Genomic DNA, 70,872 nt, shown 5'->3' with positions numbered 1-70,872 from the left:
CTCCGCAACGGGAGAGGCCACAGAAGTGAGAGGCCTGTGTACCACAAAAAAAAAAAATCTTCCAACAAACAAAAGCCCAGGACCAGATGGCTTCACAGGCAAATTCTATCAAACATTTAGAGAATAGCTAACACCTATCCTTCTCAAACTCTTCCAAAATATAGCAGAGAGAGGAACACTCCCAAACTCATTCTACGAGGCCACCATCACTCTGATACCAAAATCAGACAAAGATGTCACAGAGAAAGAAAACTACAGGCCAATATCACTGATGAACATAGATGCAAAAATCCTCAACAAAATACTAGCAAACAGAATCCAACAGCACATTAAAAGGATCATACACCATGATCAAGTGGGGTTTATCCCAGGAATGCAAGGATTCTTCAATATACACAAATCAATCAACGTGATACACCATATTAACAAATTGAAGGAGAAAAACCACATGATCATCTCAATAGATGCAGAGAAAGCTTTCGACAAAATTCAACATCCGTTTATGACAAAAACCCTCCAGAAAGTAGGCACAGAGTGAACTTTTCTCAACATAATAAAGGCCATATATGACAAACCCACAGCCAACATCATCCTCAATGGTGAAAAACTGAAAGCATTTCAACTAAGATCAGGAACAAGACAAGGTTGCCCACTCTCACCACTATTATTCAACATAGTTTTGGAAGTTTTAGCCACAGCAATCAGAGAAGAAAAAGAAATAAAAGGAATCCAAATTGGAAAAGAAGAAGTAAAGCTGTCACTGTTTGCAGATGGCATGATACTATACATAGAGAATCCTAAAGATGCTACCAGAAAACTACTAGAGCTAATCAATGAATTTGGTAAAGTAGCAGGATACAAAATTAATGCACAGAAATCTCTGGCATTCCATACACTAATGATGAAAAATCTGAAAGTGAAATTAAGAAAACACTCCCATTTACCATTGCAACAAAAAGAATAAAATATCTAGGAATAAACCTACCTAAGGAGACAAAAGACCTGTATGCAGAAAATTATAAGACACTGATGAAAGAAATTAAAGATGATACAGATAGATGGAGAGATATACCATGTTCTTGGATTGGAAGAATCAACATTGTGAAAATGACTCTACTACCCAAAACAATCTACAGATTCAATGCAATCCCTATCAAACTACCACTGGCATTTTTCACAGAACTAGAACAAAAAATTTCACAATTTGTATGGAAACACAAAAGACCCCGAATAGCCAAAGCAATTTTGAGAAATAAAAACGGAGCTGGAGGAATCAGGCTCCTGGACTTCAGACTATACTACAAAGCTACAGTGATCAAGACAGTATGGTACTGGCACAAAACAGAAATATAGATCAATGGAACAGGATAGATAGCCCTTAGATAAACCCACACACATATGGTCACCTTATCTTTGATAAAGGAGGCAAGAACAAACAGTGGAGAAAAGACAGCCTCTTCAATAAGTGGTGCTGGGAAAACTGGACAGCTACATGTAAAAGAATGAAATTAGAACACTCCCTAACACCATACACAAAATAAACTCAAAATGGATTAAAGACCTAATTGTAAGACCAGACACTATAAAACTCTTAGAGGAAAACATAGGCAGAACACTCTATGACATAAATCACAGCAAGATCCTTTTTGACCCACCTCCTAGAGAAATGGAAATAAAAACAAAAATAAACAAATGGGACCTAATGAAACTTAAAAGCTTTTGCACAGCAAAGGAAACCATAAATAAGATGAAAAGACAACCCTCAGAATGGGAAAAAATATGTGCAAATGAAGCAACTGACAAAGGATTAATCTCCAAAACATACAAGCAACTCATGCAGCTCAATATCAAAAAAACTAACAACCCAATCCAAAAACGGGCAGAAGACCTAAAGAGACATTTCTCCAAAGAAGATATACAGATTGCCAACAAACACATGAAAGAATGCTCAACATCATTCATTATTAGAGAAATGCAAATCAAAACTACAATGAGATATCATCTCACACTGGTCAGAGTGGGCATCATCAAAAAATCTACAAACAATAAATGCTGGAAAGGGTGTGGAGAAAGGGAACCCTCTTGCACTGTTGGTGGGAATGTAAATTGATACAGCCACTATGGAGAACAGTATGGAGGTTTCTTAAAAAACTAAAAATAGAATTACCATATGACCCAGCAATCCCACTACTGGGCATATACCCTGAGAAAACCATAGTTCAAAAAGAGTCATGTACCAAAATGTTCATTGCAGCTCTGTTTACTATAGCCAGGACATGGAAGCAACCTAAGTGTCCATCGACAGATGAATGGATAAAGAAGATGTGGCACATATATACAATGGAATATTACTCAGCCATAAAAAGGAACGAAACTGAGTTATTTGTAGTGAGGTGGATGGACCTAGAGACTGTCATACAGAGTGAAATAAGTCAGAAAGAGGAAAACAAATACCATATGCTAATACATATATATGGAATCTAAAAAAAAAAAAAGGTCTGAGGAACCTGGAGGCAGGACAGGAATAAAGATGCAGACGTAGAGAATGGACTTGAGGACGTGGGGAGGGGGAAGGGTAAGCTGGGACAAAGTGAGAGAGGGGCATGGACATATATACACTACCAAATGTAAAATAGTTAGTAGGAAGCAGCCGCATAGCACAAGGAGATCAGCTCGGTGCTTTGTGACCACCTAGAGGGGTGGGATAGGGAGGGTGGGAGGGAGGGAGACGCAAGAGGGAAGAGATATGGGGACATATGTATATGCGTAAATGAGTCACTTTGTTATAAAGGAGAAACTAACACACAATTGTAAAGCAATTATTCTCCAATAAAGATGTTAAAAAATAAATTAATTAAAATTAGAAGAGTATAAAACTCTACGCAATTGTGTTAGATTGTAAAATGGTCCACCATTTTGTACGAGGACCACAGAGCTAACAGTGTAGCCCAAAGAAGAATATTTTGTAGGTCCTCCAGTAGTCTTTCCTTTCTCCCTTGAATCTGGGCTGGCCTTTGATCTGCTTGGACTAATAGAAAATGAAATAATTGCACAGCACAGGACACCAATCCTCGGCCCTGAGAATATTTGCAGCTTCTGCTTTTCCTACTGCTCTTGGAACCAGCACCATGAGAACAGGCTCATCTAAGCTACTAAGAAACACATGCCATAGTCACCCACTGTCACCCCAGCTGATAGCCAGCCAACCATGCAACATAAGAGAGGCCTTACAGGGTCACTGACTGCAGGTAGCATGAGTGAGCCAGCTGAGATCAGCCAAGCCCAGCCCAGACCAGAAGAAACATCGAGCAGAATCATGAGCCACTGCTGTTGCTAAATTTGGGGGTGGTTTGTTACACAGCAATGGATACCTGATACACCAGCCTATGCTTATTCCTATGTACAGAAAAACCATTTAGAAAGGAAAAACAATCCTGGATGGAAAGATTCCAAGGTGCAAAAATAGTGGATTTATTAAATGGTAGGATTACAGGTAATTTAAAAAATTAGTTGTTTCAAAATTACAAGACTCTGCTTAAGCTATTTACAGTGAAAAACAAAGGCACATTTTAAAAAGTGAAAATAGGAGCTGAATTTTCCTCTCTGGAGAGTTCTAATTCAAACCTCTCTGGCATATCCCTGTTCAGAATTGGGACCTCATCATCAATCTCCTGCCTTTGGCAGATGTGGGAGGAAACTTGAGCTGTGTCCTCCACTGCAGGGCCAGGATGGTGGGTTCTGGAGGGCTGCCCCCAGGCCCCCTCAGCCTCTCCCTTGTGGGTTTTGAAGTGAGAAGCTTGGGAACTGTTGTCTGTTTTTGGCAGCCATCTTTAGCTCCCCTCTCTGAATCCCTGTGGCATTCTCAGTCCATACAATGCAAGCAGCCCCATGCCCCTGGTTACCTTGAATTGTTTCCCTGTGTTTGGAGAGCTCCAGAAGGAGAGCTGGCACAGCAGGATAAGCCTGGCATTTGGAGTATAAAGGCCTGGACCCAAACCCCAGCTCTGCCCTTCTTGGCTCCTGCATTCATTTCTTGGCACCTCTATGCTCCAGGGCCGGGGGTGTAGGCTGGACATTCAGAGATGAACTAGCCACAGCCTGTGCCCTAGGGAAGTACTTGGTCTTGTGGGTGAGACCTACACACTCAAAAGCCAAAGTTAGGGTGACCACATCATTTATTGTTCAAACGGGGACATTTCGGGGAGTAAAAGGGGCTGACTACAGTCAACAGGGGCTGTCCAGGGCTAACAGGGACCTATGGTCACGCTATCCACCGCCCAGCTCCTTCATATGGAGTTGAAGTCAAGAGATGCTGTCCAGCAAACAAAAGGAATTCAAACAAATTAAAAAGAAATTCACTGCTCTCCTTTAAACGCGTAAAAGTGGATACCATTCACAATTCACAGTTACACCTCTGCTTTTCCTTTGCTCCTGAGTTTTTCCTAACCAAAGCTGCTCCAAACATCTGACATGTCAAACCAGAGAGAATTTTCTAGGACACCTGGCCCACATGGATTTTCTCTCTTTCTGCCACACCCTCCCTTTCCAGCTCTTAGCTCTGTGTTACCTCTCTGCCTCTCTAAAGCCAGCTCTCTCTCTCTCCCTTCTCCAGAGGGACAGGCAGGAGGAGGGGAGGAGAATCTGAGAGTCAAGGACAAAGGGCTGACTATTTGGGGGGTGGGGAAGGAATGGGAGGTCCGCGTAGATAAATGTTATCAATCTTATTCCTGGCATACACATAGATGCTCATCCAAGACTACATTTCCCAGGCTCCCTTGCAGCTGGGTTGGACCATGTGACTAGTCTCCACAAATGGAATGTAAGGATAAGTCTTGCATGTCACTTCCAGGCCAAGGTGGTTAAGTATCATATATTCAATCATCCACATTCTCTCTCTGTACCCACTCCCTCCCTGCAGTCTACCAGCTGGATAACTCCAAGGTGACCTCAAGGCCACAAGACAGTGGAGCCACAAGATGTAAGGGGCCTGATTCCCCTGGCAGCCAGCTGTAGAAAAATAAAATAAAAATGGAGTCAGTATTGCTAAGAGAGCTCTCTAAAGGGGATTCAGGAGGCCATTAAGGAAGTGTGATTTATATACATAGCAGCCTGGATGGAATCTGACCTTTCGACCACTTATTGTCCTAATGAAGTCATCCAGAACATCTGCCAGAAACAAGATACTTTCCAAACTCTTACCCTAAAGTAACTTGTGAAAGTCCGTCTGCTTATTGGACTCATACCCTAAACTAACTCGTGATTCCTTAAAGACAGACATTTCCTGACTTGCATCAAAGTCAAGCACAATTCTCACCAGGCAACTTTTAGCAACCTTGTGGCTTTTCGTCTTTACAAGCCGCTGACTCTTTCTCTTCCCTGGAACATTCTTTCGGTTTCACCAGAATCTGTGTCTCCCGAATTGCAATTCTTTTAATTTATTTAATTTTTGGCTGCATTGGGTCTTTGTTGCTGCGCGCGGGCTTCCTCTAGTTGCGGCGAGCGGGGGCTACTCTTCGTTGCGGCGTGCGGGTTTCTCATTGCGGTGGCTTCTCTTTGTTTCGGAGCACGGGCTGTAGGCGCGCGGGCTTCAGTAGTTGTGGAGTGTGGCCTTCAGTAGTCGTGGCGTGCGGGCTTCAGTAGTTGTGATGCGCGGGCTCAGTAGTTGTGGCGCATGGGCTTAGTTGCTCTGCAGCATGTGGGATCTTCCCGGACCAGGGCTCGAATCCGTGTCCCCTGCATTGGCAGGCGGATTCTTAACCACTGCGCCGCCAGGGAAGCCCCCCGAATTGCAATTCTTAAGACTCCAAATAAACTCTTTTCTTATTTTCAGCCTCCTGCATTGTTTTTTGGTCGATTTACCTAGAAAAGGAGCCGTACAACCAGTAGCATACATATTGGGCTTTCCAAAGGTGAGAAATGTTATTGGCGAGAGCCATTAAAATCTTGAGGTTGTTGCAGCAGTTAGTCTATCCTGGCTACTTCACCTCCCTCTCAGGGCTGTTACATAGATTAAATAAAATGAATATAATGGCTTAAATGGTGCTCCCACCCCACAATGATATATCCATGTCCAAATCCCCGAATCCTGTGAATGTGGCTTTATGAGGTGAAAGGGTCTTTGCCCATGTAAATTAAATTAAGAATCTTGAGGTCATCCTGGTTTACCTGTTACCTGTGTGGGCTCTAAGTCCATTGATGACAGCCTTTATAAAACAGGAGAGTAGAAGACACAGACAGAAGAGGAGAAGGTCATGTGGAGACAGAAGCAGAGATTGGAGTGATGCAGCCACAAGCCAAGGAATGCCTGGAGCCACCAGCAGCCGGAAGAGGCAAGGAATGGATTCTCCCCTAGAGCCTTCCTAGGGAACTTGGTCCTGCTGACCCCTTGATTTTGGATTTCTAGCCTCCAGAACTGTGTGACAATAAATTTCTGTTGCTTTAAGCCACCCACCCAGTTTGTGGTCACGTGTTATAACAACCCCAGGAAATGAATACAGTGAGGTGTGCACAGGGGCTAGCACAGGGCCCAGCACAAAGTAAATGATGACAGTAAAGGGTGACAAAAAAAAAATCATCCCTTGAATGCCTCCACACTTCCCTCCTTAGAGACAGGTCTTCTGGGAGATTGTGTCCGCAGAGAGCAGGAACAATTGAAATCTGTATTGTTAATTCCCAGAGAAGTTTCTAACGAAGCTCATAATAGTATTTGCACTGAGAGTAAATGTAGACCTTGAGCTTTGTGGGAGCAATTTAAAGAGGACAGACATACATTTTCATTAATGTGTGACCAAAACGATTAAAAAGCCTCTCTCTGCAGCATCTCTTTTTAAATGCCTGCGGAAGCAGCTACTGGGACCGTCTGCCTGGGGCAGACTAAAAACCAGCCTCAGGCAAAGGGATGTGAGTCCCTGGACCTTCGGGAAGGCCATTCCGAGTCCCTCTCGAGGCTGGGGTCCAGAAGGGGTTGGGAGACGCTTCACAGGACCTTCCTGAAAGCAGATGTGACATGGCAAAGAAAAGGCCATGCAGGGGCAGTGGAGTGGCCAGCTGCTTACGACTCTGGAGATGTCTGTTCAGTAAGGTAGCCCCAGTCACATGTGGCTATTTAAATTTAAATTCATTACAATGAAATAAAATTAAAAATTTAGTTCCCCACTCATGTGAGCCACTTTTCAAGGGCACAATAGCCATATGTCACTAGAGGCTACCACATTGTATGGCTCGAATTTATAGAACTTTTCCATCATCACAGAAAGTTCTATTGGACCACCCTGCTTAACCAGGAGGCTCTGTGAGTTACCAGCACTGTGACCTCAGACAAGTAGGTCTCCGCTTGTCTCGGACACTGTCTCTGCCTCAGTGTCCCCATCTACAAAATGAGGATAATGACAGTATTTACATCATAGGATCAGGATCAAATGAGATACTAGATTCCAGTGCTCAGCTCAGTGCCTGACACGTGTTAGCGCTCAGTAATTGAGAGTGTTCCTTATGGGTAGAGAAATAACCTACAGCAGAGAAGTAAGGCAAGCACATGGCCCGGGAGTCAGGAGTTATGGGCTCCAGGCTAGGTTCTGATATTTACCAGAGGCTGTAGAGAAAGACCATAGTTCCAATTCCTGCTCCATCAAAGCTGTGTGGCTTTGGGTAAGTCACTTCCCCTCTCTGAGTTCATATGGCTTACCAATAGAAGGGAAGTTCGTATCTTATAGGATCCTACACTTCCAGGAAAAGAGAAGGGCTTTCAAAGCATAATATTCTTTGACCCCGATCCCTGCTTTTAGAAATTTTTTGGAAGAATCAGAGAAGTGAGCAAAGATTAAAGTTCAAAGATCATCATTAGAGAATAGCTAATAACAACAAAGACTTGAAACTAGCCTAGATTTCTCCTAATAAGAAAATCAACACTTTATGGCATATCTGTATGATGAACTATTATAGACATGCCACATCATTTTGTAAAATATTACCTAAAAGGGAAAGTGTTTCTATTTAAAAAAAGAACTTATTTAAAATTATACAGTGCATTCCTAAATTGACTTTTAGAAAGCATTCGCATCTATCTGTAGAATAGAATCCACCAATATTTTGAAAGTATTTTCTTCAAGATGCTGGGCCTTCATTGCTTCTCCTTTTCACCTTTCTGTATTTATCAGATTCTCTAAAACTTGCCTCTATTAATTTGTAAATGGAAAACCTTACACATGCAGATAGCTGATGACCTAGATGGTCTCTGAGGGCCCTTGGAGGGCTGACATTCTATGACTCAGCAAACGGGGTGGGAATAATCTGTTTACAGTTCAAAGCCCCCCACCATGCAGGGAGGTGGAAGGCAGTGGGTGAGGGCATGTCATTCAGTCTTTGGACTCCATCCTGACAGGTGTCACTGAAAGCAGCTGATGCAGGTTGAGGCCCTGAATCTTGCCAGAAAAAAGGAGAGTCCAGACATCCTGTTCACCCCTGACCACACACAGTAGACAAGTCATGAATGTGATGTCAATGACTGTGGGAAGGAGTGAACTGTAAACCAACAGGGACAGGAGTTCGCTGTGTGCTGGTGCTGTGCTAATTGCTTTCATAGGTTCTTTTCTTTTAAATCTTTAAAAAAGGAAATTTGGGACAAATAAAATTTTCGTTTCCAATAAAAATATGAAGAACTGTTTAACTTTGCTAGTAATTTAAGCAAAGCAAATTAAAACTGGAACTAAAGATTTTTCACCTAGCCAAGAGGCAACTCTTTCTATGTTTTTTTTTTTCCCCCGCTGCGCCATGCAGGATCTTAATTTGCAGGATCTTAGCTTGCAGGATCTTAGTTCCCTGACTAGGGACTGAACCCAGGCCACTGCGGTGAAAGCGCTGAGTCCTAACCACGGGACTACCAGGGAATTCTCAAAAGGAGACTATTTCTAAATTTAATAGTGTCAAGTATTGGTGAAGATGTGTGGAATCTACCACTCTCGTGTGCTGGCTGTGTACACACATTTATCAATTGGTATGAATGTTCTGGAAAAATATATACCGTAAGTATCAAAATCTTAAAAATGTAGAAATCTGTTGCTCTAGAACTGTTGCTTGGAGGCCTGGTCTTTATTCTAGGGAAATAGTCAGAAATGGGCAAAAATTATATGCAAAGAATATTGAGTGCGGCTGTCATCCGCTGGAGGTACAAATGAGCCGCATTTATTGTGATTTACTAATGCTTCAGCTCAGAGCTCTCACCCGACTCCCACAGGTATTCTTAGGGGGTTGCAGGGACTCCCCCATGTACTTAGGCACCCTTTGCTCCCACCTGCTTGTTGGTTCTCCCGCCCAAAAGTCACCTAGGGGAGATGGACTCATATCCTCCTGTGTGACCCCCAGACCCACTCCCACTCTTCTCCAGACTGTTCTCTGCCCTGGAGGCTAACCATAGGACTACATCGAATCTACCAACTACATTCAGTCAGTGGGGCTGTGAAGATCAGAAGACAGGTCTCCGGACAGCGAGGTCAGCTCTTCATTACCCAGCTGCCCCCTGAGGGTCTCAGGCTGGAGGTACCCCTCTCAAGGAGACTCTATTTCTGATGCCTACACAGCCCCCTTCCCTCCTCCCCCAGCCCATCGTGACCAGCCCCCAGGGTACTGCACTATTCCCTGTGCTTCCCTACACCCTGCCCACACTTTTGCAATAGTTCCTAAGACCTCCTTGAATCTCCCAATTTGTGTGCCCTCTGAAGTGGTGTGCTGGAAAACCGGCTCTCCAAAAAACAAACGTCCTGATTTGCAATGCTTGTAGATTTCCGTGGTATAAATACTCGCACCGTGGCTGATGACCAGCTCCCAGTGTTTTAACAACTGGGTGACAACGGCTCAGCACACCAGCGGGCCTGCCTTTTCTGGGGACTCTGACTGGTGCAGTAGTGTCCGGACACTGCCTCTGCTGCAGCTGTCTTCAGCAATGATGCAGATTCCCTTTCTAGGGGGACACTGCCCAGGGCCACAGCGTCACTCTGAGCCCTCTGTTCTTATCACCCTAGAGTCTGAGTCCCACAAACTATGGCATGAAAAGAGCTCCATCTGCCTACATCTACCTACCTCTCTTTCTCTCTCTCTCTCTCTTTCTCCCCTTCCCCTCCCCCTCAGTCTTAAATCAGGCTGGGGCAGGGCTAGGAAACTGACAACCTGCTGCCATCTTCCACCTCAATGGCTTCCACTTCAATCTCTATCCCCAGGTTCTGATTCCTAAACTGTGTCCTTATAGATCCAACCTCCTGTGTACCTGTCAACTCAGAGAAAATGACTTCGGATGCCAGTGAGGGTGAGGGTCGGGGTGGAATAGGTCTGATAACCAGCAGAGGGCAACTCTGAGTTCCAACAAACAAGCACCATTCTTAAATATCCCACAATGGCATGATCAAATATATTATGGTTTACCCATAAAATGGAATATTATACAACCTTAAAAAATGTCTTATGAGGGCTTCCCTGGTGGTGCAGTGGTTGAGAGTCCGCCTGCCGATGCAGGGGACACGGGTTCGTGCCCCGGTCCGAGAGGATCCCACATGCCGCGGAGCGGCTGGGCCCGTGAGCCATGGCCACTGAGCCTGCGCGTCCGGAGCCTGTACTCCGCAACGGGAGAGGCCACAACAGTGAGAGGCCCGCGTACCGCAAATGTCTTATGGGATGGGGAAATGATTATAATATTGTGTTATAGTAAAAAGCAAGATTTTTTTTTTCCTGGGCAAATGCTACAGTATGGAAGAAACTTGAGGACATTATGCTAAATGAAATAAGCCAGACACAGAAGGACAATGACCGTATGATTCTATTTATACGCGGTATCTAAAGGAGTCAGACTCACAGAAGCAGAAAGTAGAATGATGTTTGCCAGGGCCTGGGGGGAGCCGAAAGTCGGCAGTTGTTTAATGGGTAACGCGTTTCAACTCTGCAAGATGAAAACTTCTAGAGATCAGTTGCACAACCATGAGAATATAGTTCCTCCACTGAACCGTACACTAAAAACACGGTTAAGAGGGTAAACAAAATTTTTCAAGTAAGAGATTTTTTTTTTTCCAAGCCAAACAACAACAAAATCCCAAGATTCTCTATTTATTCCTTTGGGTGTTAGAGATGTGGCAGTGAACAGGAACGGCTCTTGCTCCGGATCTCAGGAAGCTTCCATCCCCATGGGTGATCTGTTAATGGAGAATGCACGCGAATAAATGTAAAATTACAGAAGGGAAGCGCCGTGGAGGCGGTGCACGCAGTGCTCTGAGCAGGTTAAATCAGAGCACTGACCCGGCCCAGTAGCTGAGGGGGGTGGCTAAGGGCACAGGAGGTGAGGTGAGGACCCCAAGAGTGAGTCCCGCTGGAAAGGAAGAGCTCACTAGCAGCTGGGACCAGAGGGGGCATGCTCTCTGGAGAGAGAGCACCTGCACCCTTTTATGAGTGTTTGGAAGGATGCATGCCCCGTCCCCTCACCAGCAATTCCCTCCGAATGGCGTGGCGAGGTTATCATTGAGCCTTCATCTTCCTCCTGTCCTTTTCTGTTGCCCACCTTTTCCACAGTGAGCTTAGATGATTTTGCAGAAAGGAAAAGGCATAAAAAAAAAAAATCTCACCTTACTTCACAGATGGACTGCAGGGCTCTTGACCTATGTTCCTCCTTGTTTCAAAGAGGACTTCAAGCTGCTTACAATTATGTTTACAATACAGCAGGCTAAAATGCCTTGTCGTTAAGTAAGAAAAATGCAGCGAGGGGAAAAAGTGGCTAGAAGAGTCAGGAAAAAGGAGCGAGGTAGCCCTTCGCTCACAGGGAGAGAGCCTGTCCTCCCCAGCGGCAGGGCTCGCCTTGTCATTTGATTCGAATATTGGCATTTCATTGTCTGTTTTTGTATTGATACTTTGTCTTCTCAACTCTATTGAAAAATCTTTTGTTGTGATTTATTCTGCTCCTCATTACTCTCTCTCCCTTAAAACATGTTATTTTATCTTTTCTGTTGTGACTTTTCGCAGTGTTAAAAATCCATCCTCGCTCCCCTGCAGGGAAGGAGCCACATCTGACCCACAGGTCAGCACAGTGACAGATTCACAGCCTCTGCACAGCAGGCCCTCAAATGTCTGTGAGCGGATGGCTTATCTAGGGCTGAGAGCTACTCACACCCTCCCCCCGGCAGCACTCAGCCAGTGACACACCCTCAGCAGGGGCTCAGGACACGGGTTGCCAGTTTGATTTATGGGACTTCTCATCCCAAATGGCCACACAGAATAGATGTTGATTCAAAGGGTTTACATAAGTAAGTGGGTACACAATCCAGAAAGGGCTATAGACCGAGTAGAAGGGGTGTGTGAAGCAGCTGAAGCAGACGTCATAAAGAAATGCTGGTCCTCTTGAAAACAGCATCTGGGGGAGTCATGGAGGGACAAGGATGGGCTGCGGAGCCAGCAAGCACAGGTGCACATCCGGCTCCATCACATCACATGCCAGGGGAGTGACCTTGGGCAAATAACTGAAACAAGAAGACCTCTTGTGAGGACTGCCCAGAGGAACGTATGTGTGTATGTACTTGTGTATGTGTATGCATACATGTGTATATGTATATGCATGTGTACGTGTGAGTGTGTCTATGTCTATCTGCATATGCATATGTATATGTGTTTGTACATGCATATGTGTGTATGCATGTGGATGTGTATACATGTGCGTATGTGTATCGCATAGCATATGCACATGTGTATGCACACACATGCATATTTATGTACATGCATATATGTACATGGATATGTGTACATGTGTATATACACATGGATGTGTTTGCATCAGGTGTATGCATACGTGTGTATATGTGCACGCATGTGAATGCACACATGCAAGTACATGTGCACACACGTACCGGTGTATATGCGCACACACATGTGTGTATGCATATGTGTATGCATGTGTGTTTGTGTGTATATGTATGCACACACATGCATGTATATGTGTATTTGCATATATATATGAACCACGCCCTGGCACAAGTAGATGCTTGATAAATGAAAATGCCCTCCTATATCACTGCCCTTCTATTCCTTTTGTGCAGCAGTGAACAACCTGATAGAAGACTATACAGAGCATTTCTAAAGCTCCCCCATCACATGTCATACAGCAATCTCAGGCTTTTTAATCCTGGTTCTGTACTACCACTGTCACCAGCAACAATAACAGTTCCCCTTCCAAATCACTTACGACATGTTCCCGTTACTATGGCTGCATAACAAATCCCCCCCAGAACATAAGGGCATAAAACAACCACTTAATTTGCTCATATGTTTTGTGGATGGGGAATTCATCGAGGGTGCAGAATGGTGGCTGATGTCTGAGGTCTCAGCTGGGGGACTTGAAGGCTGGGGCCTGGAGTCATCTGCAGGCTCCTTCACTTACATACCTGGGAGGTGCTGTTTGCTGACTGAGAGAGAACTGAGCTGGGGCTGTCAGGTGGAACATCTACATGGGGCCTCTTGGCTTCTTCACAATACGGACAGTGTCCGGCGAGAGCGTGCCCAGTGAAAGCTGTACCACAGTTTACGACTTAGCCTTGGGAATCACAGTGTCACTTCCGCCACATTCTATCCGCAAGACAGTTACAACGCTCTGCCAGGCTGAGGGGGAGGGGACAAAGATGCCCCCTCTTGATGGAGGAATGTCGATGTCACAATGAAAGAAGAGCACATGGGATGGGATGTGTGTTGGTGTAGCCATCCTGGGAAAATGCAATCTGCCACATTATGTGTCAGGTAGCTCAGCTGATCTCTTGTTCCTCAAAAAACACTGAGGGGTTACCTATACGTATCTCCACTCTAGAGGTGGACAAACTGAAGCGCAGAGAGGCAAAAGAACCTGCCTTGGGCAGTGTATTTAACGTCTCTGAACCTCAGTGAGCCCCCTCTATAAAATAGGTAGAAAATTCTCTACCTGAATGGATGACTGTGAGCCTGCAGTGCTTATTACCTTATGAGGTTGTTGGAAGGTTGAAGTTGGGGAAGTGATTTTGTGATCTCTTATCCTTTGTGCCAGTGCAAAGTACCGGTCTTCACTGCTGTGGCATCATTATTTCCTTGCCTTCCACGTACAATCATCTGTCCCACACAAACCCCACAGCCAACCAGGGACCAGGGTTTCCACCCACATACCGTGAAGAGCGAGTATGTCAAAGCCTTCTGGCAGGGGTTAGCTTTGATGCAGCAGAAGGATCGCACCCTCCTTCCCTGCCTGTTCCTATCTTCCAGGGGGGAAAGTACCTTGGGAAGAATGCTAGTGTTTGTTTATAAATTCCAAATGTATAACCCTTAATACCTCATTTAGTTGTTTAAATGTAACCCTTTAGTCATATGAAAGGCCATCTGTTGTACTGTGTGTCTCTCCCCCAGGGGAGCAGAAGGAAGGACCGGCATTTTTGCATGAGTTCATGGGCGGGAATCTTCTGGCTTCCGGGGGTGGGGGTGGGGGTGGGGGCGGTGGGCCAAGGACCTTCTTGGAAAATCATTCCTCTGGGGATGCGTTCCAGGCCCTATGTCCTTCGTTGACAATGCAGTATCTGTAAGGTCTGAGGCCTTAAGAGACCCCCTTTGCTATGATGTCTGTTATATAGACGATTTACTCTACTGTTCATAGGATTCCATTAGGAAAGGGGCAGTGGAAGGGAGCTAAGTGCTGGAGAGTATGTAGCGGCCTGAACATCGCTCTCATTTCATGGCCTGCTGGGCTGGCTGCCTCACAGCAGCCGAGGCAGGAGTGAGGGAAGGGCTAGAACACATTCAGCAGGCATGGCTGGGCTGTGCTCACCTCCCCAGGAGCTGGGGGTACTCAGGTGACCGCCAGAACCTCAGGTGGCAGGTGTCTGTATAACCGAGGCGAGCTTTTATATTTTAGAGAAACGCCAGTCTCAGCAGAGCGAGCCCCGGCTCTGCAATCTGGAAGGGCCAGCTTTGAATCCGGCTCCTGCCCTGAGAGCAGGGGAACTGTGGACCAGTAACTTAAGGCCTCTGAGCCTCAGATTCAGTTTCTTCGAGTAAAGCGTGGGGCAGAGTCATGCTAACGACCGCATCATGCCTGATACTTAGGGGAGGCCCAATACATGGGGTTTGTTTTCGTCGCTGCTTTTTAATCCTTACAGGAAGCGGAGGGAAGCATGGTTTTGCCTGCAGACGCTGCTGCTTGTCTTTCCTATTGATGGGAACAAGTCTCTGCCCATGAGCCCAAAATGCACAGTTTGACAGTCTCTGGGAGGCCATAGGGCCAAGAGGGCTATTCCTGGACATGGCTGGCTGGAAGCAGCGGTCCATCTCTCACTGCTCCCAGCTTCTGCTCGGTTGGTCTTTAAAAGGTGAGTTTCTTTTCCCCTGCCCCAAATCTCCACCATCTCTAACCCTCATCACTACCCTGAACAAAGTAAGATTTAAAAATCCCAAGAGCACAGATGGGAAAATTGAGGTTCAGAGAGGTGCTGTGACCTGCGCAGGGTCACACAGCACACAAACGCCAAAGGCTAAGGGTTTTCGGTTGCTCTAGCGGGGAAATGCCAGCCCCTCAGCGGCTGACAAGCCCAACCCCTCAGAGCTTCAACTCCTCCTCCCTCCCCCATGTCAACAAAAAGAAACTCATTTTCTATTCCTGGCTTCTCTGCCAGCTCAGAGAAGGGACTGAGTGAAGAAGAAATGTCTCCAAATATACCCAGATGGTCTTTCCTGACTTCTCAGTTTTGCTGTCTGTTTTGCGAAATCTGTTTTCCACTAGACTCTGGGAACTGCAGGTGCAGGGGCCTGGGTAACAGCTGCCCTCCTCTGGGCTGGGTACCTGCTCTCCCGAGTTTGTGTCCTGGGGCTGTGTGCTCAGACTTGACCATGTTTGGGCATGGAGGCTCGTCTCAGATGGGAACCAAAGGCCACTTCCCCAGAGACGGACTGGGAGCCCAAACTTCCTGCTGGAGCTCAGGCGGCCTCTTTTGGGGTGGGGGCTGGGGGCCAGGCAGAAAAGTGTCTGCCGAAGACTCACAGGGCACCAGGGAGACTGTGAGTACCAAGTTCAAGGGCACTGGGGAAGTGGTTTCTCCAGAGACTGGGGCTGGAGGGGAGATCTTCGTGGAGGGAGGCTGGCAGTGGGAGCTCCCTCCCTCGACGGGCTGTCCATCAGGATTCTGGGCTCCAGAGGAGTTGATGTTGTGTCACTCGGGACTAGAACTGCTGGACCCATGGTCTGGTGGCCTTCGGGGGGCCAAGGGTAAGGGTGGGCGCTCCATGGCCCAGTCACTGTAGTAACTCAGTGCTCTGGCCCTCAGGTCTCAGCTCCCAGAGCAGCCAGAGGGCAGCAGCCTGGAGATCAAGACCAGTCCTGGCACTTGTCACCAGGGGAGGGGGTAGGACAGAAACAGGCCCAGCAGGAGCACTGGGGACTTCTGATCCAAACCTTCAGGGTTTTCTTTGTTAATAGTAAGAGTTAATATTTATCGAGGGCTTGCGTTGGGCCAGGCACTGTGATAAATATGATGTTCGATACATCCTTTGCTCTTTGTCAGAACTCTCGGAAGCAGGTACTATCATACTCGTTTTACAGTCACAAGGTTGCTAAGTAGCAAAGCCAGGATTTGATTCCATGTCTGATGACCTCAAAACACCCCCTGTCCCTCACTCCACCAGACCCTTAAACACTGTCCTCTATGCCCTGTCCTCTTCAGGAAAAGGAGGTCAACCCAAATACCAGGTCACACAGGACCCTCCAAAATCCTGTCTTGCTTGGCCTTTCTTCATCCTTCCTAAATCCACCCCAGACCTCTAGTGACTTTTCTAAATGGGAAGCTATATCCCCAAAGTCCAGAGATATTTAGCAATTCTCAAAACTTAGATAGTCTTCTTAGAGTCTAACTGAAATCCCTCCTTTTACAGCTGCAACCCATTTCTTCTTGTCCAGACCTCAGGGGATGTCAGCAGCTCCCAACCTTCCTCCTGTCTAAAGGCTCTCACTGTGGTGGTTGTATCCTATGACCATATCTGTATCCATATCATCTCCCCCTTCTTTTATCCTGCGTGGTCTTACGAGGATTTATCGAAACTCTGAAGCCTACTCCTTCAGTGTGGGCCACAGTCTCACCAGAGCATTGCAGACAGGTGGGATCTGAACGAATGGCAGATTCCAGACTGTTCTCTGACAGGGAGCCTCCCATCTCTTTTCCTCCTGAGTTCTCAGACCCGGTAGCACAGGGTCCTGCCTTCCCCAGCCTCGGGAGTGCCCAGGGGCTGGGAGGATATAAGAAGCTGTGCAGCAGAAGGGCCAGTGCCCCTGGGGGCTGATTAGCCAGGAAGGCAGGGCAGGCCTCCCCCTTCAAGGATGCGCCGACTCTCCCAGGAAAAGATTGGTTTTGTTGTGAGCGCTCGGCCTAGGTCCTCCCTCCAAGGCAAGATTCCTTCTTGGCCCCAGAGACTTGTGTTCCACAGTCCTGGGGCTGGGACCAGGCACCAGTGACCATAGACAGTCCTGGGGAAGCAGGCCACGTGGGCTTTCAGCCCATCCTCAGGTGGCTGTGTTCCTTTACCTGCAAAAACGTGGACGGGCTTGTTAAACTGGCCCCAGGTAAACAGTGATGTGGACTGTCCCATTCCCACAAGATGCAGAGACAGAAGGACAGAAGTAATAGGACGGAAGCGAATTGAACTGAACATCTTTCTTTGTCAAGGGAACATTTTTTCCCTTGTGAGTTCGTAATGTCTGTTAGAATGTAGGGAAACCCCACTTCTCAGTGCCCCAAATGTGGAAGGAAAAGTCATCATTGGGTGAGGGAGTCAATCATCTTGGAGGGAGTGACAGGGCTGTAACCTTGGTATCTGACGCTGGAATCTCCTCTTTAGGACACTAGGGGAGGGGGAACAGCTGGAGTGGGGAGGAAAGGGGGTCAAGCATCTCTGATTGGACACTTGAAACAGTCCAATAGTTAGGAGAGAAGCCTGAGTAGAAAATGAAGCACTTCGCTGAAAATTCCTTTGGACTAATAATACCTATCTCCTAGATACTCACTAATTCATAAAAATATTAGGTTTATTACTTTAGGGACCTGGTGGGGAAAATAAATTCCTTCCTGATATCTGGCTAAAATTTCCCCCACAACAGGGATTACAGAGAAAGGCCCCACGGCCCCTGCATCCTTGGTAGAACTGCTACCTTCAACAACAGACGAAACACCAGCAAAGGAATTTACCACAGGCTGTGAGGCAATGCACAGAGGGATGGGAAATCCATACAAGGACAGAAGCCAGGCACCTCTGGCTCCAGGCGGCACACGGGTGGCAAGAGTGACACTGCCGGAGGGTGTTCAGTGCGCCCAGCAGGGGAGGGAGGGGCCCTGCTTGCCCTGAGGAGAAGCAGATTCCCAGAAGAAAAACGAGGGGCTTCTGGCCCAAGAAAGGGGAAGGGAGGAAGATGCCTGTCACTCCCATGCAATCTGCTTTGGCCCAGGGTGGCTCAAGTCCCCGTATAAGAGAGCAGTTGCTGAGGCCACATAATGCCTCCTGCCCTTGCTTGGAGCAAGGAGGAGGCTCTTACAGGATCCCAGTAGTGGAGACACCTCCTGCCACCCCAATGCCTGTGGCTGCCCTCTGGGGGCCCTGCTACCCCTTCTCTGCGTGCTGCCCACGCCCAGCCGGCCCTGCTGTGGGACTGTTTTGGTAGAACTGTGAAATGCTCCAAGCTGTTCTGAGACAAGTATCCTAGGAGAAAGAGCACAGATGGTCCACTTCTGCAGGGAGGATATTAGTTTATCTCCAGTATTAGCTTCCTATCAGTGCTGTAACAAAGTACCACAAACTTGGTGGCCCCAAACAACAGAAATTTACTTACACACAGTTCCGGAAGCCAGAAGTTTAAAATCAGCAAAATGTTGGCCAGGCTAAGTCAAGGTGTCATCGGGGCTGTACTTCCTTCAGAGACTGTAGGGGACAATACGTAATTCCTTGCCTCTTCCAGCTTCTGGTGGCTGCCCGCACTCCCTGGCACGTGGCCACATCACTCCAATCTCAGCCGCCCTGGTCATAGCGCCCTCTCCTCTTTTGTGTCTAATCTCCCTCCACCTCCTTCCTATAAGGATTCTTGCAATTACATTTAGGTCTACATGGATAGTCTAGGATAATCTCCCCATCTCAAGATCCTTCATTTAAAATCTTTGCCATGTAAAGTAACGGTCACAGATCCTGGGGCTGAGAACATGTGTACCTTGGGGGCCACTACTGAGCCTGTCACACACTATGTGACCTTGGGCCAGTCACTTTACCTCTCTGAGCCACAGGTCCTTCATCTGTAGAATGGGGATGATAGTACTTGCCTCTCAGAGCTGGGGGGAGGCTTACATGGGGTCCAAAGAACCCTCTGAGGTTGCCAAGCTCCATATAAAAGTAAAGATGATGTTGATATTTGAGCACCTTCTTCTCTCACCTGTCCTCCCTTCTGTGGTTTACCTATCACCTGTGCTGATCTCACATCTGTTTGCCTCTGTGGTCCTAGAAATGACTGCTGTCCCTTGTGGACATGGGGAAGAAGCTGGTGATGGCTCAGAAGCGGGGAGAGACCCGAGCCCTTTGCCTGGGTGTGGCCATGGTGCTGTGCGCCGTCATCACCTACTACATCCTTGGCACGACCATGCTGCCCCTCTACCAGAAAAGGTACGGAACCCTCCCAGCCTGGCCCCATCCTCCGGCCTCTCCCCTAAGATCTGGTCTGCAAGGAACCCCAGGCTTCTTCTTACCCTTCCCCTTGACCTTCACACCAGGCAGGAAGGTCTGGACAATCCTCATTCTTAGGGTCAAGGGTTCAAGTGCAGGGAGGGTAGGCCGAACTGGGCCCTGCACGTCTGGAATTCTGGAACTTGGACGTAAAAGATGCAGGAGGCCCTTCTCGCAAGAAACAGCCAAGGAGGCCAACACCTCTTCCCTGGTGGTCCAATGGTTAAAGTCTGCCTTCCAATACAGGGGACGTGGGTTTGATCCCTGGTTGGGGAACTGAGATCCCACATACGGCAGGGCAACTAAGCCCGCACGCCGCAACTACTGAGCCCACATGCCTCAACTGGTGAGCCTGCGTGCCGCAAACTACAGAGCCCATGCGCCCTGGAGCCTGCATGCCACAACTAGAGAAAAGCCCACGCACCACAACTAGAGGGAATGCCATGTGTCTCAACTAGAGAGAAGCCCGCATGCCACAACTATGACCTGACGCAGCCAAAAATAAAAATAAAAAAATAAAAAGAAAGAAAGAAACAGCCAAGGATCAGAGCAAATGCCCCAGTGTGAGTCTGATCCCAGGAGGAATCAGAGAGTCACAGAATTTTGTAGCTCATCTGCATTTTGGTTCTCTTTCACAAACCTCTGAGTCAAGTGGGCATCTATCTTCCTGTTGAATATCTCAAGTGATGGGGAGCTCACTACCTCAACTGTATACACCATTTCATTTGGGGGCCTTTCTGATAAGTAGGGAGTGTCTACACTGAGCCAAAAACTGTTCCCCTGGAGCTCTGCTCTGGAATCTCAGAGAATGTCCCATGCCTTTGCTGCCTGACATGTCAACCACTTGAGCTTTTAAAGGAAAGACTGTGAAGTCCCTGATCCATGTTCTAATGGGAACAAATATGCTCCGTTCTCTCAGCCTGATCTTAGGATAAGTCTCAGACCCTTGCCTCTGGCCGCGTTCCAGCGGCTGACAGCCCCCTCGGTCTGGCAATGTGTCTCCTGCCTGGTAAATGGGAAATGAGTCACAATTGATTCACTGGTGTGTTGATGAGCCTGTTATGCTCTTCCGGGCCTGCTCCTGCCCCACTTTTTACAGCCCTGGAGCCATTCCAGGCTGGAATCTTACCGAGTAAGGCACCGCTCAGAGCAGCCATGTGCCTCCAACACGTTTTCTCTGGGTTGAGCACCATCCCCGTCATCTTCCCCTCTCGGGAAACAAATCAAGCCCCTCCTTCATCTACTCTTTTTAAAGAAAAGGGCACAGATTCTGAAGCCATCCATACCTGGCTTCAGGTGCTGTGTGGCCTTGGAAGAATCACTCGACCTTTCTGAACTTCTCTGCCACCCTCTTCAAGACGAAGATGGATGTGGCTAAGGTGTCTGAGGTTGGGCTGCCCATCAGAATCACGGAGAGGAGTTTTAAAAACACACCAGGGGGCTTCCCTGGTGGCACAGTGGTTGGGAGTCCGCCTGCCGATGCGGGGGACGCGGGGTCGTGCCCCGGTCTGGGAGGATCCCACATGCTGCGGAGCGGCTGGGCCCGTGAACCACGGCCGGTGAGCCTGAGCGTCCGGAGCCTGTGCTCCGTAACGGGAGAGGCCACAACAGTGAGAGGCCCGCATACCGCAAAAAAACCCAAAACAAACAAACAAACAAACAAAAACACACCAGGGCCTGGAGCCCACCTACCTTAGAAATTCTGATTCACTTGTTCTGGGGTGTGGTTTGGCCACGACAATCTTTACAAGCTCCCCAGGGTATTGGGTGAGCAGCCAGGGCTGGAACCACTTATGCAGATATTGTCCAAAAGGCCCCAAAGCGTTGATATTTAGATTCTACGATTCCTCCCCTGGGCCCAGGGACTCTGGGGTCACGCTCCTTTAGTGCCAGATGCTGGGGGTCTGGGCCCTGGGTCTCTCTAAAGGGGTTCACACTGGGCAGTCTGTGCCATCCAGGTTCTGAGATGTGTGTGTGTGTGTGTGTGTGTGTGCATCGTCTCCCCAGCGTGTGGACCCAGGAATCCATGTGTCACCTGATTGAGACCAACATCAGGGACCAGGAGCACCTGGAGGGCAAGAAAGTGCCCCAGTACCCGTGCCTGTGGGTCAACGTGTCATCCGTGGGCCGGTGGGCCGTGCTGTACCACACGGAGGACACTCGGGACCGGAACCAGCAGGTACTGACGGGGGGGCGAGGTACATATCCCCTTACCCCGGCAGGCGTGTGCGCCCGTCCCTAGCTGGTTCCCTATCCCCGCTCCGGAGAGCGGAGGCCGGGAAAGATAAACCCACTTGACCAGGGGCCACAGCTGGTATGAGGTCCAGACAGCCTTAGCTCTTCTGCAGTGGAGTCAGACAGACCTGCCGCCAACCAGCTGTGTGGTGGGAGCAGCCAGCGCGGCCCCCCTAAGCCTCAGTTTCTACATCTCTTGAAGCGCTGTTATGAAGTCAGGGACTGTTTATGATGTACCAAGCTCGATGCTGGGTGGATAGCAGGCATGACAAAGAAGCTGTTAATGGTCTTGCTTCATCCTGTAAAGTGAGTCACATGAGAGGCCGGACCCAGAGCTGACCCCACAGAGAGGAACCCCTGTGACTCCCCCCTGCAACTCTAGGAAACCAGAGGCCCAGGTTTGGAGCAACCTTTGGAGGCCAACACTTGGGAGATGCACCCATCACTGCCTCTCAACAGCCCCCCACCCCAAATCCACCATTGTAGCCCTTTCTATAGGAAACGCAAGTTGGCCCATTTTCATTCACTCATTCCCTTGCTCTTTCATTCAGACATCGCTGAGCACTTCCTGTGTTAGGGGCTTTGGGTTCAAGAGGAGAGAGCTCGTATGTGAAATAACACCTAGTAGAGAGGGATCAGTGCCATAGGGAGAAACCAAAAAAATTATGGGCATTAAAGGAGGAAGTGACATTTCCTAGCACATTGAGGTGAGGGTATCAGAAAGGCATTTGGGTTAAAAATCAGGCAGGTACAGGTTACACAGAAATACGGGGCGGGGGACATACATATCAAGGCGAGGCAGAGAACAGGCATGAGGAGGGAAGGCCGGGTAAGAGAGAGATTCCAACACCGGCACAGACAATGCCACAGGATGGGGTGTAGCGGGAAAATGTTTCAGAGGTAGCCTAGGGTCTGTTCTCAGAAGCCCCCCACACTACCAAAGTGGACAATTAAACTGGGGTGGGTTTTTTTGTAGTTTTTTCTTTGTTTTTTGAGAGAAGAAGAACTTTAATGAAGAATGTTACATGTTATAGAAGGTAATTAGCCCCCATATTAAAAGAATATTACAGAAAACACTTTCCTGAATTTTTTTTTTTTTTCCTAAAAGGACAGTCTTCAAGGGTGTCTGAGAGTGATAGCAAACACAACACAGTAGGAGAGAAGGAGGGGAGGTGGAATTCCAGCATTCCCTGACCCAGCACAGTTAGGGAAGCGCGTGAAGGAACCATTTTACAGAGAATGGGATTAGGCATTCATATTCAATCAGGATTTTTTTTTTTTTTTTTTGAGCTTTAACAGTTCAGCATAAGGAAGGAAACTGGGAAGGAAAGATGGAGGAAGGGTTAAGCTTATCCACAATTGCCATTTTACAGAAAAACACACTGGTTCAACCATATGAGATGCGCAGGTTAGTCTTCCCCGTGTAGCCCTGCAAATACATAGAGCAAATGCCAAGGCGGCCATCTGCGCTCGGGGTTAACGTACTGGGTACACAGTTTGAAAGAGACTCTGATTCCACCAGGGCTGGTCTCTCATCAGCCTGGGCTGCGAACACATGAAGTTCCTTTGCATTTGCATCAAAAGGCCAGAGCTTTGCCTGGAAAAACCTCAGACCAAATAATGCTCGTGGTGCTGGCTGTAACAGGGAGTAAAGTCATTTGCAACTCCTAATAGACTCCACCATTTCCTGGGGGAAGGTTCTACTGATTACCAGGGATTTAAATTCAAGCAAACCGTAAAGAAGGGAAAGACTAATGATATTCTGGCGCTGTATAAGCTGTGTGCCTGACTTCCCTGCCAAGGACTACCAAACTGCGGAATTAAAATGTGATCAGGGAAGCTGGGGTTCCTCACCTCTGTCTGTGGGTTAGATCCATCTGGGGGACTTAGAACCAGGGTCCCACACCAGACCCACGGATGTAGAATCTCTGGGCTCTTCAGGTGATTCCAAGATTCCTTGGGAATTACTGCTGTGAGCAGCTGGGAGTCTTTAAAGGATTTGGGGTCCTGGCAGCATGATCAGAGTGATGTGGAGGGCTGTGGGGTTCAGTTACTGGCGAGGGAGGTGAGGGCCACAGCAAACACCTGGGACAGCTCGGGCAGGGATGGATGCAGACAGAATTTAGCAGCTGATGGGATGGGAAGGGGAAGGGTGCCGGAGGGACAGTGGGATCATTGACAGTGCTAGGGGGTCATGGAGACGTGGGTCCGGGCAGTGCAAGGCGGCCTGACTTGTTCTGTCATCACTAGCATGACTCGGCCATGCCAGATGGAGCTAGAGCCTCCAAACCTACCTGAATCAGCTCCTCCCATGACCCCTGCCTTTTCTTTGGCATCCAGGGTCCCCTGATTTATTCAAGGATCAAGAAGCACATTTTCAAAGACAAGCAGAAGTGATCACTGGTGCAACGGGGGCTGGGAACAGGCTGGTTTGCAGGCTGCCACCCCGGTCCTGAGGCTGCCAGAGGAGCGAAAGGCCAGATCTTCTCCCTAATGGGCTGTCAGCAGCCTCTCAGACATGCCTCTGTCTGGCCTTGGAAGGACAGCACTGGCAGCCGCTGGATATTCTATCTGTTATCCCATAGCATCCAGGCACCACCAGGAGTGTGCCAATGGCAGGTTGCCACTCTGGCGTGACAGCGGAAGTGGCCTTCACGGTTTTGCCAAACAGCTGTGTTGGTGCACCAGCTGTTCCTCCCACCTTTGTTCAGCTCCTTGCCGTGCAAGGAGCCAGTGTTCCAGGCCAGCTGGGTGTCTTCTGGAATCACATGTGAAAGGCCTGGCAAGGCTGTCTCCCCCAAGCCCTACTATGAGGAAGGGTGTTGCCAGCCCACTCTTGGATTCTTCCATGAGACTTAGCCTGGGGGGATTCTAAGCCCCTTCCCACGGTCTATGCTGAGAACAGTGACACTGCAGGACTTGGGGGAGAGGCTAGATCATTTAAGGTCCTTTAGACAACTCATGGTTAGCTGGACCCAGGGCAGGGGAGAGAGGATGCAAGTGGGCCCCAGGCCTCTGAGGTTGGCTCTGCAGAGTAAACTCCTGTCCAGTATCTAGAGAACATTAAGGATCTAGAGTAATCCCAAACTGGCAAAGAATACAGTGGGACCCCAGGATGGGCACAAGTTCCCACTTCAGAGCTTGTCCATAGGCCCCTCCTTAAGGGAAAGAAGGAGTATTGTTTCAATTTCATAGTTAAGTCACAATATTATCATTAACAGCATCTTCCATTTATTGAGCACGTAATATGTCCTGGGCTCTGCGCTAAGCGCTTAACGTGCACCATCTTGGTGAACCGCCATGACAATTCTGCTAGGCAGGCACCCTCACAAACCCAATCTACAAGGCTCAGCGAGGTTGAGACATTTGCCAAGGTCACACAACTTGGAACTTGTAGTTGAGCTCAGGCCTGTCTGGTTCCATCGCCACACCTTTGCTCAGTGGGCTAGGTTACCCAAGGTCACAGTCAGAGACTTTGGGGAGATAGGACTAGGCCCTCTGAGCTCATGATTCTGGATCCACCTGCTACTGGGACCGTATCGTACCCAAGAAATCTGAATGCCAGATTCCTCAGGAGCCAGCTTCTCCCCAGCCTCGGCTGCTCCCTGACTGGCTGGGGACGTGAATCTGCCTCTGGATGCAGCTCTCCCACTTCCCAGGCTGTCAGAGCTGTGATGCAACCATTCTCTGTACTGCTGGACTGAACGCTGTCAGGGCAGGCAGCTTTGGGGCAGGACCTCATTTAAATACAGGGAGCAAGCCAGGCCCGGGGAGAAGCTGGCGCAACACTGTCACTCGTTTTGATCTGGGACGTGATTGGACGAGGACAGTGGTCCTCGAACTTTAGTGCATGGAGGAATCACCCGAATGCTGAGCCCACCCTCAGCCGTTCAGAGTGAGGAGGGAGCCTGTGCTTATGACCAGCCTTCCAGGTAGTCTGCTGCGGAGCCCGTGCGGGGGACCACCCTCGCAGAACATCTGCCGGAGGCTCACGTAAGCAACATGCAGACCTCCTAGCACGGAAGAGGGATAAAACCAGGGTCTACACTTTGTGCCTTCTCTGCGGAGCTTTCCATCTGGACCTCATTTGCCCAGGCCGGAAGCTTCCTAATCACAAGGATCAGTGTCAGAATTAAACGTGTCCCAGGCTCTGCCTGCACAAATCTCTTTTAAATGCATTCTCTCTTTCCTTTGAATCTCGGTGTCAGATATCAGCTGGCCAACATCTTTTGCTCGGCTCACGCAGGGTTAGACCTCAAAGGGTTTTCAATTCAAATTTTCGCCAATATTTTAAAATTGTGAGAGTCCACATTAAAATCTGGTTTTCTGGCTTCTCTACAAATATTGGAGGTCTGGCTACAGTAGGTCTTCTGGATGGCATGGCATCAGTTGTCCAGATGGAGTGATGCCTGCCAGTCTAGACGCAGCTGGCTCTCTCCATCTCACCAGGACCACCCATCCCCTGACACCGAGTGTCAGCTGGCACCTGTCATCCTATTCCCTCACCTACTTCACCCGTGGACGTTACCTGCCTGCGCTTTGTAGGCAATTGAGCGTCTGACTTCTGCCCTGAATCGAAATATAGAGCCCACTCAGCCTGTGTCCCCCATTGGTCTCCTTAGACAGATAAGTTTGAAGTTCTTTAATAAACTCCTTTGAAAAAGGTATTGCTATTAACCCATTTAAGTGATGAAGACATCAAGGCTCAGAATGGTAAGCAATTTGCCTAAGGTTCTGAAGCCAATGGGAGCAGAGCCAGGGTTCCAGCTGGGGCCCCTATCTCCAGGTGTGCAGCGTGTACCCTGAGCCGCTCCAAGGCCACCACCCTCCCAGATGACACTGTGTACACACCTTCTAGAAGCACGCAATGTGCAGCCTGCCAAGCTTTGGACAGTCTTAACTCCCACCCAGGGGCCTGACTCCAAAGCTGACGCTTTTCTTTATTCCATGCCAGGCCCTAAGAAAGAGGGATTTCCAATCCCATGGGTGCTCTCGCTTCTCCCTACAGTGCTCCTACATCCCAGGCAGCCTGGACAACTACCAGATGGCCCGGGCCGATGTGGAGAAGGTTAGAGCCAAACTCCACGAGCGCCGGGTGTTCGACTGCTTCTCCACGACTCGGGAGAATGAGACGAGTGTCCTGTATCAGCGCCTCTACGGTCCCCAGACCCTCCTCTTCTCCCTCTTCTGGCCCACCTTCCTGCTGACCGGTGGCCTCCTCGTTATCGCCATGGTGAAGATCAACCAGTCCCTCTCCATCCTGGCAGCCCAGAAGTAGCCCCATCCACACCACATCACTGCTCGGGCCACCAGGGGCTGGATGCGTCCCCAGGCTGTTCCTCACTTGTGTCCCCATGCCTCCTCCCCCTGCCTTCCCACTCTCCCCCCTCCAATACATTCTGTCTTCTGCTGCCTGGATGGTCTTTGGGAAATCTCTTTGTTAAGTCATTTCCTGCTCAAGAATGTTACAGTGGCTTCCCCGGACCCAGGAGAATGCAAGGCCAACCAGTGATAGGTCTCCTTTCCCTGTCCCCGCTCAACTGACTCAAACTTCTTTCCTGCTGTGCCACTGTCCACTGCACCGAGGACAGTGATTCTGTCCTGGCAGTTGGATCAAAGACCTGCTGGTCCCACCCAGGAAGCCATCCCTGGGAAACCTCTGTTCCTTCTTTGAATTCCACTCTGAAAACAACAGCAGCGCTCATGGGCAGAGCACACTTAGAACATCGTTTGTTTTCAGGATTCTCAGAGCTATATACATTTTTATACCAATATTATCAGATATAGGTACAAACTTCTGGTCTTAAAGCCATGGGGATATAACGTACAGCGTGGTGACCACAGTTACTAATACTTTATTGTATATTTGAAAGTTGCTAAGAGAGTAGATCTTAAAAGCTCTCATCACAGGAGGAAAAATTGTCATTGTGGGGAGATGGATATTAGCTAGGTGTGGTGATGATTTTGCAATACATGCTACAGATATCGAATCATTACATTACACACTTGAAAACTAATATAACCTTATATATCAATTATACCTCAACTTAAAAAAACCAAATATATAAAAAATAACAAGAGGCTATAAGGAAATAATACTAAAATACATCAAAGTAGTAACAGTGGGATGGTGGTTAACTGTAACTTTCTTCCCTCTTTTTTTTTTCTTCCCTCTTTTTATTTTTCTTAATTTTTCATTTAATTTTATTTATTTATTTATTTATTGTGGTACACGGGCCTCTCATTGTTGTGGCCTCTCCCGTTGCGGAGCACAGGCTCCGGACGTGCAGGCCCAGCGGCCATGGCTCACGGGCTCAGCCGCTCCACGGCACGTGGGATCTTCCTGGACCGGGGCACGAACCCGTGTCCCCTGCATCGGCAGGTGGACTCTCAACCACTGCGCCACCGGGGAAGCCCTCCTCTTTTTATTTTTGATACTTTTCTAAATTTTCAACACTAAGAAGGTTTGGTTTCATTGTGTTTGTTTTTAATCAGAAAAGTAACAGTAGATGTTACTTTCGAAGGAAGTTTGAAAGGGTGAGCTCCCCATCACCAAGCAGATGCAAGTGGCCTGGGGAAGGGATTCAGCTCCCATCAGAGACAGGTTTTTGAGAACACACAAGTTTAAGAACGCTGTATGGAGGGAAGGTAACCGCCGAGATGGGGAATTATGATTTACAATGCAGATAAATACAAGACGCTGGCCCTGCAGGGGAAGTCCATCTCAGTCTTAGAAAGGGGATAATTGGGGGAAGCTGTCATCTCTACCATTACCATTCCAAACACTTGGCCTAGAGCAGTCATTCTCAAACTGTGGTCCCCGGACCAGCAATATTGGCATTCTATGGAGGCGTGTGAGAAATGCACATTCTCAGGCCCTCAGCCCAGCCCTACTGAACCAGAAACCCCAAGGCGGTGTGGTGGGGAGTGGTTTCGTGGGGTCCCGAGGAGATGGACAGCAACTTTGTGTTTTAACAGTGGCTGCAGGGGACCTGTGCTGGAGCATGAGAACCACTGGTGTACAGAACCAGGGTCCTGTCACTGGGCTTTTTGGAATGAATCAATGACTTTTTGTCAGCTCCAGTCCTGAGCTGGACATGAAGTTAGGCTGGTGTCCCTGAAGCTCCTCCCGGAGCTGTGATTCCAGGTGCAGACCCTGGGGGTGAATCCTATCTCCACTTCCGCCAGACTGCACCCCCCTGATTCTCACTTGTTTCATCTATAAAAGAGAGACTCCCCATTTTGGGTAGTTGGGAGGGCTAATGAAGGTTTGACACATAGTAGGTGGTCAAAATGGAAGCTGTTGTTATAACAGTAACAAGTAATGAATACTCAGAAACTTCCAGAAGAAATTATACCAACAATAATGTTAACTAGCATTTATTGGTGCTTATTTATTCCATGCCAGACACAGTGCTAAGCAGTGTGTCTTGTAAAAATTCAGTGAGGCACTACTGAACCCAGCTCACAGATAAGGAGAAGCAAAATAAGACAGTGGTTTATATATGTGGACTTGTGATGCCTACGGCCTGGCTTCAAATACCCAAACCTGTTATTCTCTAGCTGGGTGACTTTGGGCAAATAACTTCTCTGTGCCTCAATTTCCTCACTTGCAAAATAGGAACTAATAATAATATTTCCCTTTTGAGGGTTGTTGGTATTAAATGAGTTATTGTATAATGTTCCTAGAATAACGACTGACACATGCTAAGTGCTATATAAGATATTATGAGAAACTGAGGCTCTAAGAGATCATTGGCCAAGGTCAACCATATAGCAAGTGAGGAACTGGGAATCAAGCCTTGGGCTGGGTGATTCCAGAGCCTGACCTGTCAACCACAGTATTTGAGCTGATTCAGCTGAAGGGCTGAGGGACCCATCCATCCAAAGACCCGGGGGCCAGGTAAGGAAGAGTTTTGCATCCTGGGAACCCCATGGTGTCCTCATGTAAGTCAGAGATCTGAGGGAGCACCTGGAATCTGCACCAACTTCTGTCACTTGCAGCCAGGGATCCCTGATGCAGCTTCACATCCTCCAGGTTCTTACTGAAGACAATCCTTCCAAGGGGAGGTAGCACACTATTCCCTGGAGTTTCTTCCTTCTGAGGTCAGGGACTTCTCAAGGGCCTTGTGAGTCTAGAAAGTCCCAGTTGTGATACTGTCCTCTAGTTCTTTGGGGGAAATTAGGTAAAGGGTACATGGGACCTGTCTGTGTTACTTCTTACAACTGCATGGGAATCTACAAGAAGAAAAAAGTCCCCATCGTGAGTCTCATTTACAGGGCTTCCTTTGCATATGCTTTCCATGCACCTGCATTTGGGGCTGAAATACAGAGAAGCTCAGATTATCCAAACCGCCCCTGCAGGGGAAAAGGCCATGACTTTCTAGCAAAAAGTACCTGGGGATGCCCAGCCCCACTGATCCATGCATTATTAACAATGATCTTCATTTGCTTGAGACAATGCCGTCCTCCTGTCAACGAATTTGGCCCACTTCTATCAAATCCCATACCTGCCTGTTGCTCACAGAACTTCATGGTCAAGACAAGAGTGACATAATGGGCATTTAAGCATGATGGAGTTAGACACGGAGGAAAATGGTTTTGGAATAATGGCTGCCTGGGAGCAGAGAGCCCTCATCAGTTCTTAAAAAAATCACTCTGCTAATGAAGTCTAGTGCTTCCACTGGTTTTGCTTTTTCTCTCCTGAGCCAGTGACTCACACCTGAAGAGGTGCACCTGGATCACTCCCTGCAACCCCCCAACTCAGATCGCCTGGTGGAGGTCAGCGGCAAGGAGAGGAGGAGGGGCAGAGAGTGCCCGTCTTCAAGGAGCTGATCATCTTCTTGACACTCCGTCTCCCTCCTCCCCTACCATTATCAAGGGCTTCCTTCTCCACAGCGAAGAACGTAATTTATGCAAATTCAAAATAATGCAATGTAAAAATATTAGTAAAATCTCAATTTTTGTGACTTCCTGAAATGATGCCAGCCTCCCCGACCGCCATCAACAATTCATCTAAAATTCCTCCTAATTTCAAAACTCCTCGGGTGTGTGGATTGTAGACTGCATTCGCTCTATTACTAATTGACAGTACAGGCTGGTGCATAAGAATAGCCAATGTCTTTTGCGTTTGGGGGAATTTGAATTATATGTAATATTTGCAAAGACACTGTTTGAACAAAGTGCAGCTGTCTTATACCTCACCAGCCACTGCCCTTTCACACGTAGGGAAAAGAGTAAGACCAAAGGAAAATCAGGAAGACATGAAGAAATTCACTAGAGACTAGGGGAATGGTTCTCAAAGCAGAGGACTGCAAGGTGAAAACTCTTTTTATAATACTATTTAGATACTATTTGCTTTTTTTGCTCTCATTCTCTCACCAGTGGAATTTTTCAGAGCTTATGCGGCATGTGATATCACAAAAGACTGAATGCAGACATGAGAGTCCAGCAGTCTTCTACTGAGCCAGACATTACAGAGATTTGCAAAAAGGGAAAACAGTGCTACTTTTCTTAATGATGTTTTTGAAAATATAATTATTTCTCATAAAAATATGGTCTTTTTGTTAACATGTAATGGGTATATCATTGTTATTTTAAAATAAATTCATTTAAATGAAACATTCTGAGTTTTCATTTCTAAATGGTAAACATTAGTTAATATAACCCATATAAACCAAATCTCTTTGGAGTCCCAACATATTTTAAGATTGGAGAAGGATTCTGAGACCACATAGTTTCAGAACTGCTGGTGAGTCCAGAGACAGACAGGGTCCCCCTGCTCTTCCCAGCCATGCCCTGTGCACATCCAAAACCCTCCTCTAAGTTTCATCAGATTCCCACTGAGGGCCAGGAGGAGAGCGTCCATTTTCCCCATCTCTCCTGGTTCCGGGTTGTCTCTTCTACAGGTGGGTCAGTTTATGGACTACCTTCCTCTCCACAGGTGCTTTCCTGGAACTTCGTCATGTCAATTCAAATACAGAATTCAGCACCTTCCTAGATTTCCACAGCTCTCCCTTCCCACTCATATCATGCCTGTGCTCATCAGTCAACTTCCTTAAATGCTAAGGAGGTCGGGGAAGAGATGTCTATAAATGCAAAGCAATCGACTCCAACTGAATGTTGGACCGAGGTGGTGATTCATCCCAAAGCTTGCACCTTCTGCCTCCATTAGAGAGACTTCAATCTCCCATAATCTCCCGCATCTCACACCAACCTCCCTCGATATACATAAAAGAAAGACAGGGGTTTACTTAGCATCTGCAGCTTTAAGACCCATCTTCTCTCTCCACTCCCAGTGAGACTGTTGCCCTGAGCCCTCGTCTGTCACTTCTGCAGCCTCCACTTTTCGACACGCCTTTGATTTCTTATATTCAAATGAAAACTCATCTTCTCTGAGGGTCAGTAGTTCTTTAAAGATCACCTAGTGCTTCTTCACTTTCTGATCTGGTGCTTGAACCCTCCCTATAACATTCCCCTTTAGCAACAACCTACGTCAACATCTCTTTTGACAAATAACTCACTGTACTGGGAGGTAGTTACTTCCATTTGGGGATGTATTTAGCAAATTACATCTGGAACAAGAATCTATCATCTGTAATAATAATAAGACTTAACATCTGTTGAACACTGTAGGCCAGGATCCGGGCTAAACCCTTACATGTAAGGTCCATTTAACCCTAACAATATCCTTTAGGCTATTATTACTGTCTCCACTTCATAGATGAGGCAACGAAGGCACAGAGATTTAACTTGCCGCAGGTCAGAAGTCAGTAAGTAGCAGTTAGTGAATAGCAGAGCTGGGATTCAAACCTGAACAGTACGGCTCCAGGCTCTACTCTCTAACCACTGTGCGTCCTGCCCGTTAATCTCTGCCCCGTATCAAAAATGGAAAATTCCCAGCAGGGCAAGTTCAGTACTGAGAGCTTTTTAAGGGCCTCTATATACATTCCCATGGAGCCGAGGCTCTCGAACGGTTCCCTGGAGCCACACCTCTGAAGAGTCCACAGCTGTGGAGTGAGGCCCCACCATATGCATCCGAAAAAGCTCTGCAAAGATTCTGATGGCGAAAGTGCCAAGATGGACAGGCAGATGAGGTTGGCTACAGTCTGCCTGATGCGGTGATCACCCAGCCCATGGCACCAACCAGGCAGGCTATGGCCACAGAAATCCCTGACCTGATGTCTCTACTAAAAAGCAGGATGGAAGAGAGGCTGGGCTGACTTGTCCCTTTCTCAGGGATCCCACACTTTTCTCGGTCAACCCTGCTTTTTTTCCCCAAGTGTTCCCAAATCCCTGGTTCACTAGTCCATTCTAGGATGTGTCCAGGAGCTGACAGCATGCTTATTTATACATAGCTTTAGAATTTTCTTTTGCAATCATTAATAAAAATTGAGCTATGTGACACTTTCTTGGTCTCTAACTAATTTTTCTGCGACTCTGTTGGCCATGCAAGTGGTAGTCTTGGAAACATCTCATATATATATATGTGTGTCTTTAAACACCGTTTTATATGCCCTCCGTTGGTTCTTTCCAACTCCGGGAACTGAAATTTTCTGAGCCCCAAGCCAGAACCTCATTGGTTTGGAGTAGCCTGAGCCCTCTGCGCACCTGTGAGCCTCTTAGCCACACTGGACCATCACGTCCAGTCTTTCACCTTGTGGGGAAGATGGGAAGCCCAAGTAGAAATAGGTGTCGTTTGCCCCTCCATCAGATCACGTGCCCCAAGCAAACTCGGTTATTTTTACTGAGTCAGTTGTTTTTACTCTCTCTCTCAGAACACGTTTTCAAAGCCTTTTTCTTATTCTTAAATTTTGCGGGAGGTAAGTTTCAGCTTAGTGTAACCTTATTCTTCTGGTTCTAAACTACATGTTTCATTTGTGTTTGGAGAGGGAGCCTGCAGGGAGGAAAGCTCAGAAAAATGAAAGTTCGAATCTGGCTTTTCTATGACCCTGGGCAGTTTATTCAATCTCCCTGAGACTCCGTTTCCTCAACTGGAAAATGAGCATAACATCTTTTGTTTTATAGGGTGCTTGTGATGACTCAGTGCAATACTGAATGTGAAGCGCTCAGCACTGTGTCGGGTGTATAAAAGATGCTCTGCAAATGTTCACTCTCCATTTGAGCAAACGTATCTCCTTCCTCTGATTATACAGATTCTTCTCTGTTTGAGCTCAGAGAACTTCCCAACACCCCTCTTTTCTCATGCACAACTTCTCACTTCTCTTTCTTGTGAGCATCATTGAGGACCATCTTGCATCTCTCTCCCTTTCAATCTGTTTCTAGCTGTGTTCTGTCTTAAGAATTTCTGCCACAGAGAGACTGTCTTTGCTTTGAACTTTCTTGAATCTACTTGTTATAAACTCAGTTCTGGAGGAAAAGCAGAACCTGGTTGAACCATCCAAGGGCCAAAGGACCAGTTTCCACGATAGTTCCCTTCATGGGAGAACCACCAACATTGACAACAATAGGTCTGGCTGGAACGATTCTCTCAGTGTGAGGCAGGCAAATCCCTCGGCCCAGAAATCAGGCTTAATTGGAAATTAAATTGCATTTCCATGCCAACTGCAGGGTGCTTATATCCACAGCTAATTTATCAAGGTGATGCCTCATTCATGGGAATAGAGTGGCTGCATCAGCAAGGTTACAAGCTTGTGTCTGATGAGATGAACTTTCTTTAAAGCGCAACTTGAACCCTTCAAGCTCCTCATTTTGGGGTTTTTGCACTTACTGGCTGCCTCCTCTGTGCCAGGCACTGTGCCAGGGCCTGGAGATGTGGATGCTGGCGGGAAACGGCACTGCATTCTCCCTGCTCTGTGCCAGTGGCAGAAAGAGAATCCCATAAGCAAAAGATTCCCAAACCACAGCATTTTACTTAGTTATCCAGGGTTGAGTTGTTTAGGAAGGTAGAGAGCATTATGGATAACTTCATGGTTAAGAATCTGATCTCTATATTGAACACTGACACTAGTCGTTCACAACGAACAAGGGTGGCCAGACTCTTCACCAAGCCCTTTACACTCATGTATTCCATTCTCCAGGCAATGGCGGGAAATAAATACATGATGATTTTCATTATCCCCATTTCACTGATGAAGAAATTGAGACCTAGGAAGTACGTAACTTGCCTGAGGTCATTGTCACCAACTAATAGGTGGTAGAGCTGGGATTTAAACTAAGGTCATTTCATAGCAGAGCCAATGCCTTTAAATGCCAGATTATACTGCTCCTTTATTTCCCCCGACTTTAATTCTAAAAATGTCCAACTATAGAAGAGTTGCAAAATTAATATATAGGAGACGCATACCCTTCACCTTGGTTCACAAATTATTATCAATATTTTGCCATATTTGTACTCCTTCTGTGTGTGTGTGTGTGTGTGTGTGTGTGTGTGCATTTGGTTTTCTGAATCATTTGAGGCTAGGTTCAGGGACATAAAACACAAGTCTGGTTTGGAAACCACATGGGGACGAGTTTGGCTGGAGAATGTGTTTGCGGTTGGGGAGACACGAGCTGGAAGCAGGCTGAGACCATGAGATGCCAGCTATGACAGCCAGGTCTGGAAGTTTCGGGTGTGCTCTAACATGGTGAGGACAGGCAGTGACACAGTGCAGTGAAAGCATAAATTTTATTGAAGGTATTGGGAAGAATTAAAAAATTAAAGATATGTATTCAGGGAATGGTATTTTTATGGTCTGATTAAATATACATGCTTATTGAAGGTAAGGCAGACCATACAGTTCCTCTATCAAGAAGAACTTTTAAAATATAACCATTGATCTTAACTAAAACCCAGGATATTTCAGTTTATTTCTTTTCTGTTTTACTTTTTCTACCCACCTATCTATTCACAGATAGGAACCTCATTGTACTTGTAGTTTTGTATCCTGATTTTTCACCTAATATTACGTCAATAGCGTTTCTGCTTGTTATTAAGTAGTCCTCAAAATAATTTTTCAAAGGTTTAATATTATTGCATCAGATGGATGAACCAAAATTCAGTTAACCCACTATTTTTTGACTGAAGTTGAGATTGTCTTCAATTTTTCACTATTATAATGTAGTACCATGGTGAATCCTGCTGAATAGAAGTCTTGGTGTACATCTCTGATGATCTGCTTAGAACAGACTTCTAGAAGTAGGGCTCTCTGGTCAAAGGGTTGCATGGACTATCTCTTTGTTTTGCCCTGGTGTGGAGGAGACAAGAGGGGGGAAGTGGAAAGAAATGCAGTCTGCGGGCTGCAGCAAAGCAGTGAGACGTGATGAGAGTTTGGACTTTGGGGACAGCACTGAGAATGGAAAGAGTGACAGACAAGAGAAACACCAGGGAGAACTAATCAATAGAACTCAGTGAGCAAAGATAATGGAAGGTGCAAACTGGGGACACATACAGAGAAACAGTGAAGTCAGGAGAGACAGGTCTGCTTTGCTTTTACGAGGGTTGAGTAGAGGGCACAGGATGACATTCAAATCGAAGGACTTATGATCCATCCTCCCTCCCTCCCTTTCTTCCTTTCTCCATTCATCCCTCCATTGAGTCAGGATCATCGACACTTTGCTAAGGGGGTAAGTGTGGTTGGAAAGATGGACTTGGGAAGGCAGAATACAGAACCGGGGCCTTTAATGGGCACGCAGTGCAGAGACTTTCAGAAAGGGAAAGTGGATTCAGAGGCCCAGGTTCAAGGGCCAGCTTTGCCACCCACCAGGTGGTCTCCTCCTGGGCTTCTCGTCTGCCTGGTGGACCTCTCAGCTTCCCCTGAGGACTTACTATGTGCTGGGCCCTGTGCCAGGTGCTGGGGAAGCGGCAACGGCCAGGACAGTCCCTGACCTTGTGAAGCTGGACTCTCAGGGCACAAGCCAGACCAGAAACAAATGAGTAAATGTGTGATGTAATTGCAGGAGGGTTATGCGGGAAAATGAGGCAGCGTTAGGTGGGTTGGAAATGCCACTGTGCACAGCGGGGGCGACTGTAGACAGGAGGGGATCTGAATGAAGTGCGGGAGAGAGCCAGAGGAGAGCTGGCAGAGGGTGTCCAGACGGAGAGACAGTAACCGTCAGGACCCAGAGGCTGGAGGAGCTGGGGTTCCAGCAAAAACAACATGGCCTGGTGGCTGGGGTGCACTCCTGGAGGAGAATGCCACCAGAGCAGGAGGCCAGAAATGCAGGGACAGATCACGCAAAGGCTGCAGACCAGACGAAAGTCTGCATTTGACTCTGAATGTGGCAAGAAACCACTGGAGACAGAGTTGTGAGCAAGGAGATTATGTCTTTTAAAAATATGGGAGTGGATGAATAGCAACGGTTGAATGGATTAAAAAAAAATGATGGTATATCCCTACTCTGGGGCATTATTCAGCCTTAGAAAGGAATGAAATTCTGACACATGCTACAACATGGATAAACCTTGAAAACATTATGCTAAGTGAAATAAGTCAGACACAAAAGAGCAACTACGGTGTGGATCCTACTCATAGGAGGCACCTAGAATAGTCAAGTTCATAGAGACAGAAAGTAGAAGGCTGGACAGGGGCTGGGAGCGTGAGGGTGGAGGGAATGGGGGATTCTTGTTTCATGGGGACAGAGTTTCAGTTTGGGAAGAAGAAAGGTTCTGTAGGTGGATGGTGGCGATGAGGGTTGCACAACAGTGTGAAATGTAATCAATGCCACTGAATCGTACACCTCAAAATGGTTAAAATGGTAAATTTTATGCTATGTATATTTATGACAATAGAAAGATATGCGAAAGGATGCTATGCAAAGAATTGTCTCGGGTGCATTACTTTCCTAGGGCTGCCTTAACAAGATACACAGACTGGGCAACTTAAACAGCAGAAATTTATTTTTTTCGTGGTTCTGGAGGCTGGAAGTCCAAGATCAAGGTGCTGGCTTCTGGTGAGGCCTCTCTCCTCTGCTTGTAGATGGCCACTCTGTCCTTCTTGCTGTGTCCTCACAGGGCCTTTTCTCTATGTGTGCGTCTCTCCCTCTTCTTATAAGGACATCGGTCCTATTGGATCAGGCCTCCACCCTTAAGACCTCATTGAACCTTAATTTCCTTTTAAAAATCTTACCTCCAAATACAGTTACATCGAAGTTAGCACTTCAACTTATGAATCTGGGGGGACACAATTCAGTCCATCCCAGGGGTGATGATGCTGAGGGGTTTGACACAGAGTGTTCCTTTGGGTACCGTATGGGATCTTCAGAGTCACAGCTCTGGCTTTGTGACCTTGGGCAAGTTATTCAACCTCTCCCAGCTCCAGGATGGGAAGAACAAAAGTAGGTAACTCGCAGGGCCAGGGCTGGATGGACTGCAGTCCAATATGCCTGGTGTCTTAGGCGTATCCCAGGCTCCAAGGCACAGCGGGTTCCCAGCTGATGTTTACAGATAGCGAGCTGCAAGCCTGGGCTTGGCTCTGCTCGTCAAGCACAGATGGTTTGAAAAATGACACCCAAACTGGCTCAGGGTTAATCAAAAGATTACGGAAAGAAAATTGGGGTGGGCTAACCCCAGCCTCTCAGACACAAGCCGCAGAATCACATCTCCCTCCCTGATCCCTGCCCGATTACCTGCCTCTGCTTCTAAACCAGCTCATGCCAGCAAAAAGTGAAAATTGGCTAGACTGGAATTACAATAGCAATGCTTGCTGGGTGGTATTTCATTTCTTTCCCCTCTGTGCAGTCTCAGCTGTCAGGCTAGTTCTCCCATATTTTTTTGTGGTTTGACTGGAGAAGGGGTGTATGTGGATGAGGGTCTGGGGTGTAATCTGGGGGGCACAGGTCTCAGCAGAATCTTCCAAGCTGTGCTGCTTCCGTCAGAATAGAGGCCTTGAAACCTTGATTTCTCAAATAAGAGCATGTGTCGCCTCTTGGTCAAGCTGCGGAAGAACCCCTTTTGTCTTTATTACTTTCCTATGCCGGATCTGAGTTTTAGAAATGAAAGGAGCGTCATATAGGAAGTAGAACTGGAACTTGGAGACAGATAGCCTGACTTCCAATCCTGGCCCTGTCCCGAGCTGGCTGTGTGACCCAGAGCCAGGCCCTTCCCGTCCTGAAGCTCAGAACTTCTTATCTATAAATTGGGTTAACGAGAGCTCTCCACCTTCTGGGGTTCTTGTGTGTATTAAATAAAATTGTGTGTGCGGTGCTTAGAGCAAGGTCAGGCACAGAGCAGGTGCCATGCGTAGTGTTGCAATGATCGCTATAGAGTCTTAAAATTCCAAAACTGGAAGGGATGCTTGAAGCCAGAAACTCCCTCATTTTAGGGATGAAGAAACGGAGGCCCAGAGAAGGGGAGGATCTGGAATCGAAGGCCCAGCTCCCAATCTGCTGCTCTTTGTGGTTCTAAGACCACAAGAAGGAACACAATGGCTTCAAGAAGAGAGGACCATGGTTGGCTTTAAGTTCATGGTCCTCCTGCCGTCATCCCAACAGGAGGAAGGCTTCCTTCCGCCTCCAGACTCAGGAGTACAGGGATTGGAATCACTGGCAGTGGTAAACGTTCTCCCTCATGTCTCTTCCTGGGGTCCTGGCTTCCACTGCCTCCAGATGGCCTGGGGTGCCTGTACAAGTTTCTCATCTCTGCTTCTTCTGCACAACTCCCTGCCCTCCTGTGGGGCCCTCAGAGCCTGGGTCCTCCCTCCTGCCCTTCCAGTTGGGGAGCAGACGGACACTGAGGGGGAAGCCGACCTCCCCTCTGTGCATCTGGCCAGCTGTAGTGGACGGGCAGCGAGGGCCATCCCACAGGGCACCGGAGAACTGGGGTGGAAGAATGTCCAGGCCCCTGGTCTTGCTTGCACTGATCCCTCATCTTATCAAGGTCACTGTGGCTGGTGGCTTCTGTCAAACTCTTGCAAATTCAGAACAGGGAGATGGGGCGTGGAGGCCTCTGAATCAGCCTGACAAAGTCCAGGCCTCAAAAAGGGACTCCAGTCTCACAGCCTGATGTTGCTGGGCAGGAAAAGTGATTAGTCATCATTTATTCAACATGCATCTGGTGCTCAAGGCATCACCGATAAGCCCCATGCAGTGAGCGCTCATGTTCTCACAGGGGCAAGGGGATGGCCAATAAAAACGAAAACCAGTAAATGAAAAGGATAATTTCGGCTGTTGACAAGTTCCCAATTACGGAAGATGTAATTGAGAGTGACTGGGCGTGGAGGGGGCAACGTTGGAGGAGCCGTACGTCTAGAGAAGAGCCGGAAGAAGACTTGACTCATAGCCTTGTTTCTTTCGGCTCCGTCTCCTTTCTGTTGGCTATGAGTCCAAGGTTTAATTGCATGAAAAGAAGAGAAGGGTGAGAAGCTGACTTTTCCTGGGCAGCAGGTATGTGCTGGGTGCTGGGTATGCCACGTGCACCATCTCCTTGTAGCCCCATGAGGAGGGAATTACTGGCCCCATTTCCCAGGGGAGGACACAGACTCAAGGTGGGACATGGCTTGTCCCTGGCTATCCTGCCAGCAAGTGGCAGGATTTGAACCCAGGACTGTCTGGCTCCAGAGCTGTGCCCTTGCTTGCCCTGCATCTTCCTGCCATCCATGGCTGCCTCACATGACCACGTCCGCTCTCATGAATCAACAGCTGTCTGGGACTTGGGACTTGTGGTCCGATGAGAGAGGTGGTCTGGGGAAGATTCTGTGGCCTGGAAGATTCTGGAATCCTAAGAAGAATGGGGAAGGTGAGGGTCACACTGGCAGGGCCAGGGACCTCTGGGCCTCCAAAGGCTGATTAAGACCTGATTTGATCCACTCCACCCTGTGTCTTTGTACTGCAGCCCTTCCGCCTGCCAGAGGGGCCCATTTCCAGCTACTTTTAATTTGGAACAAACCAGCCGGTCCCCCGTGGTCCTAGAGTTAATAGGATGTCTGTGCAGCAGGGCTAGGATAAGCAGCTGAACAAATTATTCCTGTCTGGTATTGGTGTCATTTGGAAGAAAGGACCAGTGGTCCCAGAGAGGGACAGCCTTGGCAGGTGACGGAGGTCCCACCTTCCTCTCTCTCCTCTGCTATGGGACTACAGGGACCCCAGAGAGCTCCTGGTCAGCAAAATGAATCAGGGGGTGATGGGTCTGCTACAGAGGGGCAACGACAAGAGACCTGTAGGCTGGGATGAGGGCTACATGGGAGAGCCAAAGCGAGCACACTGCCCACCCTGGCAGGTTCTGGCTTGGGACTGGAGAGGCAGGAATGGACCAGAATATTGGAACTTTCTGCCTATGACAAGGCACAAGCACTCAGAGGTTCCCAGTTGCAACCAGGGATGGGGCTGAGCTAACATGAGCCCGGTGCTCGCCTGAGTGGCCAGGAGAGCAAGCCAGCTGGGACCCGGGTTGGTGGGGACTCTAACCTCCCCAGCGAAGGGAAGTGCACACAAGCTGAGCTTCTCAGGAGGCAGGAGGTGCCCTCCTTCTGGCAGAGGGCACTGTCACATCTCACAGGTTCCAAGATCCCCAGAGTCAAGGTCATTGCTTTTTTTAGACAATTCTAGTAATTCCAGACTGCCTGGTGCCCTGAAACTTGTGTATTTCTCCACTGGCAAGACAACTTCTCACACTTGCCCTGTAAGGATGCAGAGCAGTGAGAGAGGGTCCCACATGGGCGAGGAGCTTGAGACAGCAGGTGTCTGGGCCCCAGCGCACCTGTCCCAGAGGTGACAGTGCCGCCAGGAGAGCACGCATGGGTCTGTCTTGCTGACCTTGGCCTGTGGGGTGTTCCCTTTCCCCATCAAGCTTATTCCTTAACCCAGGTCATGCCACATAACGGAATTTGTCCCAACCCCTTGCAAGATAGGTGGCTGCCCTGAAGCACCCCAGCAGGTACAACCATTTCTGACAAACCCACCTACAAAATTAGTGGGGAGCTGGTGGCACTCTGCCGGTGACAAGGTGGGGAGCAAAGCCCGCAGGGGCATCCTCTCCAGCCCCGTGGAGAGGCAAGCACCTGGTCTTGACCTCAGTAGAACTCAGGTTCTTCTCCAGCCCTGCCACTCATTGCCAGCTGGGCAACCTGGCTAAGCTAAAGGTCCGTTTCCTTAAAACAGTTAAAATGGAGATTGCAGTGCCTACTTCCAGGGTCAGGATGGGGCAAGGCAAGAGAGGTGCCTAGGGCATGCCGTTTAAGGAGCTCAGCTCCCTGCAAGTGCGGGGTCCCCTCTCGACCTGCTTGCTGCCAGCCTGTGACTTGTATTATCCTTGTTAAATTAGAAAACAGCCTTGCGTGGTTGATATTGCTATTATCGCCAATGATCAAGGAAGAACCTTGGTTTTGGGAGGGTTGTGCAACTCACCCGAGCTCACACAGCTGGTGGACCACAGGGCTGGGACTCCAGCCCAGTCTGCCTGAGGGCAGAGCCCTCCCCACGTTCAAGGTCATTTTCTTGAGGCTCCTGAACAGCAGTCGGGGGGAGGCAAGAGGAACTGGCTTGTCTCCGTTGGGTCTGAAGCTGAGGTCTTGCCTAGCACACAGAGAACCGACCTGGGCCGGGAGGGAGGGAGAGCTGGGGCTCCAGCGCAAGGTTCTTGAGACAAATCTTACACGGTCAGCACCGCCCCCCTGCCGACCCCGCCTTCCGACCCCGCAGCTACGCGGGTGGCCAGGACAACTAGAAGCTCTCCTGGATTGGATTTCTCCCTCCTGCTTTGCGTTGGCTTTGCCATCTGTGCCTGGGGTAATGGATGGGTCCCCAAAATGCAAAAGGAAATGGGCTTAAACCTCACCAGCCAGAGTGGAGCCTGCACAACTTCTGGCTCCCGCCGCCAGCCCCGGGGTCTCTGCCAGGGCTGGGGAGCTAGCTGCGCAGGAAGAGGCACGTTCCTCAGAGCCCGGTGTAACTGGGCATCCAAGGCAGGAGCTGAGCATCTGGTAAGCTCTTCGTTAGAGCAGGGGAGGGCCTGGCTCTGGGAGTCACACTCCTAACTCCTAATCAGGGAATCAGGTGTGGGAAGTGGCTCGTGTGTCAGTCTCTGCACTGGGTGGAGCCGTAGGAAAGCAAGTTCAGCGGAGGGGAAACAGCAAAAGTGCTAGAGACAAGAAGCTGCTCTCAGAGTCTGCGTCAGGGGCTCAAGGAACAAGCAGTGAGTGAGAAGTCTCTGCCTTAAGATGCTCACAGCCCCGAGAGTACCAGCTAATCACTGTAGCAGCCCCATGGAGCATTGCCTCAGGACTTACTATGCGGATATCTTTTTTTTTTTTAATTTTTATTGGAGTATAGTTGACTTACAATGTTGTGTGACTTTCCGCTGTACAACAAAGTGAATCAGTTGTACAAATACATATATCCACTCTTTTTTAGATGCCTTTCCCATATGGGCCATCACAGAGTATGGAGTAGAGTTCCCTGTGCGACACTGTAGGTCCTCATTAGCGCAGGAAGCTTTACATGCACAATCTCATGAAGTCCCGTAAGGAGGCCATTTACGATTCCATTTTATAGATTAGGTACCTGAGGCCAGAGAGAGGTAAGGGACCTGGCGCGAGGCTCCCCAGCCAATATGCAGAGAACCCAAGATGTCCTAGTCTGGCAACCAGTTGCCTTTGCCACTGCATAATTCGTTTGCAAACTTTTTTTTTTTTAACGTTTTTTAAACTCGTTTGTTAAATTTCAGAGAAGTCCAGTATGTGAAACAAATCAAAATAGAGCTGAAGGGGCAGGAGTGAGGGTGCTAGGACACTCCCCCATCCCCAAAACACACACAACCTCCCCTCTTCTGACAATTTAAATGCCCTTCCCAAGACCCTAAGAAGCTCAGGCACGGTTCTGAATGATTTGTCTGGCTGGAGGCTCACCCTCTGACCATAGACTGAGCACCTCTGGGACAGGTGTGTGCACGGTGCTTCCTAGAAGCTCAGGCTACTACAAGCATCATCTCAGGGGGCCACGTAGCGCTGCTTCATTCATTTAATGCTATCGGTGGAGTACTCACTCTGGGCTGGGCACTGGAGGCGCAGCTCCGGCTACAGTGGTGAGGAAAATGCGCGTGGGCCCTGCCCTCACAGAGCTTAAGTCAAGTGGGGAAGACGGCCTTAAGCAAACATGTTCCTAAAAGAGACACGGATCACATATTGTGATCAGAGCTATGAAGGAAAAGGTCAAAGTCAAGGGGGAGGACCTGATCTCTGAAAAGGACCTCCATGAGAAATCTGGGCCACTGGCAGCTGAGAGCAGTGGAACGGGGGATTGCTGGCATCAGGGGGAGGTGGCCAGGACAGGAGCAGGCAGGACACAGAGGGGGTGGTCATGGGCCCTCCCTGTTCCCCAGTTATTCCCAAGGCAGGTTAAGAAACAATACATTGCCCCCAGGACCAGCAGGAGGTACCTGGTCCTATAGAATCTTTACATTCCTCAATCCTGAAAGGAGCAAAGAGAAATACTTCTTCTAAAGGTTGGATTATTGCAAATCTAGGACTCAGTGTGATGAATAATGAATAAGTGAAATCACAACGGAAACCAGAAATCGTTAGGCAAATGTCACGTGTCCATGTAGGGTGTAATCTAAATTCACCTAGGGCCGGTCTATACGTTAGAAAGACTGTTCTCCACTCTCCTGCTCAAGGCTTGGCTCTGCTCTCTCGGTCATTTATTTTAAAAATATTTACTGAACACCTGGGCTGGGCAGCACACTGGCTTCCCAGCCTGTGCCTGGCACAGAGCCAGGGCTGTGTAAACTCTCGGTGCTCTCTGTGGAGCCAGGAGGCAGGACCGTGCCCTGATGCCTGCCGTGGCTCGCCTCTCACACGAGTCTGAGAAAACTCAGTGGTGAAGCAGGTCAGAAGGAGTCCAGGCGGCCACTCGGTCCCCGCTCCCGGTCCCTGTGGAGCCCTTTCTGTGTCACACGGATCTTAGTCTTCCGGGATTCTGAGCAGAGAGAGGGGGCCGTCCTGACCCACTGGCTGGTTTCTCTGCAAAGGCTGACGCTCCAGTGCTGCTCCCTCTGGAGCACCAACCTCCTTCCACTGCCCAGCCCTGGCCCTTCTGCTCGTCTCCGTTTAGTTGCCACTTCTGGAGGAGCTTCTTCACCTGCTCAGGCTACTTTTCTCTGTGCCCTTTGGCCCCCACGCCTCCCTCCTTCTCAGCACTCAGAGTGATGTCCCCGTGGGGTCTGTGTCTTTGGTCTGTGCTCCCACCGGAATGCACGTTTCTTGACGGAGGGCTCGAGTCCTATTCATCCATATGTCCAGTGTCTAATGAGTGTGGCGCAGAGCAGGTGCTCAGTAAATAAATATCAAGGGGATGGTTGTGGGCAAATGTGCAGGCGAAAATATCCTCCTCCTCATTTATTCAAATAGCCATCCACCCTTTCTCTGAATCTCTCTGTCTCTCTCTTACACACACACACACCCTCTTGCATACACTCTCTCTCCCTGACTGACCTCACCTACTCACACTCACCCACTCTTGAGGCATTATGTCCTTCTGTGATCTCTCTTTCCCTCTGATGCTGCCTGGAGTGGACAGACCTGCCTGCAGTTGGCTACATTACAGAGATTTTGACCCTGGGCAGGCAGAGGGGATGGCCAGGGTCACCCTCTCCAGACCCATGCCCATCTCAGTCCCTGACCTCTCCTTCGTGTGGGGTCACTGCAACACACTCTGTAAAGGGATCCTGTGTCTCAGCTTCCCTGGATCCTTGAAACGGAGCTGGGAGGTAGATAGGTTAGCTTCATTTTACAGATGAGGAAACCGAGGCTCAGCGAGGCTGTGACTTGCACAGGGAGCGAAGCTGGAGTTGAGACCTAGATTTCCTAAGTTCAGGCCAAAGCTCTTTCCATTGCATTTCTGGGAAGCAGAGACTGGGATAGGATGCTGTCCCTCACCCATCACCCCCTGCGATCCCGGGATCCTTGATGAGAGGATTGAATGGGACCATCCCCTGCACCATCCCCTAAGCCCTCTGCTCTCTCCGCCTCACCTCAGTCTGTCCCACTTGGAGCCCCTAATAATTCTGCCTGGCAGCCTGACCCTTAGCATTGGGCATTCCACCCACCTGAGCTTCCTGGAGGGGCAGCGCCCTATTTCAGAAGTGCAATGGGGACAGAACAGGAGCTATGAAAAGGCCAGAGAAAGGAGACGAGCCAAATCTCACCATTCCTTCTCCCATACCCACCTTACAATTTCACCATGCTGGACCTGCCGGGCAGCCGGGGACCTGAAACAGGTCATTAGAGATGGCCATACACAGCCTTTATCTTCTCTCATTGTCATTTAAAAAAATCCCCGATCAAGAGTATGTGGGCCTCCCTCCTTCCCCAAATACCCTGCCTGCCGCTTCCAGTGCATCTCCCCCAAAGACTCTTTCCTCCTGAACGAAGGGCATGAATATTTAAAGACACTTTTTCAGCCAGTGCAGCCATATCACGCCGCTGCTCCCTCTTTAAATTTTATCTCCAGAAAGTTTGCCAGAGTGTCTCTGAGTCCCTCACACTCCTTGGTACAGAGTGTAACATGGGGCCCCAGAGACAGGGACGTCCCTGAGAAGTTAGCCTCCCCTCTGCATCCTGGGGCTGAAATGCACACATGGCAGTCCTAGTTCCGGTCCACAACCATCCCTTCTGGGCTACCCAGGCAGTCAGACCTGAAAACTCCCTGCCACGCCTGCTCCTGGGGAATGGGCCTAGGTAGGAGATGCAGAGAGACAGGGGTCCAAAAAAAGCAAAGAAACGATGAGCAAAGACCCAGAAACGCAAGACCCTGGAACCCCGTGAGAGGAAGCTCTTGGCTCCTGACATCAGACCCAGAGCTGATATAGATCCTGTATTCACCAGTGCACGGTGGCTTCCAGCCCCGAGCCACCTCCTGCGGGCGCCCCCTCCAGCCTCTCTGTTCTGCAGAATTACTCACAGCCCACTGCATCAAATCTCTCTTTTATCACAAGGTACAACACTCCGTGGATAACTTCTTGAAACTCTAGTCATGCTAAGCTGCTTCTAGTGCTCTGGGAAGGGTTCTGTCCCTCTGCCCGCCTGTAACCAATCAGCCACACACCGCCAAACCCATTTCCAAAGTTCCAGGCAATTACAGCCGGCTGAACTCCCTGGCCTGGTGCCCGCCGGCTCGGAGCCAGGACCCAGGTTGTCAGCAACCCTGAAATCCAGTCCCCGATTTCTCCCCAGCTTCCTCTGAGACCCAGGCGCACGGGAATGGCCACACTTAACCGCACCGAGGCACACTGACCAGCCAGACCGCACCAATACAGAAAACGAGGGTCAAGGCCAGGCTCCCTACCTTTGCTGAGGGTCCCAGTGATGAGCTTAAAGACGGTCCGAGCAAATTTCACGACCCCAAGCTTGCATCTTTTGGTGCAGCCGCTCATGGTGGCAGAGGGAAGGCAGGCTCTGTTGTCGGCACCCAGAAGGAAAGGCACCCACCTTGCGTGCCCCTGGAACTTGGAGCCTGCCTGGGCGAACCCTGAGAGAAGGACGCACCCCAGAAGCTACGGGAACAGCACAGCTGCCTCTGCAGTGAGTCCGGCTTCTGCATCCAGAGAGCCTGCAGGGCACGATATCTGCTCCTTTCCTTCCTCCCTCCCTCCACTCCCTCCCGCCGTCCACCCAAGTCCTCGCCACAGGAGGATCTCAGGATGTCAGGGCTGGGGCAGCACTGCCAGGGCACAGGGCGCTCTGAGGGGACGGAGGAGGAGGGTGAAGCTGAGCAGCGTGGGGAGGGAGAAGCTGGAGCTTTCCCAGGCTTTGCTGACTGTCTTTCTTACATGGCAGTGGTAATGTAGCAATTAATACTCGAGTCAGAAGGGAGGGGACTGCTACGCAAAAACACTCCACTCCACAGCCTCCCGGGTCGCTCTCCCGCTCTTTCCTTCCTGGTTAATCTAATAGATCAATTTTCTGTGCCGTGCCTTGATCGGGATCTGGGAGGACTTCCCTCCAGAGTAGGAGATCACTGCTTTGCGCTCAGTGCAAAGTTTGCAGGTAGCTTCTGAGCGGCCTGGTTTGCATCACGGAGAAGTTGGGCTGAGTGGGGAGCCCTGGGGGAGCTGGCTTGTGCAGCTCTCTGGCACCAGCAGCAGAGGCTGTCTGCCTCCGTTTATTTGGAAAGTCAATGACTCTGCTGCTTCCCGGCTCCAGGTGCCCCGCCCTCCACCCCAACACACACCCACTCAAAGTCGGGGGTTCAACTCCAGCTCCCACCCCTACAGAGCAGCTAAGAGTCTGTGCTCTCTCATCAGGATAGCAGAGGAGTGCAATTAGGGCTTTTCTTGATGAAGAAAGTACTCCTCGGAGATGCCATAAAGGAATGACCGAAATTCAAACAATCTGACTACAGTACAATACTCTTAGAAGTAAAACTGCATGGTAGTATGCAAATATGAACCCCAACTATTGCTTAATAAAAAGTCTGGCTGCTGTTCAGTAGCATAGACCATGTGGGTTGCCTGGAACGTCAGGGGGACATCTCATCCCACCCTCTACACAGGGCCGTGAACCTCCCCCATGACATCCCCACTTTACTTTCCCTGGTGATTTAAAGGGTCCCCATGGGCCATCACCATGGGTACCACCCACCAATGCACCGTGGTTCCATTTGAACAGCAGATATGAAATCCACCTGGCATTGAACTAAGCCATGCCCTGGGAATGTCTTTCTTTTTCTCTCCATCGGCTTGTCTATTATCTGTTTCTCTGGGATGTTTGAGAGCACTAGATTGCTTAAGAGCCAGAGAAGGGACACCACCTGTTGATAAAATGCCACATATGCCAGAACTCATGCTTCGTGTCTAGTTTCTTCCCCATCTTCTGCGAGTCATGTGGAAATGAATCTTGAAACGAACCTCAGCCCTCAGGTCACCAACAAATTTCAATTCCACGAACAGACCCCGGAGACAGCCCACTAGCACAGAGCCTTTCTCCAAGCCCTAAAGTGGCCTGCGCTCCCTGACTCACCGGCATGGTATGAGTCACAACACATACAACAGAAAGGAGCCCCGGAGGAAAATACCCCATTGCGTTTGATGTCTTAAGGTTTGAAACCGCCATGTTATTCACTCTTTGTCTTAAGGTATTGAAGGTCCCAGTTAAAATGCATGTGGTATCTGGGAATATTAATGGCTCTTGTTCTTTTGTACACTTGCTCATATATCCAGTACTTCCTGAGCTCACAGTCTGTAGAAAAGGGCTGAGCAGCCTGGGTGCAGGAAGCACTGAGGGCCCCGGATGTAGAAAATGCTGAGCTGCGCACACTAGATAGAGACGGTCGGTGCCCTCCTGGAACTAACGGTGGAGTGGACTCATCATCAGATGTGAAGCCCTTGTCAAGAATCGTTTAGCCAATGAAATTTGCTCACTTTGCAGAATCTTAGTGGGATGGAGACGCAGGGCAGGTAGAGGTGGAGAGGAAAGAGGAAAGAACTGGGGTGTGAAACATCACTGGGTAGGCAAGCAGTCGGCCAAGGGCAGCACTACCTGGGCACCAGGGAGGAGGAGAAAGATTAGAGAAAGATTAAAAGAGCATGTGGTACCCACCTGACCATTTTGCCAAGGAGAGTACCGCCCTCTGAATGGAGAATTCACTTCATAGGACATGGAACTCTCAGCTACACCCAGTTGCTTCTCTCTTCCATCCCACACAAGGGAGGGACACTGAAAATTGAGAAGCCAAAAAAACAAAGGCTGTGACTTTAGTGACGTTAGCTGACCCTGAACTTGGTCTTTCGGCTGGAAACCTGGCCAGGAACATTGCTGGTGGAGGTACTTCTGGAAGGCTGTTAGCAGCGTCTGTTTGGGAATGATGAGAGATGTCCGGAGGGGATTCGTATTTGGGCTCCAGCTCAGGAATCTGGAATCCCAACATTTGAACACACAGGGGTAACGAAACAACGGCACCTACTGTTGGAAGGATCAGGCCAATCTTATAAGCAAGTATCTCATAACTCCTCCAAGCAAGACAGATAATGGTTAAGACCATGGATCTTTGCACCTGGTATTTAATCACTCGTTCATTCTACACCCATATATGTTGAAAACGCTGTTACCATGACCTCTGCTCCAGCCATTGAATACACAGTGATGGACAAAACAGAAAAAGTCCTGTGCTTGTCAGGGTCACGTTCACATGGTGGAAGGACAGACGCAGTCAACCAATATGTGCATATATCGATTGTGCTTTGAAGAAAAAGAAAGGTAAGTGGATAAGAGTGACAGGAGCTCCTATTTTATAGGGTCATCGAGGAAGTCTTCTCTCTATTAAAATGACACTTAAGCAGAGATTCCAAACCAGCCATACAGCTCCCTGAGGTAATAACTGTTAGGGCTGAGGAACAGCAAGTACAAAAGCCAACGACAGACCCGAGATCCTAAGGTCTGCAATTTAGCAATTGTTGGAGCAAGCCAAAGAGCCTCAGTTTTTTCATCTGTAAAATGGGAAGAACAATTCTTCCCTCCTAAAGTTTGGGGGAGATTTAAATGAAACCAATGTGATTAATTTAGCTTCTGGCATAGTAAACCACTTTGTCAGGGGCAAAGGTCATTCCTGCTGCTCCTACTACTGCCACTGTTGTTGTTAGTGCCACCACTCCCGCCCCGTCCCCTAAAAGAATTCATGCTGTGTAGGTGAAGCTTCATGGTCACTGGAAATCGTGGAGCCAGGCTCCAAGGTTTAATCTCCCCTAGTAGTAACCCAAACACTAAGCATTTCAGATCCTCCTCTGAACACAGCAAGGCAACAAGTATCTGAACTCTCAACCTTAAATAAATGACTCAGGCCCAGAGAGGGTCGACAGCATCCAAAATATCACACAGCAAACCCCCCAGGAATGTGAGCAAGGTGTTTAGTGTGCCAAGAAAATTCCCAGCGAAGGAAGGCTGGTTGTGCGTATATTACATTCATGATAGGAGAGTATAGGAGAGGATCCTTCTCTGCTCAAGAAACACGGTATTCTGAAAACAAAGAACAGAAGAGGCCACACGGTATTCAGGTGGCTCCAGGGAAATTAAACCGTCAGCAGGCTTATAATTAGTCAGCCTCCTTGTACCGGTGTGCGTTAGCCAAAGGAACTTGGGAAGACAGTTATCTCTCCGCTTGAAACTGTTTATGGGAATCTTCACAAACTAGTTCCAGGGGGAAGGAGGAGAGGCAGATGGGGGCTCCAGAGGGCGTCTGGGCCCAGGAAAGTGCACTGACCTCTCCGAGGGCAAGGCTAAGACAGGACAAACATGCTATTCCTTAGAGGGTGGAGAGGCTGTCCTCACAGTGATAACGATGACAGCAGGATTCATTGAACGCCTTCTACGTGCAGGTGACTGCTCTAAATACTCACTTTGCCCAGATCTAATCCTTATAACTCTGTGAGGCAGGTACTATTATGTTACCGACTCTACAGGTGAGGAAAGACTCAGAGAGAGAAAGTAACTTGTTGATGGTCACACAGCCATCTTGAGTCAAGACCATTTGACATTTGACTCGAAAATTCACGGAAACTTATTTAGTATCTCATCAGGGTTCAAAATTAAAGCCACTGGCAGTGTGAGAGAGATGCGTTTTGCCTCGCTATTAAAAGCAAAAAGCAGCTGTCCCTTAAAATCATAAACTCCCCATCCCTAAAACATCGTGGAGAGAGAATGGAGACATTCATCCTGGAAGGATTTCCCTCCACGGCCATAGCTGTGGGGATGGGAGGGAGGTGGAGAGTAGGCACAGATTCAGTCACAGAGCAGCCAGGAGACACAAGCCACACCAGCTATTTTAACAGAGAGAATTTCATATAAGGACGTGTTAAGCAGGTATTGGAGGACCGGAAAGGCAAAGGGGGACAGTGAGGCCTCACAGAGGTGGTAACTGCGGGAAGCAGCTGCCTGCTCTAGTGCTGGGGCTGGGGGTAGGGGTGACGACATAAAGAACTGGGATCCTCAGGACCTAGAAGCCTGGAGGAGGGACCCTGTGACAGTGAGACTCAGACCTTTGAGGAAGGGGTGCTGGCTGGCTGGTGCTAGCATCTCTGAGGCAGAGCTATGAGGTTGATTCTGGAAGTTCAAAAAAGTATATATCAGAAACCGGAAGCTGCCGCCACTGCTAGGCTAAAGCCCTGTGGCCGTGGGGACACGGGCAGGAGCAGGAAGCTGCCTGGAAGGGACAAGGCCCCCTCTCCAGCCTGCAGCCTCCCTCTCCGCCATGGCACAGTCTGTCTTGGCACTGCTGGCAAAGCAGAGAGGTGGCTGGCAGAGTCCCAGCCCAGCATCACGGAGCAGGGCAGGGAAAGGAGCCCTTGAAGCTGAGGGTCAGCAACTTAATAACCGGCACAGTCTAGGCGTCTTCCCTTCTAAAATTCTAGAATCCCACTATATGCCAGGCACTGGGGATGCACCAGCCAAAAAGACAAAATCCCTTCCCTTGAGGAAATTGCATTTTCCAGGTGGAGTGGGGGAGGGGTGCTCAGACCGTAAACAAACACATTTATAAGGTAGAGAATTTCAGAGCATGAAAATACTCTGAAGCCAATAGTGACCAGTGTCTGTTTTTCTGATCAGAAGGACTGAGTCGTCTCAGAGCTCACTAAACAGCTCATAATAGAACAACCGCCAAGAGGAAAAGGGCAGATTCCACGGGGGTCGGGATCATTATAATCACCGTGACTTGTTACTCTGTGCTGGGGGTTGTATTTGGATTATCTGGGTCTTGTCCCAAACTCATGAGGTTGGTATTATGAGTTAATGTTACCTGTTTTACAGATGGGGAAGTGGAGGCTCTCAGGCAGACTTGGTGATTCACTCCAGGGGAGGAAGTGGAGTCAATGCGACTGGTGACTGATCAGAGGAAAGTCTCAGGGATGGGAGGGAGTCAAAAGCCACCAGCGTTCCTAGAAACAGAAACAGGAAGGATACGAAGAGGATCAGGTCTGGGGAGTGAAATGGTTACAGATTCCATTTGTCTTAGGGAGAGAAAAGTCTAGCTCGTTGATGGAAATGAAAGTAAGGAACTCAGGAGAGAGTGTAGGAGCTAGAATTCTCATAAATAAATGATTTTTTGTTTCTGCTTAGGAGAAAATAAATGTGGCATCCCAGCAGGCCCCAAATATTAGCATTTAAATACAGGCTTACACAGGTGGGTAAAAAAGGCAATTTCCTCAGAATTAAATCAGTTTTTGTTTTCCTTTTCCTCTGAGTCTCAGAAAAATCCGTTCTGTGCAAGTGTGGTCCTCAGAGAGGGATTCACCTTGCTCTAGGCCTCCATGTTCCCAGTGGGGCTCCGTGTCCTTCTCCATTATCATTATGAGAAATGATGCCGAAGAGCTGATGGAGATTCATGAGTGCTGTTGGCTGGCGTTGCTCAGGCCCATTTGTGTTGAGGGCGGGGCACCTCGTGTTGGGGTCTTGCTGCCCTTTGCCCTCAACTGTGTCAGCACGTCTGCAGGGCCTGGCTCGGAGCTGGAGGAACCACGGTTTTGCTATGCAACTGGCGAGAAGGGGGATGGTGCAGCTGCAGAGACTTCCAGGGAAAAGATGGGGAGAGACCAAGGGGGTCCTTGAAACCTCCCCTTCTCCGTCTGGTGGCCCCAGATGCTACCCCACTGCTACCCATCGACACGTCCGGCCCAGTGCTGCCTTCTCCTGACCCCCACCCTTGCGTACTATGCTCAGAACTGGACTCGGACCCCCTGTGTTATGTAAGCGTGGAAAGAGAAGAGCCAGCTTCAGCTGGATACCAAAGGCCACAGGTGTGGTCTGGCTGCCCCAGGCTGACCAACAGGGAGTCCTATAAGTCAGGCTCCCTGTGTCTCACCACTGCGTCCCGGAGGCCCTGAAAGCAGGACACAGCTTCACAAAATACACATTTTAGGGCTGGGGTCCCAATGCCTAGATACAAGTGATTCTGGATTCTTCTTTAATTCTTACGTTCCCATCAGAATATACCTGTCCTGTTTCTGCGTCTGCAGGGCCCTGCTCTTTGCAAATAGCCCAGATGGCTTTTCCCATATTCTTCAGCTCAGCAAACCACATCATAGCCTCCCAGGATACCCAGGTCACAAAACTGGGGGTCATTCTTGATTTCTCCCTCATCCTCTTTCCCCTCGGTATTAGTTTGCTGTGGCCTGCTGTAACAAATTACCTCCTACTGGGTGGCTTAAAACAACAGAAATGTAGTCACTCACTAAAGTTTAGTTCTGGAGCCCAGAAGCTGGATATCAAGGTGTTGGTAGTGTTGGTTCCTTCTGGAGGCTGAGGGGGGAATCCGCTCCCTGCCTCTCTCCTAGCTTCCAGTGATTGCCGACAGTCCTGGGCATTCCTTGGCTTGTAGATACATCCCTCTCAACTTGCTTTGATCTTCACGTGGACTTCTTCCTGTGTGTCTGCTTTCTCTTTTTATAAGGACAATAGTCATTGGACAATGGTCCCAATCCAGTATGATCTCAACTTAATTTAACTAATTGCAACTGCAAAGACCCTCTTTCCAAATAAGGTCACATTCTGAGGTTCCTGGTGGACATCCATTCTGGGGGAAAACTACCCAAGTTTCCCGTCTTTCCATGCCATCATTAGTTCCATCCAAGCTATCCCCCACCCCCCCCACCCGTTCTCGGCACTTCTGTTTCCTTAGTACCTCTCTGATTGGCCCATTTCTCACAGTGAACCTGCTTAGTCAGTGCCTCATTTACATTCCATCAATGACTTCCCATTGCCTTTAAAATCACACCCACGCTGCTTGGCAGTGCTTTCAAGGCCCTTGTGATCCCGCCACTGTTTATCTCTCCAACTTCATCTCACCTAGGATACACAATTGTATTCATTCAAATATAAATGTGGACCCCTTTGTGTGCCTGTTGGTTTAATGACAGCCTCTCTCCCTGCATGTAAGCTGCCCGGAGAACAGGGAGAGTGTGTCTCTTTTGTTCACATTTCTATCCCAGGCCTGACACGTACTCCATGCTCCCTCAGATCCCAGCACAGTGCTGGGCACGGAGAGCGTCTTGAGAACTTTGATGCCTGGACAAAGGATTCTGACCCTGGAGTGATGCTGAGACGAGGAGGAAGGTAGACTAAGGGAGCTGAGCCACTTGACCAGGGACACAGGGAAAGGTACTCCTCATCACCCCACCCTCATCTCCCACTTCGGTGGCCCTGGCCCTGAGCCACCTGGCCAGAGGAGACCCCAGCCCTGGGGCCCATGGAGACATGGCTGCTGTGGCTGAGACTGCAGTGGGGGGCAGGGGCTGATCTCTGTCACCTCCAGTTCACAGTCCTGTCTTTCTCCTGCCTTGAACCCTCCAGCAGCCTCCCTGCAAGGCTCTGGGTTAAGGTCCTGGCAGCCTCTGCCTCGCTCACTCCCTTCCAGCCTCGCGGGCCCCCTGGCTGTTCCTCACACAGGCCAAGCATGTTCTGGACTCAGAGCCTTTGCGCTGCGCTTCTTCGGCCTGGAACGCTATTCACACAAAGTTGTTCTCACCTTACTCAGGTTTTTGCTCACATGTCACCTCCGCAGAGTGGTCCCTCCAACAACTCCATCGGGAAAGCGCCCCTCTGACCGCCGATTCCCTTACCCAGCGGGGGCAGGTGTGTGTGCGTGTACCTTTCTTCAGGGCGCTTGGCCTTCCCTGACTCTATTTTATATACGTGTCTGCCTGATATCTGTCCCCCGAGTCTACAAGCTCCCAGACAGTGGGACCAGGTCTGTTTTCTCTCCATCCCCAGTGCCAAGGGCGGCCCAAGGAAGAATGCCCACCTCCCCACTGTTCATGGAGACAAGCTGGCTTCCTCCAGCCACCAAGCTCTTTTGAATAAATTCACCAAAACAGACTTGAAATTTTGCTCTGGTTGGGATCTTGCCTGGTTTAGAGCACCATGGATAACGTGGGTTTTGGAGCCCATGAGACTTCAACTTAAGTTGCCACCGTAACCACTCATTAGGTGTGTGTCCATAAGCCAGGTATTCCAGCTTCCTAAGCCTCTATTTCCTTATCTTTAAAATGGGGATAAGACCTCCCAACTGTCAGAATTGATTCTGGTGTTAAACGGGCAGGATGACCAACCGTTCTGGTTTCCCCAGGACCAAGGAGCTTCCGGGGAAGCAGCTACTTTCAGTTGCTAAAATCACAACAGTCCTGGGTCACTCTAGGGGCCCCTGCACAGATAGAGAGGTGGCCTCTCCCACAACAAAGACAATGAGAGTGGAGAGCCTGCGTTTTTAACCCAAATTCTACACTGCCTTCAGATTTTGGGTCACTTGCATTTTATATTTTACTACATATATTGTCACAAATGACCCAAATCCCTTGGGCACCAAGGCGGGTGTCAGAAATAATAAAGAGGTAATTCGTCATGGGTGGCCAGTCCCCTCTGCTTCTATGGTTGTCTCCCTTTTTCTGTACCAGTCACAGTCCTGTTTCCCCAGATCCGGTCATGGAGAATAGAGGGACTGACCCTGACATTCACAGCCAGGCCAGACTGACTAGTCCCTTCTACCTTTAAGGCCACCCACCAAGAAAGCCGGGAGAATGGTCACATGACCAAGGCCAAACCACAGGCAGCTCCGGGTCTAAGTCAGAACAATCCTTCTAGAAATCCATCTAGAGGCAGTGATGGAGGGAACTTGGAGAGGAGGCACTTACCGGTTAAATAAAAGTTCCTTTAAATAGGCATCCTCATATTGGTAATTACATCAGCCCCCAGGGGGGCCGGCAGAGTCCTGGGTGGCTAGTGGGCAGGAGGGAGACCCTGGGGCATTTGCATCGGTGCAGTGCTGAGTAGGGGCTATTTCCCAAACTCTGGTGTAATGCTCACTGCAGATCCGAGAAAACCCGCCCTTGTCACTGTGCCCAGAGCCTCAAATAGTGAAACCAACTCAACTCTTAGAGGAATTCAAGCTCAGTGCCAAGCTGGCGTGTTCCCAGAAGGGCAGGAGGCAATGGCATACCAAAGGGGATGTGAAAGCTTTTTGGGTAGTTTGTGTTGTTTTTCTCCACCTAGTCCGTAAGCTTGCTCATGCTGGGGAGGGAGATGCTCACCCCTTGAATATACACTCCTCCCGCCCCAGGTTATCTTTCCACTGCAGAATGTCAATACCTTTTACCTTGGCATCACCCTCGAATTCCAGTGAGCAAAGGAGAGGCGGACGAACCTTGTCATTTGTCTAAGCCTTGTTTCCTTGTCTGTGACGTGGTTGTAACATAGCTTCCAGGTTGGGTATATCGAGGTGAGGGGTAAATAAAATCATACCTGAGAAGTTCATTTCTAAGTTGAGAATTGATACGTGTTAAATGGTATACTGGTTAGGAGGCAGGGCCATGTGATGGTTAAAAGCCCAGTTCCTACACCTCCGAGCTATGTCACCTCTAGACCAATGAAACCTCTTAAGCCTCGGTTCTTCCATTCCTCACTCTGTAAAATGAGGGTAGTTACATCATATGATTACCGTACTCAATGAAAAATGTGTGTAAGGACGTGGCACATAATAAGCGCTCAAATAAGGGCAGCTATTATCATTTGCAGTTGCTGCTGTTGTTATTGTTATGATGTTGACCACTATACAGGTGAAGAGACCCGCGGCTGCCTCTCCAGGTGTGCTGACCCCACATGGAATTATCTGGAGTCTGCAATGACTGTGCGTCTCTCCTCCTTACTCACAAGCTTCAGTCACATCTCCTGTCTCTGTCTCTGGCCACGAGTCTGAGAGCTGGGTGTCCTTGGGCTTCAGAGGTTCCAGAGCAGTAGGACAAAGGACCAGACACAATGGGCCTGCAGGCGTTTCCAGGGCCCTTTTGCTTCTGTGGCTTCAGCTTCGGTTGGAAAGAGTATGGGTCCTGCCTTCCTTAATATGTGAGTGAACTAGGTCAGCTCAGGACAAATCTTTATTAAGACTCTGCCGTGTAGAGGAGACAATGCTTGAGTTTGATTCTCTGACTTGAGGGGCTAAGACCCCCTCCAAAATAACTATGGGGCAGAACTCTGTGCAGCCTTGGAGCTCCTCTCTGCGACGTCCTCACGCTCTGCCCCTGCAGTAGCATCCCATCAGCCCTCATTCTTTCCTATCTCTTACCCACATGAATGGGGAGTCCAGAGACAAAGTGTAGTGGAGGGAAATAAGTTATTATCCCCTCAACTGACACCTAAGCTCCTCTCAGGGAAGGGATTGCCTTTGTAGATACAGGTGTGGGTCCTTGAAGAAAGAAAGACCTAAACTTCTCTGTGGTAGGAATTTGGGATGGGAGAGAGCTGAAGAGGGCTTAGGAAAGTGGAGATGGAGGCTGGCCTCCAGGTATTGGGAATAACCAAGGGATGTTTAGGGAGATGTCGAAACTCACCTTTAAGTTGTCTGTGTGGCTGTGAGGTAAGCTCCGTCTGTCTCCCCAGACTTCCCGTGACGTTGGCTACATACAAAGGATTTGTCAGATTTTTAAAGTGAAAATTAGGAGAAGGGATTGAATTACAAATTCAGATGGATTTGATGCGGAATAGAATCAGGGTACCTATGAAACCAAGCAGGTCCCTAAGCTGACCTAATTCAGTGTTAGCAGGTGCTCAGAAGTCCAGGTGACTGGGAATACCCTGACCTCCGTACACCTCTCCCCACATCTACATAATAGCAGAGAGACTGAGAGCAGAAGGGGCCCACTACATGGTCGTGGTGGGGGGACATCCAAGAAAAGCCATTGGAATCCTAAAGGATAAGGCATCTCAGCTGATTTCCCGGTTTCAAACATAATAGAAATACTAACAGTGGCTTGTGCATTATACTTTCCAAAGTGCTTTCCCATATTTTGTCCCTTTTAACCTCAGCCTTTTGTTTCAGTTTTCAGACAAGGAGACTGCAGCCCTGAGAGGTCACGAGACTCATTCGAAGTGACACTGCCCACGGTCTGTTCTCCACTGCTGTTGGGACATCTGCTGACTCAGCAGAGCCCAGGCATCTGGTTGCAAGAGTTTGCTAATCATTAGGATGTTAAGTGACTCCAAAAATACTATGGGGTGGCTTCCAGGAGGAAAAGCTGAGCACGGAAATGGGGCTCAGGGCCAATCTCTGTCATGGCCCACCCCCAGTCGGAAGGGAGCAGTGGGGTGAGCAGGAAGGGGCCAGGGGCAAGCCCAGCCCAACGGGCCCAGCAGGGAAAGCAGTGCTTGTTTGGTGTGGCAAAGAGTATGGTGTGGAGGCTGAGGGAGCTACATGGGGCCAGAACTCAGGGATCTGTGTGTGCACAGCTGGGGGAAGTTTAGGTGCAGAGGCTGAGGGAGCTACATGGGGCCAGAACCCAGGGATCTGTGTGTGCACAGCTGGGGGAAGTTTAGGTACAGAGGCAAGGACCTCAGAAGAGCGAGCTTTCCTGACAGCTCTGCTGGGGAGTTGTTGCCGTTCTTGGCAGCCACAGGAGGGGCTATTTTTGACCAGGACTCTCTCAACCCCACCATCTTCTTGACAGGGAGGAAGTCCTACAGAGAGGCTGCTCTGCGCCTAGAACGCAGGTCCCCCACTGTCTCACTAGAGGGAGCCCAAGTTCCTACTCCCTGATCTGCAGCCCACATGGCTAGGGGTGACCACCCTTCTGATCCTGAGAAGATGTAGGTCAGGGGACTTGGGGGAGGAGCAGGTATCCTTCTTAGTGATGGGGAGATCTCAATGCGCTTTGGACACGTTTTCAGGAATCACAAGCAGCAAAGGCTAGATCTGACTGTAAAATGAGTACTGTTTCTACTTACAGTTTTTGAGACCCTCCAACACTCACTCTGAACCTGGTGGTCTGTATTCTACCCTCAACCTGCTTCCCCATCCCAGGATCAGAGCTCTTCTCAGCAAGTCCCACTCTGTTCCAAGTACGGAGTCCCAGGACCCAGACGCAGCGACAGGAGATGGGAGAGGCTTGGCCGTGTGCTTGACAATGATCATAAGACCCATCGCCTATGAAGAAGGCAGTACGAGTGGTGGGCAGACATCTGGGCTCTGGAGTCAGACAATTTAGAGTTAGTCTCCCTCAAACAGACGTGATTGCCAAGGGACCAGAAGCCTTGTCTTTCTTGTTTTCCACAAAATCCCCAATGCCTTGCATAGAGCCTGGCACACACAGAGCCATCAATATTTTATGAATAAACCAGCGGCTCCAACCTTACTGCTTCTTTAACCTAGCACCACTTACTTCATCTCTTTGAGTCTCAGTTCCCTCCTCTGTAAAATGGGACAAAAACCTACTTACCAGGTGGTGAGGATTTGATGAGAAAATCCAGCTATGGCACTCAGCACTGTGCTTAGAGTGTAGTAAGCCTCCAGCAACAGCAGTCAATTCGCAGTTCGCAGGTGCCCGGCACTTTGTGAGGTACCGTGTGTTCATGCACACATGTTTGTGTGTGCGCATGCATGGGCGTACATGTGCATTGGTGTGCATGTGTCCCATGTAATCGTAAGTTATCCTCCCAGGAAGATGGTTCTGTTATTGTCTTATTTTTACAGTTGAGGAAGGTGAAGTACAGAGAGGTGCTGCAACACGTCCAAAGTTGTCCTGCTGGTAAGTGATGGTGGAACGAGATTCTGAAGGCCAGGCATCTTTGTTCTCACGCTCAGAAATTGCTTGCTTGGAGTCCTTCTGGATCTGACTCTGCAAACGACAATGTACTGGCTTGGGTCACTCTGTGCAGAGGACAAGGCAAGCCTTCAGCCAGCCTTTTCTGCGTCTGACACTTCCAAAGTTGGTGACCCCAGGCATCCAAGAGGTGAGGAGCTGAGTTGCCCAAGGATGCAATGACGGATCGCCAGGTGTCAGACACTGGGCCCAGCCTTGCATCTTGCTGCCATGTGGAAACAGGATGGGCTCAAGGAGTTTATAGCCCACCGTGGGGGGCTTTCGGCCTTCAGCATCTGTGAGCATCTCCTGGGCCACTAGCCACGTGCAGATGTCAGTGCCCACACCCCAGGCGGCAGAGGCTGATTCTGTAGGTCTGAGGTGAGACTTTGGGGCCTGAATCTCTGACAAACACCCTGGATAATTCTATGCAAGTGTTCTTTCTACTTTTGGAAATTATGAAAGAAAAAGAAAGATCTGTCAAATAGGTATGTGCCCTACAGTTATCTGTTAACCAGGAAGGAAGGGGAGAGCAGGCTCTGTTTCAGCTTTGCAAGAAAGGGGGATGTCAAAGAGATGTCACTTTATGGGTAAGTCACCCACCAGCTCCCCCTCCCCCGTTGCCCCCCAAGCACCATCCCCGTGGCTACTCTCCAAAGAAGCGCTGAGTCGGCTCCCAGGCAGCCGCCCATCTGAGCTCCCTGTGTCGTGCTCCTACACCTCCCTTCGCTTCCACTGGAAAAAAGAAAATTGCCAAGTAATTGCTCTTCGACAGCCCCTGCTGGTCTCGGTCCTTTCCTTCTTGCTGAGATTATAATTAGGGAATCAGTAAATTTAAACAGAAAATCCATGAGCTGCACAGAGCCTTCATCTTTCAAACGCCATTTTACGTACCCTGCAAGTGGCACTCGTACCCGGTATGGACAGCGGTGGCAGGACGAGGCCCTGAGTCAGGTGGGGATGGGAAGCCCGGGAGCACAGCCCCTCGGCTCTCAGCACGGGTACAGGGGCAGCAGCGTGAATGAGCATTTGCTGTGCCCTGGAGGCTGGGCCAGGTGCTTTCTAAGCCTTGCTTTATTACATCTACCCTTGGAGGTAGCACTAGTTTTATTCCCATTATGTAGATGAGGAAACTAAGGCTCAGAGAGACAGTGACTTGCTCAAGGTCACACAGCTAGGAAGAGACTCTTAAGATGGACTTGAAGCCCCACATGTCTGATCTCTCAACCTATGTGTTTTATCCTGAAATTTGACTGCTCTCAATGGACTGGGGGCCTAAACCCCAGGTCAGAGTAAGTTTCAGGTTGTGTGGTCCTCCTTTTTCCCCTTCTAAAGTCTGGGGGCAGCCACAGCCCGGCCTACGCCCCGAGGGTCTATAGGTCTAACAGAGGCTCTTGGTGGGGCTGAGAGAGAGGAAGAGAATTCTGCCCTTCCTGTGAGCTGTGGCTTTTCTCTGTACTGATAACACCGCCTCCCTACCCTGGGTCCTCGAAATAACTTGTCTGGGCAGGAAAACCCTTAGCATCACCTCTACTTCCATTCTTCTGATGAGGAATCAGAGGCCTCAGAGAGAGAAAATGATTTTGCCCAGGGTGCCTCCGCCAGCTATTGGCTGATGGATTTGGGACGAGGTGCTTCCCGACGCCCTCCAAGGCTGGGCTGCTTCTCCAGGGTTCTGCAGCTCTGCAGGGCTGGACTCCAGCTGCAGGGAATGGGTCTGTCCAAACAGAAAGCCAAACCATTGGTAGGTGGAGAATGAAAGGAAGCTCATGTATCTTGTTCGCCTATGATGTGTTGGCTGTGAAACGGAAGGGTGTTGGAGCCACCCTGTCAGCGGGAACTTTTGGTTTTGCCTTTCTCAGTGTCATGTAAAAAGTGAGAATGTTGGGCTTCCCTGGTGGCGCAGTGGTTGAGAGTCCGCCTGCCGATGCAGGGGACACGGGTTCGTGCCCCGGTCCGGGAAGATCCCACATGCAGCGGAGCGACTGGGCCCGTGAGCCATGGCCGCTGAGCCTGCGCGTCCGGAGCCTGTGCTCCGCAACGGGAGAGGCCACAGCAGTGAGAGGCCCGCGTACCGCAAAAAAAAAAAAAAAAAAGTGAGAATGTTTGTGGTCCATACCTGGTGGAGGTGATGTGAGGACGACTTGGGATCACGAATGTATGACACACACCTACAGTGTGGTGTTCAGTATGTGTTGGTTAAGAGCCAAGACCATTACTTGTTTCCTTGTTTAATAGTGTACTAATATTATTAATAATTCTTATAATAACACTGTGGGATATTAATACCTCCATTTTCCAGATGGGAAAACCAAGGCTCGCAGAGATCAGGGAATTTGGTTCAAACACATAGCTAGTAAGTGGCAGGTCCTGGGTTCCAGCTGGGATATGTATGATCCTGGGCCTGCACTCCCTGCTTTAACACGTCAGCTACAGCTTGAGGGGGAGAGGTGTTAGTAGGACAGGGATATCTAATGGGATGGAAGACATGAGACACCCCAGACAGATCAACCCATGACCTGCCTCTTCAGGACAAGCTTCAGTGCCTGGTCTACCGTACTTTTCAACCACCCTGCACCACAGAAAAATGCAGAAGGTACAAGTTGCCCTGTAGGCCAGGAACAAAGGCTTGGGAACCTTGCCACTTAACTGGTCCTGGTTCTTATGGAACTTCCCCTGGTCGCCAGTCACCTGCTGCAGGGGTTCTTTCATTTAGTAGTAAATAAGGGGAAAAATCCCTTTTAAACCCTTTCCCCTCTGTTCAAATCTTATTTGTGATTTTTAAACATATTCAAGACTGCCACACCTCTTTCTTTCTCTTTGCCCTTTGGACTTTTTGTCTCTCCCCTCTCTGGTCTCTCTTTGTCTCTCTGGCTCTCTCTGTGTCTTGCTCTGTCTCCCTCTTTCCCTCTGTGCTTCTGTCTCTGTCTCTTGGCTTGGGAACACGGAGAAAGTTAACCATGATTCCAAGGGGGAACCTTAGCCCCCCTCCTTTCCGACACCCCCCCTCCACAATGCCCTCTGTTCAGAGCTCAGTGGCCGCTTGGGCGCACAGCACCAGCTCAGCACCTTGGTGAGGACATCACTTTTAAGTCTCACTGTAATTTTCCCCGGCCTCAGAAACTCCCAGCTAAGCCTCTCTCCTCAGGTTGCTAAATGTAAATAAACAAGTCCCTAGATGGGAAGGGCAGGATCGTAAATTGGCTGTGTTTCTGCAAAGCAAAACTTCTTAACCAGAATGTGGCACGCTCTTCATCTTGCTGCCTGGAGGGGGCAAAGAGATGACAGAGGACAGAGGACCTCGAGAGTAGGAGGAAAAGAGAAACAACAAGCAGAAGCCAGGGGAGAAAGAGAAAGGGTGATTGAGGGGGAGGAGAAGATATGGAAAGGCCCATGGGAGTCACACCCACCTCTCTCATACCATAGGTGATGAGTTTAAAATGAGGTTTTCCATTTCACTGCCAGATAAACTGAGGCTGCTGGAAGCTCAATGTCGATGCTAAGAGAGGGCAGAGTTTCCTCCACAATTAACAATGGTGCAGCAAGGGCAGAGAGAGAGAGAGGGAGTTTCTGAGCTCCCTAAACCCCAGGAACTAGAAAACCACATTCTGCATTGTTTTTCTTCCCACTGGCGGAACTGAACTGGCCTCCAAGTCCAAGCCCACTGTTCTGCTGATCTAGCTCTGTCTGGCAAATGCATTTGGGGCTTCTGCAGTTTTCCTGAGAAACAGCACATTTCCTAGGGAGTAAACACCATCCTTGACTCTTGTTCTCTTCAGTTTTGGGGGCCAACCCTTGAACATCACCTGGACCCCGCTTTGCTAAAGAGGAAACGTCGTGCAGTGATGTCGTAACCTTAGCAGGAGACAGACGCCAGACAGGATTTAAATGGGGGCAAGGGTGTTGATTAAGGCCTCGGGAGAAGCCGCACGCTTTTTTTCCAGCCTCACCATGGAAGGGATGGAGGCGAACCCAGGGTGAAAGAGGCTTCAGCCCGCATGCACACACCCACACTCCTGGCACAGTCCACAGCGCTGATGCTCGAAGCAGTAACATCAGCCTCTTTGTAGCACCTAGGCCAGCCGAAGGCCCGGAAGCAAGTCAGGCTTTCAGCCTTTCCACCCAAGGAAAAAAAGCCACATTTTTGCTAATGCTCACCTCCTCTGGCCTTGGACCTGGCGCTGGGGTGGGGAGAGAAGAGAGCAATGTTGCCCTGCCCTCTGCTGGGATAAGCACCGCAAAACAGCACTTAATCCAGGGACTGAGGAGCTTAACCCGTTTCCTGGGTTTCAGGTTATCTGAGTGGAAACCCTCTTTAGCTCCACATCTTGAGAGTGGAAGGATCTTTCTGAGACCGCAGCCTGGATGGCAGAGCAGAGGCCATCGTGGATTCTTGGCACTGAACTTGGAGAAGCCAGTGACCTGGACTCTGGACTCAGTGACCCGAAGTGTACCTACACCAGGACACATGATGTGAAACACTTTCTTTGCTGAAGAAGCTTTGCTAAGAATACATTTTTCATGTTCCCCTTTCTTCTAAAAGTCAGACACATAGGCATTTACCTCATTTGGGTTCAGTGAAGTGTCTTCTGTTTACTGAATTTCTCTTCTTCCTGTGGTTTGGCTGGGCAGGGTGCCGTCTTGCATCAACTTGCTGTCTGGGATTGGTACCCTCCCACCTGCCCACGCTGGGCGTCAGTGGCCAACAGAAGCCCTCTGTGTCCTGAGACAGGCACAGGCCCCTCTGGTCAGCAAATGGCCCCATAGCAGCCTTCCAGTGACCTGGGCTCAAAGGGCTTCAGGCAGGGCTGGCCCCTGGGGCAGCGCCGGCAATCGGAGCTAAGGCTGCTTTCGAAGCCCACTGGCTTTGCTTGGTTTGTCTCTCTCCTCTCTGTCCCTTTCAAGGGTGGTGGGCAGCCTGCTGGTGGATCACAAAGACAGGGATGCATCATTTCCACCTGAGAAAGGAAAAGAAACAGAAGATGCCTGGTATGAGTCTTCCTGAAGACTCATCTTGACCATCCCCAGGGAGCCGTCGGGACAACTCTCATGGATTCAGGGAGAATCTTGTCCCCCCAAGTAGGGCCCTTCCTCTCCTGCCACCATGATGCGTTTTGGGGGCGGACCACCACCCTGTTTCTTTGCTTAGTCTGAGCTGATTTGAGGAAAAGGAGAACATTGTGTGAGCAATGGACCTGACCACCCTTCCTCATGGACCCACCAAGGTGGAGGGAGAGGGGAGAGGGACTTTTCCTTTATTCCCTCCGCAAAGGCAGCAGCTCCTGGAGGAAAGTTTGAAAGCCTCAGTAACCAGCTGCACATAAGTGTGTGTACACACACACACGTACATACACACTCCCTATCATCATGTGACCCTGGGCAGCCTCTGCTGAGGAGCCCACAGTTCATATTAGCCCTCCTTTCCTGCACCCTCTCCCTAGCATCCACACACCACGTTGCACCAATCCCTGCAGACATCAGTCCTTTACCAGGAACGAGGGCATCCTTGCCCCTTGAGATGGCTGAGAAAAGAAACAGTGCTCTTCCCCAGCCACGGTACAGACATGGGAATTTCCTTCAAGGTCAGGACCACATCTCCTTCTCAGCAACCCCTCGTGGCCCCAAGAGCGAGAGGGAAGTCTTATGCCCCCAAAGAAAACGGAATTGCCTGTGACTCATACCCGGCCCTGCTGGTTGAGAAATCTACTTCCTGCGGTTGAGGGTAGGGGAGTGGTGTGGAACTGGGGCAAGGGGAGGGGTGTGCGTGCGTGTGTGTGTGTGTATGTACATGTTCCACATTGGCCCCCCTAGTGAAATGCGGCGACTTGCTAAGCTTTCCTGAGACCAGGGCTTTCAGAAAACCAGCTCCCAAAACACCGAACCCTAGATGATCCGGTGTGGCCCACAGTCTGTTGGGACATTGTTTTAAAGAGCAAGACAAAAAGAACTAAATGAGAGAGAAAAATAATTCGGCCACATGTATTGCTGCTCCCACAATAATCTGAATGATCTGCTCCCACGCGACGTGGGGAAAGGGGAGGGTATTGTACAAGCCAAGCTCACGGAGGCCCTCGGAGGCTTGGTCTAGTGCCAGCGCCCGCCGGCTTCCCAGCTCTTGTCCTCGATTTCTAAGCCTTGGAGTGATGCCCCCTTGCCTTCTGAAGACTCTGCTGCTTCTTTTGATTTGCAGCTCTGCCTCTGGAGGGATTGTCATGCTGGATCTTGAGGGAAGGGGAAGTGAAGCCGTTTCGAGTTTTCTTTTCCTTTTTTTTTTCTATTGTGGCAAAAGGGAAATATCAACTTGGATATAAACGAAATGGGGAACTGAGACTCACCACATGGTTTTTGGTGTTTTCTCGGTTTGATAGAACAGGAGCAAAGAAGAAAGGTGCTTTCTGACGGTACAGTTTAACTTCTAGGCAACGGGGTCATTATTTGTTTAAAGAAAGGAAGAGCAAATAATGTTTGTCTAAACCTATTATTTTACTAAACGGTCTTATTTACTCTTTCCCCCAAACCCAATGACTTGTGTCCCCATGTCACGGTGGGGAAACTGAGCCTGAGAGGTGAAGAGGCCTGTCCAAGGTCATTCATGTAGAGATGAATGCTCAAGAAAGGATCCAAAATCTTTTAAAAAAATTTTTTATTGACGTATAGTCGATTTACAATGTTGTGTTAGTTTCAGGTATACAACAAAATGATTCAGTTATACATATATATATATATATATTCTTTTTCAGATTCTTTTTCCATATAGGTTATTACGAGATGCTGAGTATAGTTCCCTGTGCTATACAGCAGGTTGAAAGGATCCAAATCCTGCTCTGTTGCCAAACTTCCTGGGTTTTCCCAGTTCTTGCCCTGTCCCTGGCCCTTCCCGCCACCCTAGTCTATGACCTCGCTCTTCACCCAGGAGTCCTGAGGGATTGCAAGGACATCAGCCCTGGACCAGGAGGTAAGGGCTAGCCCCGGGCTGTTTCCAGTCAAGGGTGATAACTGTCCTTTCTGAGATGGGACCTGGGGCATCTCACTTTGTCCAACAGCAGCGTGCCTGGCGTTCAGGACAAAGGTTGTCTTACCTGACACCAACCAGGTGGTCAGAAGAGGGTCCAGGTAAAGGTGGCGCCGAGGGCTCAAGGCAGAGACACACCAGAGACAAACTACATTTGAAACAGTGCACATGCATCGTGTTTATGTGTTCACTCACTCCTTCACCCAGTCAACAATTACATATGCCTCCGACTCACTTCCAATGAAGTCCAGACTCCTTTCCATGGCCTGCAAGACGCTGCATGGTCTTGTCCCTGCAGACTTCTCCACCCTCACGTCCCGGCCCTCTCCCTGTTTACTCTTCCTACCCTTTCCTGATCGTCGAACATGCTCAAGTCGTTCACATCAGGACTTTCTATTCCTCTTTGCCTGGCTGTTCACACAAATGTCACCTTCTCGTAAAGGGACTTGACCATTTCTTCTAAAGTAGCACCCTCAGTGACGTGATTTTGGTTAATTTATAGTACTCTTCTCACTCACCCATCTTGCTTATTTGTTTCTTCCATCTGGCTGTTCCTGGTTATATCTTTTTATAATAAACTGATGATCTCGTAAGTAAAATGTTTCTGTGAGCCACTCTAGCAAGTTAATAGAACCTAAGGAGAGGGCCGTGGATATCTCTGATCCACAGCCGGTAGGTCAGAAGCACAGGGGACAACCTGGACTTGAGATTGGCCTCTGAAGCGGGGGGCAGGGGGCAGTCTTGTGAGACTGAGCCCTTAACTTATGGGATCTGATGCTAACTTCAGGAATATAGCATCAGAATTTGAATTGGGTTATAGGACACCTTGATGATGCCCTGAGCATTGCTTCGTGGTGTGGGAAAACCTCCTCACCACACACACACACACACACACACACACACACACACACACACACACACATTGGAACTGGGTCCAGAACCCTTAGTACTCAAGAATTATTTCTTGAAAAAAGGAACAAAAGGAGAGCACAGTGAAAAGTAAACCTGGCAAGGCTGCCCAGAGTTGGGAAATGCTAGGCGAAGGCATTTAGACTTTAGCCAGAGGAAAATAGGGAGTCATAGCAGGGTGGATGAGATGTGTGTTTCTGACGGTCACCCTGCCGCGGCACCGGAAATGTGTTGGGGAAAGTCCAGGCTGAAGCTTCAGGACTCTGAACCTGATTTTGTAGTCACGATTTTCTTTTTCTTTTCTTTTTCTTAAAGAGTTCCTCCCTGTCCAATTGTAGAAGCAAGTATAGAGCCTCCTCTAAAAATACAAGGTGGGGAAAGAATATGAGTTCCATTTGGGGCATGTTGAGCTTGAGGCAAATGAAGAAACCCCAAATGGAGATGTTCTGCAAGGAGAGTAGTGTGGTGGTTACGGCATGGGTCAGCGTTCAAATCCTGACTTCAGGCTGTGTGAACTTGGGCAAATGGGATGACAATCATAGTACCACCCTCCTAGGCTTGTTGTAAAGATCAGATGAGACAATGTATGGAAAGTCCTTAAACGGTGCCCAGCGTGTAGTAGGTCCTCAAAACAAGTTACATGTCAGCCCTTTGTATTGTGTGGGGAAGTGCAGATCTGGGCGTCACCAGAATGATGGAGACCTTGAGAGGAGTGGGGTCATGCAGGAAGAGTGTGTTAAGGCATGATAAGGAGGTCAAGGACAGAGCTCTAATACCTATCAGGGTGACCAGAGAAAGAGGAACCAGCAAGAGAGGCTGACAAGGATCAGACAAAGTGGTGGTGGGAGGAGAGCGAGTCCTAGAAGCCAGGGGAGGCGAGAATGCCCAGCAGGCACTGGATCCTGAGGGTCCCCTGCTGCTGACAGTACAGGCTGCTATTGTGGGCCTTGGGGAAGCCAACAGTGAGATGGGCAGAGGCTTCGGTGCAGAGCTAGGCACTGGGGAATGAACGTGTGTGCAGACGGCAAGTGTAGACCGTGTCCTCCTGAGAACCCTGGCTATGAGAAAAAGAGGGGAACGGAGACAGAGGGAAAAGACTTTTTGTGGTTGTTTGCTTTGCTTCTGGAGGACTCAGTTCGTTGTTTAAAAGATGAAATTCACAGGCTTGGGGGGGCTGTGAAGAGAGTTGGTAGAGAAGATATGAAGATTTGGAAGAGAGATAAATTAATGGATGGAAGATATGACTGTCTTGGAAGAATTAGAAAGGGGAGGATGGCGGACAGAGGGAGGAGTCAACTCGAAATAGCTCTCTGAGTCTGGAAGGAAGGGGCGAGTGTGGGAAGGTTATAAATACGTTTGTAGGTAGGAGGACAGGAAGTGGGGGAGTTAGGCCTGGTAGCCTCAGTTTTTTGTCTGTGAAGTAGGATACTAGGTCATCTGCGGAAATATGTAAATATGTAGCATCTCTCCAACTGTGGGGCATTCAGGAGAAATTGTGATTGAGAACCTTTAAATCTCAAGAGGGGGTCCAGGGTTGGGGAAACCGAAGTTGATGGGAAAGTTATTAATATCCTTATAAATGACTTTACATTGAGTAATATAAAGCAAGGAACATAGCACACCAAGTGAGGACGAGACCTCAGAGGCCATTTGCACATCTTTATTAGGGCCATGCGGTTCATTTTGATTTATAATCTTTTGTTTGCTTGCTAGGTGCTTGAAGCATTTCAGGATTTTCCTACCCTGCAGTTTAAACAAAATGCTCACACATTCATTGTTTAAATAATTTTTAAATTTATGAATAATTTCAAACACACAACAAAGTCGGAAGAATTGTACAGTGCACACCAATATTATCCACCACCTCGGTTCTACCATGAGCATTTTACTAAGCTAGTTTATTTAAACAAACTTTGAATTGTTTTAGATTTAGAGAAAGACTGTGAAGATAGTGCAGAGGTCCCTTGTACTCAGTATCCTCTGCTTATTAACATCATACATTAGTATAGTACATTTGTCATAATCAATGACCTAATTTTTTTTCCCTTTGGCCACTCCACGAGGCTGAGGGATATTAGCTCCCCACCAGGGATTGAACCCAGGCCCTCGGCAGTGAAAGCAAGGAGTCCTAACCATTGGACCTCCAGGGAATTCCCATTAAAGAGCTAATATTGATGTATTATTATTAGCTGAAGTCCACACAGTTTTCAGGTTTCCTTACTTTTCTGCCTAATGTCCTTTTTCTGTTCTAGGCTCCCATTCAGGACACCACATTACATCTTACTGTCCTCTCTCCTTAAGTTCCTCATGGCTGTGATGATTTCTTAGACTCCCCCTGTTTTTGATCACCTTGACAGTTTGAGGAATAATGATCTGGTACTTTGTGGAGTGTCCCTCAATCGGGAATTATCTGACGATTTTCTTTCTTTTTTTAAAAACAAATAATTTATTTTTCCAGCTTTATTGAGATATAATTGACATATAAGAGTGTATTAAGTTTAAGGTGCACAATGTG

At 48.9% G+C, this 70,872-nt stretch overlaps 1 protein-coding gene and 1 long non-coding RNA gene across 5 annotated transcripts; one reads left to right on the top strand and one right to left on the bottom strand.

Moving 5' to 3' along the window:
• Positions 1 to 15,886: 15,886 nt before the first annotated feature.
• Positions 15,887 to 27,373, top strand: KCNMB1 (potassium calcium-activated channel subfamily M regulatory beta subunit 1). Of its 3 annotated transcripts, XM_073802790.1 has the most exons (5): positions 15,993 to 16,029; positions 18,119 to 18,214; positions 19,505 to 19,662; positions 21,730 to 21,901; positions 26,912 to 27,373. In XM_073802790.1, exons 3-5 carry the CDS (start codon positions 19,529 to 19,531, stop codon positions 27,233 to 27,235), a joined length of 630 nt encoding a protein of 209 aa, XP_073658891.1. In that variant the 5' UTR covers positions 15,993 to 16,029; positions 18,119 to 18,214; positions 19,505 to 19,528; the 3' UTR covers positions 27,236 to 27,373. The 3 variants fall into 3 exon arrangements, with proteins under 3 accessions (XP_033709447.1, XP_073658890.1, XP_073658891.1); XM_033853556.2 differs by lacking the exon at positions 18,119 to 18,214 and having other exon boundaries at positions 15,887 to 16,029; positions 26,966 to 27,373; XM_073802789.1 differs by lacking the exon at positions 18,119 to 18,214 and having other exon boundaries at positions 15,887 to 16,029.
• Positions 27,374 to 48,527: 21,154 nt separating this feature from the next.
• LOC141278228 (uncharacterized) lies at positions 48,528 to 60,561 on the bottom strand. Of its 2 annotated transcripts, none has more exons than XR_012330578.1 (3): positions 58,193 to 60,561; positions 52,615 to 52,753; positions 48,528 to 49,541 (listed from the first exon to the last, which is right to left on the bottom strand). It is a non-coding gene; the product is annotated as an uncharacterized lncRNA (long non-coding RNA). The 2 variants fall into 2 exon arrangements; XR_012330577.1 differs by lacking the exon at positions 58,193 to 60,561 and adding an exon at positions 54,047 to 54,333.
• Between the last annotated feature and the right edge of the window lie 10,311 nt (positions 60,562 to 70,872).

The sequence above is a fragment of the Tursiops truncatus genome, chromosome 3 (genome assembly GCF_011762595.2).
Source record: "Tursiops truncatus isolate mTurTru1 chromosome 3, mTurTru1.mat.Y, whole genome shotgun sequence".
NCBI classification, from domain to species: domain Eukaryota; kingdom Metazoa; phylum Chordata; class Mammalia; order Artiodactyla; family Delphinidae; genus Tursiops; species Tursiops truncatus.
The sequence above is the reverse complement of the archived record's forward strand: the minus strand, read 5'-3'. Positions and strand labels throughout refer to the sequence as shown.

Excerpts from the sequence above, each read along its gene's own strand:
- KCNMB1 (XM_073802789.1), top strand. The coding sequence starts at position 19,529 with ATGGGGAAGAAGCTGGTGATGGCTCAGAAGCGGGGAGAGACCCGAGCC. Across the intron at positions 19,663-21,729 it reads CTGCCCCTCTACCAGAAAAG|CGTGTGGACCCAGGAATCCA; the intron begins GTACGGAACCCT and ends TCGTCTCCCCAG. Across the intron at positions 21,902-26,911 it reads CTCGGGACCGGAACCAGCAG|GCCCTAAGAAAGAGGGATTT; the intron begins GTACTGACGGGG and ends ATTCCATGCCAG.